The sequence below is a fragment of the Arvicanthis niloticus genome, chromosome 6 (genome assembly GCF_011762505.2).
Source record: "Arvicanthis niloticus isolate mArvNil1 chromosome 6, mArvNil1.pat.X, whole genome shotgun sequence".
Lineage (NCBI taxonomy): Eukaryota > Metazoa > Chordata > Mammalia > Rodentia > Muridae > Arvicanthis > Arvicanthis niloticus.
The window spans coordinates 71,251,220-71,312,167 of NC_047663.1; the positions used below are offsets into that span (position 1 = coordinate 71,251,220).

A 60,948-nucleotide genomic window follows, 5' to 3' on the forward strand; every position below is an offset into this window, starting at 1 on the left:
CACCACTAGACATGAAAGCATGTTGTAACATAGCTACCCTGGGAGAGCATCCCTCTGACTTTGAGGGACAGAGTGAGTTGAAGGAGTCAAGAGTGGATCCCGGGACATCACTTCAGGTGAGTGATAATGAGGAATGGTGGATGTGTCTGGGGGCAGGAATAGCAGTACTTGGGAGACAAGAAAGGGGGTGCCTCGGGCTCTAGCAAAGTGACCAGTAGCAGGTGTTTTGAAATGACCTTATTTACAAAGCAGGTTGAACATTCCTGATCCAGTGTGCAGTCCACTGATGGAACCTCAGCAGCAGATGGGGCAGCAGGGGGAAGGCCATGAGCTCCTTTGGGGACGGTAAGTGTGAGGTGCCCATGGGTGACTTGCCACAGGCTCTGGTAACTTCATGGAAGAGCCCAGACATAGCACACAAACCCAAGAGTTCTTATGTCACCAAGGACACCAGAACAAAACATAGTCTATCTTGAACTCCAAGTGTCCCCCATTGCCTTGGTCCCTTTTCCTGAGAGCCCCCGACCCATAATCTCGTTTCTATTATCTACAACAATGTTCGGAATGCGCAAGTACATGCAGTGGTATGTGCATACGAGTCCTGGTTTGCTGAGACAATTTACCAGGATTCTGGCTGTTGTGAGTGGGTAGAACAACATCATCCAAGACAGGACAGAGGAGAGAGAAGGGAACGTGTGTGTGTGTGTGTGTGTGTGTGTGTGTGTGTGTGTAACTAGTTGAGTTCCATGTAGGCCTTTAGAAACCTGGAAGCCTAAGGACACCCAATGGCAGGGGAATCAGGCATATGTAAAGGCAGGCATCTGGTAGGAGATACAGATGTAGCATGTTAGTGTTCTGTCACTGAGACAATCAGTGCATAAAGAGTTTATTATAGCATGGAGTAGCATCGTTTAATAAAATATTCATGCTCTGTTGCATAAAATCATGACAAGGATAAATAATAACGCATTCCAAATTTCAAAATTGCTAAAGGAGCAGCTTTTAAATGTTTTCAGTTTTAAAAAATGATAAGCATGTGAGGTGATAGATTTCATGACTATCTTGCTTTAATCATTCCCCATTGTAAACATGTATCAAAGTGTCAGGCTGTGCCCTGAAAACACTCAGTTATCATTTGATAATTTTTAAAGTGTGCTTGGTTCTGACACCAAAGACTCAGATTCTGTCTTCCTTAGGGGGCCATCATTTTAAAACAAAATAGAAATGTAGCACAAATGGCAGCTGCCTGTGGTGCTTAGTCAAAGATGCCAACAGCTCCACCTGGTGTCCTTCAGGAGAGTTACAATACCTTCCCAAAGGGCGATTTCTTTTTCTTGGACCCCTCTTCTAATATTCCCAACACTTCTGCAGAAGAGATTCTCATCTTCATCTTCTTAATGGGGAAGGCAAGACTCAAACAGTGCAGGTGACATCTCTAGAAACATCATCCTACATCTGAGATGCTGAGGAGAACTGAATCCCAGCTCTGTTTTCTGTGCCAATGGCGTATAAATCTGGCTGATAAATAAGACCACTCACATACATGTGGAATTTTTGCCTTACTAAGCAAACATGTACTCACTATAGGTAGAGATTGGAAGATGCCATAAGGACCTGGAGTGATCAGGACCGGGGATGGACTCTGAATAATGTTCCAGGCCTTATTTTTATTGTCATTTTTCTCTAAGCAACATACTACAACAATCAGTTACACAGAAACTACAATGTATTGGGTATTGTAAACAGTCTAGAGATTACTTAAAATCTATGGGAAGATACACATGAGTAAATGCATACACACATGTGAAGTTAGATGGCATTTTATCAAAAAGGCTTGAGCATTCTTAGGGTTGGGTATCTTGGGGGGGGGGCATGTGACCTGTCCCCTGCTCTATGGAGGGGTAACTTTTGCACACACATGAATTACAAGCATGGACAAGAAAGAAGAGACATATCTGGAAGTTCAAAACAAACCCTTGAGCATCCACTGACTTAGCTGTGTGCATTGTTTTCCTGCTGTTTTCTCAAAACCTCACAGAAATGAAAGCCCAGGCATAAAGGTCCTAGGATCCCCTAACACAAAGGGAAGGGGATGGCAGCAGTTAAAGTATCCCATAGTAATGGGGAGGGGGCAGATAGGGCTGTGGCAGCCCTTGGAGGTATTCAAGACCATCCAACCCGGGTGTATTCTGGCATCCTTCCCAGCTTCCTAGCAATGCCCAACAGTGCCAGCTTGGGAGAAAGGTGTCTGCAATCTGTAATCCCTCTCTGTCCTGTGATGACAGTTGTCAGTCAACAAGTCCTGCCCCAACATCCTGCTTCTTTCTTCCATGTAAATAAGAAAGGAGGAAGAGAGCCAGCCATTGACACTCGGGGAAAACCGGCTTCCTGAAAAAGGCAGGCCAAGAAAAGGAGACTCAAAGCTATGACCTCTGCAGTAACGGGGACAGTTCCAAAAGTGGGAAAATAAAGCTAATTAGAATCCACGGGGAGATGAGAAGTGATGCTGAGGGTTGTGTTTAGCTAAAAGATGTCTGCGCCTTAATTTTTCTCTCCTGTTGGTTCTGAGAATCATCACAAATAAGCAGTTAATCTGTTCCATATTTCTTTGTAATCATGTTTCACTGTGTACAGAATGGTATGTAAGTTGATTCTAGGTTCTTCCTCTGTGTGTTTATGTGTGTGTATATGATGCATGTGTCTGTGGTGTGGGTACATGTGGAGACCAGAAGAGGATACTGAGTGTCCTGTTCTATCACACTCTGCCATATTTCCCTGAGACAGGGTCTCTCACTGAAACTGGAGCCGGGCTGGCAGGGGGCAGGCCTTAGCAATCCTCCTGTCTCTCCATCCTTCAGCTCTGGGCTTACAGACATGTCTTCACTCATACCAGGCTATTTATATGTATTCTTGGGATTTGAACTCAGGTCCTCATGCTTGCACAGCAAGTCCTACCCATTCCCCCAGCTCCCTGGGTTTGATTTTTTTTGTCTGTTTTTGGTTCTGTTCATAATTACAAAGGATACTTAGATGGCATTTAACTTCATTGGACTTCTATTTATGAAAATGTGTTCTGTTGATAGACTGTTATTTGCAAAATCATGATGTAGGATATATACTTATAATATGGACTTAATGCAATTCATAGATATAAAACCTTAGAGCAGCACTGGTCCCCAAGTTGGGATGCTTCTGTGCACAGAGGGCTGTTGGCCACATCTGAAGATATTTTTGGATGAAAGAATTGGCAGAGATGTTACTGTCATCTAGTAGGTTAGAGGCCAAAGATGCTCAGCATTCCATGATGTGCAGGGCAGCCCCCTACAAGAAAGACTTCCCAAAGCCCAGAGAGTGGGAGAGTATGACCCAACCATTGCATACAAGTCCTTGTTTCAAAGCTTCATGTATTATTGTCTTTATTGTCTGTATAACACAGTGAGTCCCTCGAGACTATCATCTCTTCAAATATGCATAAGCATTTACCAAAATCACTTTACTCAGCCATAGGGATATCTAAGTGAATTAAAACATGTAGGCGTTACGCGACTCCCTTAGCATGAGGCAGTAACTGGGAAATGTTTATAAAACGTTGCCTCACCCTGCTTCATCCTTATCCTCTTGGAACCTACACATAATTCTAACACCAATCGGAAGTTCAAACCTCACAAATAACTTCCATCTGTTCGTTTTTGTGTCTTTCTGTGTCTTTCCTCCTCCCCTTCCTCCCCCTCCTTTGTTTAAGATGGGGTTCCTCAATGTAGCTCTGGCTGTCCTGGTACTCATTCTATAGATCAGGGTGGCCTTAAACTTGCAGAGATACACCTACCTCTGCCTGGGACAGGGCTGGGATAAAAGGTGTGGACCACATGCCTGGCATAAATAACTACTTTCTAAAAAAGAAACAAAAAGCGAAACGATAATTCTGGAAGTAATGCCAATTAGAATATTGGATGCTCAAAGTTCTTGAGTACTCCAAAACAAACAAACAAAACAGAACACCCAGGGAAAAAAGTCTTGAGGAGTTTTATAAAATCAAGACAATTGAAAACAAGAGAGATGAGTTTTCTTTCATTTATAGAAAGAAAACAAGGAAAACAAAGTTACCAAGAGAGTAGGAGGAGAATTTCATAAAAATGAAATGAAACTAATGAAACACAAACCAAATGTGACCCCGATAAAGGCTGCTTTAAAATTCCAATAAAAATAAAGAATAAAAGAAACAAAACTCAGATTCCTAGTCTGACTTTAAAAGGAGGAGAAAAGCCAAAAAGAGAAGTGAGCAGGACTGGGGTGAGGAACGGGTTATGAGCACAGATCCACAGGAGAAAGGGCTGGGTGCGTGCTTCTGTGTGGGCCACTTGGTTCTCATAACAGGCCTGGGTGTCATCTGCAGATCTGCTCAGAGGATTATGCAAATTCTGTTTAAGATGGAATGTTGACTATACTGACCTGATTTCAGTTGTTCTTAAAAATCCCATGAAAAATACAATAAATGAATCAAGAGAGGGGAGCAACCCTCCAAACCATATAAATAAAGCTGAAAAAAAGTCAGATTTAAACTTCAATATACTGGGTCCAGGGAGATGTCTCAGAGGGTCAGCATGAGGATCTGAGTTTGAACACCTAGCATCCATGTAAAATGTTGGACATGGCCATCCAAGAACCTATAATACCAGCACTTTAGAGGCCAGAGACAGGGTATAAGGATCAGCAGGGCTTGCTGGCTGCTAGCCTAGCTCCTGGTTCAGTGACAGGCCTTGTTTTGATGGATTAAGGTTGAGAGTGGTCAAGGGACATCTGACCCCTGTGCACACACAGCCATGCACAAACATCACACACACACACACACACACACACACACACACCCCTACCTTCACAATGCACATGCTGCCCCACAGCCAGTACTACACAATTGGCTTGCATCAGCAAAGTGGTGAAATCACTCACTGTGCCAACTGTTGTGTTGAGAGTGATTGAAGTCCCATGTGAATATATATTCACTCCAATGCCTAGACCCATGGCAAAGCCTTCCTTGGGTGAGGTTAGAGAGATGGTAAGTCTTTCTCTGGTCCAAGTGTGAATGCTGTCAGTGTGTGTAGGAAATGTCTAGTGTAGTCTTTGTCTGTCACATGTTTACAGGCTGAAGCCTGCTTTGTTGCAGAGACTGCTCCTACAAAGATTAGCTAACCATGTTTCCTTGTTCAGCTGTATGCAATAGCCCTAGTCCTTTGTTCAAATGCCTCCTTGTTCATCTTATGTGTAACTCTGCCTCCTTGCTTACTATATACACTAACCCTGCTCTCTGCTCAGCTGTGTGTAATAAATATTCTGAGCATTCATGCTGTTGTTTCTCCAGCAACACAGCCCACTCGACCCCAACTCTTCTGTACCTGTGTCTGTGTGTGTCCCTGTCCTCTCTTTATTCTCCCATCATCCCTAGTCAGGTTCCCAGGACCAAGCTGTGGAAGGACATAGCACAGCTATAGCCCTAGCTACAGCTCTATCTGAGGCTGCTGTCCTGAGCAGCAGCAGTAGCAAAACTTTGGCAGGTCCCAGATCCTACTCTACAACCAGACAGACCTAAGGCAGTGACGCCAGCAAAGCCCAGTGTCTTCACGGTGGTGTAAAGAGACTATGGCTTCTTCTCTTTCCTCCCCAAAGGCCACCTAGAAAACGCCTAAGAGACAGGTGCCTTCCGTTGTCACAAATGATGAAAACAGGGACAGAAGCAGGAGAGGAGGTGACATGGCAGCATCAGAAAAACAAAGCAGACCAGGATGGTACAGCAAGAGCTCAAAACTCAAGCAATTGTCAGAGCTAAAGTCCACAGAGGAAGACAGGAATGCACACTAACCTGGGAGGATTAAAGGTCCTCTCGTTCAATAACCAAAATAGGAAGGGTGCAGCAGAGAATCACTCATCAGACCCAGAACCAGGAAAACCACAAATTGCATTAGAGATGACAACCTATGCCAGCACTAACATGAATTAACTAACATGTTGGGATGATATGGGAAGGATTTCAAAGTACCCATCATAAAAGTGCATCAGTGGCCATTTACAAATTCTGTTGAAACTTTTTTTTTCTAAAAAAAAAATCGCAACAAAGGAAAAGAAGCTCTGAAAAGGTGGAGGGAGTGGGGGAGACACTTACAAAACTGGAAAACGCAAGAATTACAACTTCATCTCTTACCAGACAGACTTAGTCACACCATGCACGATGCTTACCTGATTTCAGTTGTTCTCATATGGGAGACAGAGGAGTCTTCCAACTTAAAGACAGACTGAAGGAAGTTATTCAGGTTGAATAATAGAAAAACAGACTGAAAAAGGAAACTAAGCCGAGACTTGCAGTATGATGTCATGTCTCCCTGTGATCTCACTGTCCATGGTTTCAGTTAGCCATGGTCAAGGGCAGTGTGAAAATGTTTTGAAGAAAACATCTTTAAAAAAATTGTTCATAGCCAGGTCTAGTGGCACATACCTTTAGTCCCAGTACTACCTGTCCATTAGTCACTTAGCAGACATCAGATGAACTGTTGTGGTATTGCAGTGTTATGTTCAGCTAACCCTTACATTAATTAATAATGGCTCCAATGTATAAACTTGTATTGTACAATATTGTTACAATTGTCTGGTTTTGCTGTTAGTCCTTTTATTTACCTCATCATGCCTAATGAACGATTTTTCTTATAAATTAATTATCATAGGAATGCATGTACAGGAGAGTAAACAGTATATAAGCTGAAGTTTTAAGCATCAATGCTGTAAGTCTTGGAACATAACTCTGAGGATACGGAGAAGCTGTATAGAAATAGAATTGATACCATAAAAATTCTAGGAGGTGAGGACAAGATTTGTACCAGACACCAAATGACTGAATATTTCCTTGGTGATGTAGAGTGAAAAATTATAAAGGCCATTTTATGAAATATGTGTAGATTTTTCGCCTTACAGAACTCAGAACTGAAAATAAGATTTCAGGCCTTCACATTCCAGATGAAGGACACTTGCTGGATTACATTCCTCAAGCCTCTTCCACATATGGGTGGGAGAGGCCCAAGGCAGGAAGGCATTCCTGACTACAGATAAAGATGCTGCCACCTAGGTGGGGCTATAGCCGGAAGATAGTTAATCTGAAATAGTTGGTAAATGGCAGGATAGGACACAATAACATGGAAAAAAACACATTTTTGAGAAGAATGAGTGTGCAGTGATTTTCACATGACTCTAGATCATTTGGGCTAGATTCTCTGAAATGTTCCACTGTTCTTGGTTACCCCTCCCTTGGTCTTCCCAGTGCTATGTTCAAAATTTGTAAAACAACCAATCATGTGTAAGCGTGCGAAAATGCAACCATTCATGTGTAAGCGCGTGAAAATGCCTTCCTCCCCCCACCCCATGCTATAAAAGACCCTTTAACCCACCACTCGGGGCCAAAACCCTGCTCTTGGAGCTAAAGAGCTGGTCGTTTTGACCGCCGGCTTACTTCCCTAATAAAGCCTCTGCTGATTGCATCCAGGTATGGTTTCTTGTGATCTTTGGGTGGTCGCGATTTCCGGAGGCTTGAGGAAGGGTCTCCCGAGTATGGGGGTCTTCAGTGAAAGATGTAAGTCTACAGATCTAAGAGTAGGGGTGACTCTCAAATAGAAGTCCTAAGAAGCCCATGTAACACATAATTAAATCTCTCAACCCAAAACCAACTTAAAAGTCTTTAAAGCAGTTAAGAGAAAGGGGGCAAGTCCCTATGAAAGAACAATTAGAAACTGGTAGGATTCTCATCTGAAATGATGGGTAGGAGGGTGTGGTACCCTTGAGGTTGCTAGAACCAAGACCCCCAGCCACTACACAGGTTGTTATGGAATTAAAGGACACCCCGGGTAAAGGAAAATGAAGAAAGTTGCTGCTGGCACGTTGGGGGCACAAAAATCCTTGTGCCCACAGAGCCCTAGAGAACCAGGAATGTTAAACACACAGGGGCCTCTCCACAATGGAGGAGATAAAAATGTCTTTTTTTTCCCTACCCAGAGGGCCGGGAGTAGATACTGATGCTCTGGTGACCCTCTGCCTATCTGTGGGAGCAGACCACACCCAGCTTTTGTTCTAGAAGCAGACCTCACACAAATCCCCTACAATGTTTATCTCAGACTCTTTGTTCCCTGGCTCTCAATTAATAGAAAGCATCCTTAGGGTGGGATGTCACATGTACTTTATAGCCTGCTGACCTCTAAGCTAACCCAGTCAGAGAGCATACTAGATTCTAGGCTCTTTACCTTTAGAACCCACTGTCTTGGTCGTGTGTACTTTGCAAATGAGTTTCTAAGTAGTCACACCTTAAGCTTTATTGAGCACCTGGAATTGGAATGATTGTTGCCTGGAAACCTGGAATGGCAATGACTGTTGCCTGGACATTTTTTTCCAGATTGCACTGTGTTTTAAATATGCAGACAATGAACTGCTTGGCGTTAGACTCCCTGAAGTCTGATCCAGGTTGACAAAGTCAATCTGAACCAAGTTTTCATTCTCATCTCTTGGTGGGTTTGCTTCCCTGCCTGGACACCTGCAGGATCCCTCTCATTGGTAGAACTACCTTTAAAGAATGGCTAAAGGAAGCTCTCCAGACCTGAAGAAAATGAGAGCTGATGCTTCTTAGAGGAAAACACAATGAGGTGGGTAAGCTGACATAAATGGAAGAGACTCTTCACCGCATGAGTTCACTTCCTCACACCTTATGGTTAAAGTAGGATGATCAGATGGTCATCCAAGGTGCTCAATGTATGTGGAGCAATGACTTGAGGAGATGACACATTTTAAGTGACAGGAGTTTGGTGGTGGTGTGGCTCATTGGTAGACTGGGTATCTAGAACCCACAAAGCCTTTGATTGTACCTCTAGCACCCCATGGGCCAAGGAATACAAAGAGCAAAATGATAGCAGTAGATTGTGATATGTTGTTTATGGGTATGATAATGCACAAGAAAATGGGATACAACTGCAATAGTTTTATGGATCCATGTGTGTCGCTACCCACGTCCGACCCTCGGAATAAGGCAACGGCAACCGTGTTCTTCTTCAAGTGGTTTATTCAGCTATCCCTGTACAGCAAGTTTCTTCTCTCTCCCTTCTTCTCTTGTCTCTCCTCCCCAGCTCTCGCAGCCCCTTATAAGCATTGCCTTCATCCTATCAGCAACTGCCACGAAGTCACTGGTGATTGGCCATTCTCAATGATGCGAGGTGGGGTGATCGGGTAACTACACCTCTCAGCGCATACTACTCCATATATGGAGTTGTCTTTTCTCTCAAGCAATGCCTATGCCAAGTGCCACCTTGTAATAGCGAGAGCGGAGCCGCTTCCCACAGCTCCCCCTTTCTTGTTTTATGCAAGCAGAAGGACATAGAGGTCTGACCCCCGTATTTGAAGGGAGATTGTCAACCCCATTTTCACCACCTGCTGTCAACAGTATGGTTACCATGGGCAACCCAACCCGATGCTGTTTTCCAGGGGACAGGAACTATGGCAAAACCTGTATGCAGTCAGACATATGTCCGAGGGCGTACAGCGCCCTCTGCCGTGCTACGCCCTACATCCTGCTGCATGTTACAACTCAGAGCTCTTCAAATAGCTTAGCCAGATTTGCGGGGTCTGGCCTCCTTCAAGAGCAGTAAATGCTTGAACGATCATGGCATTAGCATTGCGTTGTTGCATACGCATCTTCAGAATGGACCATAGTGCTAGGCAACTGACAAGAACAAGAGTAAGGCAAAAAGCTAAGGGCTGCAATTCCTGCCTATTCTTTTAGGTGGTTCATTGCAGATTGGATCCAGGAGGCCAGGCCCTCAGCAACAGACAGGTCAACACGGGTGGAATTCACGTGCACTATGGCTAGCTGCAGCTTCTGCATCAAGCCATCGAAATCTTCAGTCCAATTTCCTGTAAAATACTGAGACAAATTTCTAGACAAATGAGCTGCTTGACTTGCATTTTCATATCTTACAGATGTCACACAAAGACCTGTATACTTCCACTGACAGCCCAACTGAGCTAATTCCATGAGCACATCTACTTGCTCCTGGACTAGATCCACTCTTTGATTCACCAGCATAATGCCGGCTCTCAATTGAGAATTAATCTTCCTCTGTGTATCCAGGGCAGTAGCCACATTGGCCTGCTGCAGTAGCAGCAGTAGCTGACATTGCAATAGGTGTCACAATGGCGGCAGTGATACCAAAATCCCTGCGTGTCCTAAACAGGGTCATAGCTGAAGGTGCCTCCAAATTATTTCCCTTTTTGCACTTTGGGTATAAACCTGGAGTTCGGCTTCTTTGATCCTGATTACCCTGCAGCTGTGAGCATTGACGCTTCAGGTGTCCTGGTTGCCTACACTTAAAGCACGCATTATTATTTGCTGCACCTGTACCATGAGTCATTTGCATCACAGCAGCAGCTAGCCCTGCATTAGATAAAGGTCTGCCTATTTCCCTACAAATTTTCATATTTAGATCAAACAAAATGTTCTTGTCTTTCTAGCTGTAATTTCAAGAGAAAAGCACCTTGTCACCGAGATTTTTCTAAGAAAGACAACTCTTCTTTATCATAGAAGCCAAAAAGCCACTGGGCCTTTTAAAGCAGCTTATGCTGACAATCAGTTCCTGGAAAGGTTTTTCCAGCTCAGCTCGACTCTTAGCTACAGGTGTAGGGTAACTTATCAACCTCTGCTGTGCATATTAAGACTGCCTTTCAAACCAAAGTAAACTAGATCAAAGGCTGGATCAAGCAGTTTTAACGATCTTTTCTTTTGAACTTGAAACATAGAACACCATAAAACATAGACCACCAATCATTCAAACAACAATTGACACACGTGGACATTGGTGCACCAAGGACAAGACAATAAACAAAGAAAGCAGAACTAAGGATTTCTCCTGTGGAAGAGAGAAACTCAAGATGTCTCCTGAACTTTCTCTTGTTCCTAGGAGAGCTCTGAAACAGCCTTTTCATTCTTTTTTGCTGACACAACCCAGAGAGAGAACAACTGCCTTTCAAAACCCTTTTTCTCTCTGATATTCAAGATGGTCCATCTACCTTGTCCTAAAAGCATGTCCTGATCCCATTGTTGCTGTCTGGCTGCCTGATTTTGAGCCACATATTCAGCTGAATATTTTATGATTGGCTTTCCAATCTAAATATTGGCCAGGTGTTAAGCAGGCCCATGCAAGCCTTGTACCCTCAAATTTTCAATAGAAGAAATTATACCAATGAAATCCTTGAATTTGCATCAGCTTAGTAACAATTATACAGATTTCTACCAATAGATTATAGCTGTGTAATCAATTTTACCTCTTCTTTCCTGTTCCAATAAAACCATTACTTTTCCCTAGAAAGACAGTCTAATATTAACCACCTCAGTCCCCAAGTTCAGGGAATTGGGACACCGTCTCTTCATTAACTTCTTCAAGCTGAACATGGGCATTGAGATATTAGAAGAGGGATGAAGGAAATGGTAAATTGATAAGCCTCTGATGCCTGTGTTAACTGCATCCAGCTGGAAGTACAGGGCATCAGTGAACATGCAGGTGATAAGATTCATTCACCAAAGCTGTGTATTCTGTAATATACAAATCTCAAAACAAATTTTAGTACCAAGATAATTATTTTGTTTGATTCTCTGGAATCTAGTCTTCTGGAGGCTTACCTCTGTCATATCTGATCCATATAATTCTGGAAGATATAACTACTACCTTAATGACCTCATCAAAAAACTCATAGAAAAACCTTTTTTCCCAAATGAGCCTTTCCTTAAGCCAGTAACCAGAAAAACCTATACATTGACCTTTTGTTCAGAGGAAACATTGACCTCCAGAGGAAAAATATAACTATACAACTCAAAATCACACCCATTTTAAAAGTTAAATCAATTAACATTATCATTCTTGGACCCTTCGTTCGTTGGCCATCTTAAGATCCTTCCCCGAAACCAAAACCTCATCCATGGCCTGTAAGAACTTTTCCAAAGTAGCCTTCTTAAGCTCTACTCCTTTCGATTTTTCTGCTTAACTTGTCCCCAAACCGGGAACTTTATAGTCTCTAAACCGAGAACTTATCCTTGTCCCACTTACCTGGGAACTTTATAGTCTCTTCCGAGAGCCTGACTTGTTCCACTAACCAGGAACCTACTTTCACTTTCAACTGTAACTTTCAACTGTCACTTTCAACTCTCGATTTCAACTCTCACTTTCAACTCGTCCCAATACCGGGAACTTATCTTGTCTCCTACCCGAGAACCTAACTTGTCCCACTTACCTGGGAACTTACCCAGTCGACTGTCCTGAAGCCGCAAGAAGTTCTGAACACATCCCGAGAGGTTTCACTTGTTGCTACCCATGTCCGACTCTCGGACTAAGGCAACCGTGTTCTTCTTCAAGCGGTTTATTCAGCTATCCCTGTACAGTGAGTTTCTTCTCTCTCCCTTCTTCTCTTGTCTCTCCTCCCCAGCTCTCGCAGCCCCTTATAAGCATTGCCTTCATCCTATCAGCAACTGCCATGAAGTCACTGGTGATTGGCCATTCTCAATGATGTGAGGTGAGGTGATCGGGTAACCACACCTCTCAGCGCATACAACTCCATATATGGAGTTTGTCTTTTCTCTCAAGCAATGCCTATGCCAAGCGCCATCTTGTAATGGCGAGAGCGGAGCCGCTTCCCACACATGTGGAAGGTCAAGCAGCCAATAGGAAGGCATGGAAAAGCAAAGCAAACCAAACCAAAACAAACAAAAAATAACAGCAGTTAGACACAGAGCAAACAGAAGGAATATGCAAAACCCAAAATGTAAATGACAGACTTAGCCCTAGCATTTCAATAGCTGTGCTAAATGTAAGTAGTCTGGGGGCTGGACAGAAGCCTCAGCGTTAGGAGTGTGCTCTGCTCTTACAGAGGACTCAGACTCAGTTCCCAGCATCCTTGTCAGGCAGCTCTAGGGGGATCCAATGTCTCTGGTCTCTGGGCATTGCATTCACACACACACATGGCCAACCACACACACACATACATACATACATACGTACGTACATACAAACATACATACATACAAACACACACACATTTAGAAAAATGAAATACATCTTGAAAAGAGAAAGAATAGAACAATGGATTTAAAAAAAACATGGCTCAACTATATGTTAATTATAAAACACATAAATAAAACTGTTAAGACTTTGAATGTATGTCCTCCCAGAGGCTCCTACAGTGGGGATTTGGTGGCTTTTGGGAAATAATTTGATCCTAAGGACTCTGGCCTAAGTAATGGGTTTATCTTTCATGGATTCTTGATGTGATGTCATTGTTGGGAGGTGGTACAAAGCAGGAAGTGGGGCCCAGTTAGAGGAAGTAGGTCAGTAGGTTGTGCCCTAGGAAGATGTATCTTGTTCCCTTACTTTTCTTTCTCTCTTCTTAGCCACCATTAGGTGGATGAATTCCTCTTCCACATGCTCATAGTCTGCCTCACCCCAGGCCCAAAGTGATGGGTCCAGTAGCCATGTACTGAAACCTTTGAAACCACCACGAGCCACTGTAAGTTACTTCAGGGATCTTCGACACAGCAAAAACTGGCAGAGTAAGGAAAGTAAACAGATGGAGAAAGATAAAGGAGTCCCAGGCTGAGTACTTTGCCAAATATAAGATTTGTTCCTTCAAATAGAAGAGGGGGCACTTCACTGATTTTATGGGCCAGTTGTACTCTCATATAAAGATAGCACAAAAAAGAAAACCACAAATTTATATCTCTCCTAACTTATGTAAATATACGCATGAAAACATTGGCAGATCAAATCTAAGAATGTACAAAGGGAATCAGATGCCTCCCTAACTGGGATCTGTCCCAGTTACACAAGGTGTTTCAGTATTTGAAAATCAACAGGAAAAGTCACATGATTATATCAACTTAAGCAGAAAAGCTGAAGATATCACGTATTTGTGTTAAAACATTTATGATAAAAACTCTCTCTGTGTGGGCAGGGGATGTAGTAGCTCAGTTGAGTAAGTGCATGTGTGTTTAGTACATTAGTCAGGGTTCTCTAGAAGAACTGATAGAATGAATGAATGAACGAATGAATGAATAAAAGAATATATTAAAGATTTATTTAATTATATATATGAGTGTTTTGCTTGAATGTATGTCTGTGTACCATCTGTGTGCCTGGTACCCAAGGAGGTCAGAAGAGGGCATGAGATCCTCTGGTTCTTGAGTTATGGACAGTTGTGAGTCCATGTGGATGCTGAGAATCAAGCGTGGATCCTCTGCAAGAGCAATTATTCTTAAGTGCCAAGCCATCTCCAGTCCTCCTGAATCTCAATCTCTCTCTCTCTCTCTCTCTCTCTCTCTCTCTCTCTTTCTCTCTCATGTATATATATATATATATATATTTAGAGTGGCAGCTAACAGGCTGTGGTCCAGCCAGTCCAACCATTGTCTCCTGACAGAAAGGCAGAGGATCTGGCAGTTGTTTACTCCACAAGCTGTATGGCTCAGCTGATCTCTCAATCTTCATTGGAATCCTAAAGTAGGTTCTACTACCAATGAAGAAATGCCCTAGCAGCAGGTTAGATGAACTTGCCAGAGAGAATGAGGGCAAGCATGCAAACAAACAAACAAACAAAACAAACAAAAACCCAAAGAAACCCCAAAACATCATTCTTCCATGCCCTTTGTATAAGCTGCCACAAGAAAGTGTAGCCTAGATTTAGAGTGTGTCTTCTGACCTCAAATGATCTAGATTTTAGGGTGAGTCTTTCCACTTTCAAATGATCCAATGAAAAACATCCCTTGGATGTCCAGCTCCTTGGATTTTAGTTGATTACAGACATAGCCAAGTTGATAACCAAGATTAGCTATCACACTTAGCTTGTATAACATTCTGAGTTTGATACTGGGGACCACATAACCCAGTGGTGGTGCTTGCCTATGAGCTGAGCACTCAGGAGGAAGTAAGGGAAAATCAGGTGCTCAAGGTCCCAGCCTGTGAGACTGTTCAATTGGTAAAGACACTTGCTGCCAAGCCTGATGACCTGAGTTCAATCCCTGGGTCCCACATGGCAGAAGAAGAGAATGAATTCACTCACATTGTCCTCTGACCTCCACACATGTGACATGCCCCCCCTAAAGTAAATAGAAATGTGATTAAAATTAATAATAAAATGAATGTGATTAAAATTAATAATAAAATGAAAAGAGCTAGAAAGATGATTCAGTGGTTACGGCCATAAATTACTCTTCTAGATGACCCAAGTTCAATTCCCAGTACCCATGTTAGATGTGGCTCACAACCACCTGTAACTCCAGCCCCGGGAATTTGATGTCCTCTTCTGAACACTATAGGCATATATATTCATGTATGCCCCCTCCCCTCTTTCTCTCTCATGAACATAACTAAAAATAAGTCAGGTGTGGTGGTGCATTCCTTTAATCCCAGCCTACATAACCAATTTCAGGCCAGCCACATAATGAGACAATAAACATAAAGAAGTTCAAGATAACCTTTGGCTACATAGCAACTCCACATCCAGTCTGGGATACAGGAGACACTGTCTTAAAGATTGGGGGGAGGGTTCAGTGAGTGAGGACTTACCTCAAAAGCAGAAGGACCTGAGTTTGAATCCTCAGAAGTCACATAAAAACTGGATGCAGGATGCAGTAATGTGCTTCTATAATCCAAGTGTCCCTATGACAAGATGGGAGAAGACAAGAGAATCCCCAGATGCTCATGGGCCAGTGAGTCTGTTCAGCATACACAGTAGAGAACAATAAGGATACCCTACCCTATCTCATACTAGGTGGAAGGAAAGACCCAATAGAGGTGTCCTCCGACCTCAGGAACAAGCTATGACAATCTCATGCCCACATTCACACACACACACACACACACACACACACACACACACACACACACAAACACATACATCTGATACACTTTTACATGGACACACAAAGATTAAAAAAGCAAAAAACCAAAAACCTCTCTCAGTTTGGTAGTAGTGATTTATATATAAACCCTAGTCATCTGGAAGAGCAGTAAGTGTTCTTAACCACTGAACTACCTCTCCATACACTAGTTATACACTGAAATGGTGCATTCAGTAACAAGATCTTCTGGTGAGTCTAATGTCTGAGTCACAGCAGTAAATGAGTTAAAGTGGTATTTCAGGACATCTCCAATAAACTCTGCTTTGGGATGAAAATACTTTATAACTGGAGAGAGGTGGGTTTACAATATTGCAAGTGCACCAAATGCTACTGAATCATACATTATAAAGTGGATAATTTTTTACACAATAAGAATCTTACTTTAGTAAAGAAAACAGTATTAACTTGAAGAGAAAAAAAAAAGATCTTCCCAACAACTGGATTGGAAAACAAAAATGCTTTGTTTGAATTTCTGCTGGTGATAGTCAGGGGTGCTGCTCACCTTTCTGGGACTTGTTACCTGTGCTTAGTTTCTCTTGTTGCTGAGAAAATAGTTCAGTTTACAGTTCCAGGTTACAGTCCATCATTGTAGGGAAGTCCCTGCAGCGGGAGTTTGAGATAGCTGGTCACAGTGCATCTGTAGTTAAGAAGCAGAGAGCAACAGATGAATGTATGCTGCTACCTGGCTCCCCTTTTCATTTATAGAGTTCAGGATCCTAGGCGAGGGATGTGCTACCCATAGTGGTCAGGTCTTAATCTGATCAAGATAATCCATTGGTCTGCCTAGAGGCCCATCTCTAGAGTGATGTTAAGTTTGATCAAATTTACAACACTAACACACTGTTCTAGTTTCCTTTTCTTTTGCTAATAGCATGAAACTACAGAATGAGTAAGTTATAAGACGGGAAATGTTTACTTCAGCTTGTGGTTCTGATCAATATTAAATATTATCATATTTAATATTTAAAAAAAATATTATCATATCTGGTAATGGCCTTCTTGGAGCCAGAGTCCAACAATATCTTAGGTGTGATAGTTTGGAACATATACATTCACCAAAGGCCCATGTATGAAAGACTTGGTCACCAACCTGTGGTGCGGTTGGGAGGTGGGGAGGCCTTTAAGAGGTAGGGCCTAGTGGGAGGAAGTTAGATCATTGGAGGCATGCCCTTGAGAAGGCTATTATAACCCCTGTGCCTTCCTGTCCCTCTCTCTGCTTAACACTCACCACGAACTAAGTGGCTTTCCTCTCTCTATGTTCCTACCACCAAGCATCCATCTTGCTTCTGGCACAAAGGCAACCGGAGGAAGCGACCATGAACTGGTGCCTCTAATAAACCTTTTTATTTATATAGAATTTGGTCTGCATAGTGAATTCCAAGCCATCCAGGACTACACAGTGAGATCCTGTCTCAAGACAAATCAGCATAAAAAAGAGTGCCCTCAAAGAGAGCTGCCATTTAATTGATTCTAGATCCAATCAAGTTGACAAGCAAAATTAATCAGCACACGATGCAGGATCAGTTTTGAGAATTCTCTGTAATAAACACAGACTCCGAGGTCAGGTTCCTGCCATCACTCTAACACATCATTTCTTATAATAAGAAGCAATGTAGTGGAACATGCTCTTCCCCCAGGGATTAATCACTTGTAGGCGTTGGTACCTTATATTTGAGGTGGAAGGAATCTCTGGGCTTTTCCAGCATTGCCCAAACTGAACTCCAAGCCCTGTGTCCTACACATCAGAACTGACACCAAATAACCTGCTGGTTGCTGGGGCCAAGGTTTCTGAAAACACATAAATGTGTTGGATTTATGAAGTGGCCAGAAAGATGATAGTGTCTTCATGCTTGCACAAGGAAGTGCTCTTACCCACTGAGGCATCATCTCTCCACCCTGCCTCCTCCGGGCGCACACACTGCCATAAATCTACAGGTTTACTAGCCTGAAATGGTATCTGGTAGTGAAACAAAGATGTGCTGGGCATGTTCCTTGGAGTGTGATTGGTACACCTTTACAACTCGCCTTGTTTCAAGACATCCTCAGCACATGTATTAAACCTTAGGACATGAAACCTTCAGGAGTTAGGGCACCTTCGTACTTCTCATCTCGGGAGTAAGTACTTTTATCTGACAACTAAGCTAGAGGTTTACCAAAAAACAAACAAACAAACAAACAAACCCAAACGCTCAGCCTTTAGGGGTGTGGCTGGGGTGGGAACCAGGGTGAGGCACACTTTCTTCTTCATGCTTTTCTGCTTTTTAAGCTACCCCCCCAAAATTCATGATCAACAATTCTTTTATTTATTTATTTTTATTTCTAGTGAGGATCCAAGCCAGAGCCTTGTGTATAATAGGAAAGTGCTGCATACCTGAGGTGTCCTCCAAGTCTCTAGTAATTTTTGTATAGCAATCGAAAATTAGCTTAATTCTTTGAAACCATGACACATAGGTCAAAGCAGAAACAAACCTGCTGCCTCCTCCCGTTCTGGTCGATTCTCTAAGGTGAGTCTTCGGGGAGCCTATTGAGCTCAGAGCGGAAGTCCTGTTTTCTGGTTTTTAAGGCTTCCAGGCATCTTCTCTCAATTCCACCCTACCGGCCAGGAGTGGAACTAGGGCAAATCAGCCGTGTTGAGAAGAGAAGAGGCTAGCAGGGGTCTCTGAATGTAGGCTACCAAGAGAGAATAAACTTTAGGCTTCGGTGTCTTCCTGCCATTCCGCTTCTGTTTCTGTTTCCGTTTCCCAAGAGCATCATCTCCTCTCCATTCCTTCCCCCTTCCCCCGGCCCCTGACACCTATTCCCTCAATTTCTTCTGAATCCAGCCCAGTTACATGGGGCATGGGGATGGAATGTGATTTCTTCCTGGCCAGGGCAGAAAATTCTCCTAAAGATGGTATTTAGTTCAGGGATGGAAATGAAAGTCAGGCTCAGGACAACAAGCTCTCATTTTCTTGCTGGTCTTAAACCCTGTAGAAGTTGACATCTGCTTTGATTCAATATGGCTTCTGATGATGTGGTCACCACGGACAAGACTAGATCTTAGAATGTCATTAATTCCCAGATCAAGCCGCACCTGAAGGGTATACTTTTCTTGGCCTTTAAAGCTTTGACTCAACTAGGTCCCTTTCTTTCTTTTTCTTTAAAGCTGTTCGAACTGAATTTTGAATCAAACGAAGTCTAATAAGCTAGACCTAGAAATAGTAAATAATATGAAGAAGATCGATGGTGACCTATAACTTTATAATACCAGATTCTAACTGAAGAAAACTGTGGCCCTGAGCCCAGAGAAGAGAGGTAGATGGCAAGGATATATGTCCTTACTGCACATGGAAAAGGGACTCAAGTTGTTAGTGATGGTCCTTGGATATCAAGTCTCCACCTAACAAAGGACATGCCAGATTTTCTGAATTAAATAACTATCCTGGGTCCATATTTCAGGCTCTCTGGTATGGCTTTTCTTTCCTTGTGCTTACCCACTAGAAAAATCATGGACCTTCTATAATAAAACATTCTAGTTCCTTGGCAGTTCAGTTTGTAAGGATTGGCTTGAGCAGGCAGTTTTGTTGCTGTAGTCAGTTTGAACAATACTATGCATTCCTGGGGACCCCAGTCTTTGCAGAGCTAGTCTACCTCAATGGTACTGAATAAGTCTACCAGGCTATGTGCACACAACTGCTCCCTGTCTTGTCTCCTCTCTTAAATCTACACTGGGCTTGTGCTTGGTTGGTGGATGGAATACACACACACACACACACACACACACACACACACACACACACACACATACACACATGTACACACACACACACGTACACACACACACACACACACAGAAAGAGGGATGCTTTAGAAGACCTTAGTGCTTCTTCTTCCTTCCCCTGAGAACCCTGAGTTGCCCCAATAGTGATCAAGAATGACCTCCAGCTGGAGGAGATCATCCACAAAGGCACACAGAAGCACTCCCTTCATAGTTGGAGGAGCTTTATTAAGGCACATACATGTGCCAGCTATCCAACATTCATCTACCTCTGTGAGGCACTGGCATAAAAGACCACAAGTGGGACCAGTAGAACTGTCTAGCTAAGCATCTGATTCCTGGATTATAATAGAATTGTTACTTAATGAGGCCAAGGTTTGTGTTACACAACTAGGCTCCTCTGGAGGCACAGATTCTCAAAAGTGCAGGTCCCTTTGGGTAGATGAATTTAAAAAACAACAACAACAACAACCCCAAACAAACAAAAAACAAACCCTCTTCTCTAGGACACGGCAGTTTCCCAGGGCACAGCACTGGAATGGAAACAGCCCAGCAGGATGTTTACACCCTTGTCCCCTCAGCCTGGTTGTACCCTTTGTATAAAAGAAGCACTGAACAACCTGAGTAGGTCAGGGCTTAGAATATCTTCAGGTAGTTCATCTGCACCTGTCATTTCCTCATGTATAATGGGTGTTTCCATTGCCTTAACTTTTCTAGTGTCTCTTGGCACTAGACGCCTAGACTGACAAACAACAGGCAATGATGATCTCAAGGCAGTCCGGGGCCAGGCAAACACAAATTGCCTTGAACAGAACATCTGGTTCTTGGAAGGGCTTTTATCCCTCAGTGCTTTGCTTGCCCAGTTCTCTTCTGCCTTAGGCAACAGCCATGCAATCCCCACATCCTGGACTTCCATGAGAGACATGCATTTATTTTTTTCCTCGTTAGTTCCTGGAAGCCATTTCACGCTCACTTCTGGGCTGATCTGCCACGAAGGTAGGGGCAGCTATTTTTTTAAAGTCTGTTGGGTGTTACACTAGGAAGGACGCTGACTCTCGACAAGGCGGAGCTTGATTAATCCCTGTTCCCAGAATACCAGTCAACTACTTATTCCTGATGTATCATTAATGAGTCCATTCCTTTTCCGGTTTACCTGAAACAACAGTTTGTCCTGAATAGACTGTGCTAGCCTTTGAATGCAGCTATATAGTTCGTTACTTAAATTAGGACTCAATTACCGAAAACTGCCTATTATTTTTTTCTGCATAGTTAGGGCAATCGAATAGTTAGTTGACAATCGAAGATCGAAAGTTCTGTCTCTCGGCAGATCAAGATGTTGGTTAGGGTTAAACGTCTAAGAATTTATCTGTGCTTTCAAGTGATTGACAGGCCAAGGGGGAAAAAAGTGAATCAAGAGGAGGGAAAAAAAAATCAAGGGTAAAGTGGAGATAAAAGTGGACGAGAAAGAAAAAGAGCAACTGAACCGCGGAGGAACAGCTTTAGGAGAGGAGGAGATAGAAAGCGCGGAGAAGGATAGGCGCAAAGAGAGCGGGAAGAGAGGCTGGGAGGGCGGGCAGGAGCGCGCCGGGCCGGCTCACTGTTCGGAGACGCGGGGGAACGTGGACGGGGCTAAAGCGTCGGGCTGCGAAGAGTCACCCCCCACCCGACGCGGGATGGTCGCGTCCGGCAGCGTCGGCCAATAGGAAGCCGGGATGTTGGAGAGGCGGCGGTGAGCGGGGCGCTCGCTGGCTGGGGTGGGAGGGGGACGGCGGCCGCCGCCATGATGCTTGTTTGCTTTCAATGAAAACGAGGGGGGCGCGGAAGAGGAGGCGTCGGCGTCGGTGGCGGCGGCGTCGACGGCGCGGAGGCGAAGGCGGCGGCCGGCGCGGCGAGGAGGGCGAGGCCGGGGTCCGAGAGGGCGGCAGAGCGTAGCGGCGGCTCGTGGGGTCCGGGCGGCCGAGGCGGGCGGCTGAGGAGCGGCGGCTGAGGAGGGGGAACAAAGAGCGGCGGCTGAGGCGGCTGAGGAGTGGCGGCGGCGGCGCTGCAGCAGCGGGCGGGACTGGTATGGTGGTTCCACAGGGCAGACCCCGCTGCACTCACCGGGAGGAGGCGGCGGCAGCGGCGGAGGAAGGCGGCGTAGCTCGAGAGGTGAGCGCGACGGGCCCGAGCGACGTCCCGCCGAGGCTCTGCTGCCTGCGCTCCCCCATCCCCCCCCCACCCGGGGTCGTGCCCAAGGGACCCCGAGCGAGCACTCGCGCACAACTTAGTAGTTCTCGGAGTGACGTCTGTCTGTCCCCTTCCTTGACACACAGCGATCGCCATCCCGTCGGTCCCCGGGCCGCGCCCCCGCGCGGAGTCCCAGGGCTCGGCCTGGGTCGTGGGGTGGGAGTGTTGATTGACGGCAGTGCGGCGGCGTACAGAGGGCGGTGGCGTGAGCCCTGGCTTCTCGGACCCCCCGGCTTCGGTCACGCGCCCCAAGAGAGGATCTGGTGTGCCGGGACTAGGAGCTGGGAACCGGTCGGTGGCAACTTTGGAGAAGTGGCTGTGCGAGGTGGCGCACTGTGCGGCGTGGAACTTGGCACTCCGTGGACGCGCTTAATGCTCACCTCTTTCCTCCTAAAGTATTTTAAAGTCAGTTTAAGGCAGATATTGTTAGGGGTGGGGTGGATTACGTGGCCAAAGAAGTGATTATCAGCTCTAGATATTATTGGATTCAGGACTCAAGTGCTAATTTCTCGAAGACAGTTTCCCTAGTTTAACCAAAGCGGACGTAGCCTTTTCTTGTTTCAAAGCCAGTGTTTATTTTCTTTGGTAACATCCTCCTCCCCCTCCCCCCCCTCCCGCGCTCGCCTTGACTCTTTCTACCCTGACAAGGTCTTCAGAGACTGCTCATAAGCAACTGTAATTCTTTACTTTTAACTGTTCCTGCAAGTGACAACATTGTGAACGGGCCATCTTGTTACTGTGTTTAAATAATCTGCTTGAATTTGAGTACAGGTAAACCTGCTTTACAGGTAGATTGCCAGATTACTGCTAGGTCTAAATTCTTCTCTGCCTGTGTTTGGGATTTTACCTTTGGAGAATAAATGAAAAACAATTCGGTGTGTAAATAGCACTGTGTTTTCCACACTTCCCTAGAATTCTCCACCATCCCACAATAGCTCTTGTAGGCTGGTCCAAAGATTGCAAAGGCATATTTTGCTTTTTTTTGTAATTGCTGCCAGTCTTTTAAAGTTGGCGCTTTTTAGAATACATTTTAGAATTAAAATTACGTGGAGCCAGTCTGGTCTAATTCTCTTGACGCTGTCCCTGAGGAAACAAGTCTAGAATGACTGAAGTCATTCAGTCATTCAAGATATTATAGTTGTAAGCATAGTCACAAGGATTTGTGTCTTTGTGAAAGACAGACGTTAAGGGTAATATAGTTAGGTAATTGGGTTTTGTAGAAGGAAGGGGGTGTTTTATCCGGTAGATATTACTTAAAGTAGGTCAGTGTGGCTATTTCTCAGTAGGTGCACAAGGTGCTAACATGGACAAAAAGTATGTGGCAGACATTTTCTAGTGTGACTGGAGAATTCTTGAAAAACAGTCCTTGTATAATTTCAGATGTATTACGGTTGCTGGGAAATTTCAGGTTTTTTGTTTTGTTTTGTTTTGTTTTGGAACAGATATAGAAGCTGATGTATAGAATGTGGTCCTGACTACAAATGAAGGCATTGTAGGAATTTGCTTACTATGCATGTAGTTTTAACTAGTTGCATGTAGTTTTAACTAGTATTTTGGTTAATGTTTAAACATCCCACTGAACCCATGTTAACTTAAAAAAAAAATGGGTCTTAAAATACAGTTCCTGCTGGTCTGGAACTTTCTTTGTAGAATAAGCTGGCCTTGAACTCAGAGATCCTGCTGTTTCTGCCTCTGGAGTGCTGAGGTGTACAGCACCATGCTTAAGTTTTTCATTCAGTGCAGCCTAAAAGGACAGTATATTTAAAACATACTGGAATAAGTGTTTGGAGTATCCTTTGGGCCTTGTGTGTCAAGGAATCAATATCTTAGTACACATGTAACCCTCTCCTCTGAGAAAGGTCCACTGGCAGGAAGTTCAAGCTTAACATGTTTTATCACTCTGAAAATGTCCACATATATTCAGTTACAAAATATACAGGTTTTCTTAATTGTACCTGTTATTCAGGCTATGGAAGTAGCCATGTTAACAATGAAATGAGATTAATACACACTACTCACAAAATAAGTACTGACTAAACCCAAGTATAACTGTATGTATAACATGTACCTTTGAGTACAATGGAATGCAGTAGAGTTTGGTGTTTAAGTAGTTAAAGAAGAAAAGAATGATTATTTGAATCTAAGATGGAGGCTGACTCAGGCTGCCTTAATTTTACTCTTTGGGCTTTACTTTTCTGTTGTCCATTTATATATTTCGGATGAATTGCCCACTGAGGAATATTCAGTTTCTGCCTCTCTGTCCTGCATAGGAGTAATGGGTGCACAAGTGCTTCAAGGAACAGAAGAATGATTAAACTTATGGATGAGGGTGTGGTGCCAGTTTAAAAAAAGTAACACTGAGTAGAAGCTTGCCAAGTTGGAGAAGGGGAGTGATCTAAACAAAGGGAACAGTGATGAGACTGAGGTATCAGGTTTGGAGGTAAGGCCAGTCACCATAAGATGCTACTGGAACAGTGGGAGTGGATTGAGAGCAGCTTTACAAAAGGTGTGTCTAGCAGCCTAGATTTTGAAGGACTGTTTGCTGAGCTTTGTTTCCTTTTAGTGAAGGAGGGTCTGATTTTTTTTTTTTTAAGCAAGAAACAAAGTTTTAAAGATAACTAGGCATCAACTTGGGAATAAAGACCATGCAAGTAAAATTGAAGTCATATTTGAAATAATACAAGTAGTGACTGTGTTTTTTGACTCAGATATGGTGTCTGTGGCTCCTTTTGTAAAGGGCTTGAAGACTGCCCAATTGCTCTGTAATACAAGGCCATGTCCAATTAGAATGTTGGTGTTTTAGATGTCAAAGCAGTGAAAGCCCTGAAATGATACACATGAAACTTGAGGTTTGTGGAATTTGCTTCCTAGAGCTCAGACAGTCTGCCTTGTTCACGCTGGAATCAAAGCAGTCAGGCTGTTTAGGAATATTCTCATGGTTTGTTAGGGTATAGTAAGTATTTTGTGAAATGCTGTAAGAATATGAGTTTTTCTTCTAAATTTCTGGAAGTAGAATATTGAGACTTTGAAGCCATGAGACTCTTAATAAAAGCTGCTGTTACAGGGTTTGTGTGGAAATCCAGGGCTTGAGAGGAAGTAGAATTGGAGTACAGCACTCCAACATTAAAAGAACAGGAACTTGGTAAGAATGGTCGCATATTTTTTCATGTTAAATGGCTAAGAAGTAGATTAATATTATAATAACTGTACCTAACCTCAAAAAACACCTGGTTTATTTGAGCTGCACATCTGCAGGGTTGCTCCTTGTAAGTTACTCTGAATTACTAGGAGAGTTACCTGAAAGCCTAAAAACTGGCAGGAAAGGTGAATAGGTGTGGTCCACAACACCGAAGGAGCTGACTTACTGGTTAGTGTTCCTGTCTTATGTATTTTTGTGCAGCTCAGTTCACCTGAGGCAAAGTTTTCTATCTTTGTCTAATGTTTTTTCACAGATTAAAATAGCACATAAACAAGTGAGGAGTTTGCAGTGATTGTTTAGTATTAAGTCAAGTCATGTTGGAACAAATTTATATTTTTCCAAACAAGTGTTATATAGATTAATTATACTTGAACACAGTATATGAAAATAATATTCAATTCAGAGTGAGTTTGTAGTGATGCAGAAAGACAAAAGAATAATAAACATAGCAGGTTATATAGTAATTAGAAACATAACATTTTGTGTGTCCTTAGGAAGAGTCTAATTTTGCCTGGGAACCTTTGAAGGAGTTATGTCAGTGATCTTTGAGCTGAATTAAAAGATGAGTAAGAGTTGTTGGGCTGAATAGGGTGTTTCAGAGACAGAACAGATGTCCACACTAAGTCATACACAACACATGTATGCTAGATAGAAGTCAGGAACAACCTTGGCTACTTTTCTTAAAATGTTAGAGCACCTTCTTGTATATAGTGGGAGCTCATTGAGAGTTTTCGTGTGCTATACTTGAGAAGTAATAGTAAAAACTGGATGAAAAGGGTCAGGACACACTGAAGTGGAAGTTTCAGGTTATGTGATACACACAGATTAGAGAGATGATTAGGTCTTAATGAGAGCATCAGCATTGAGGGAAGAAAAACTAATATTCTCTATAACAATTTTGAAAGTACTAAAATTAAGATAATATAGATACTGCATAGTAGCTGTTTCTTATTCTCTAGAGTTTTCTTTTTGAGTGTGGAGAATAATAGACTTGTATCAAGGGCTGCAGTATCTTTTTAAGATTGAAAAAAATCTGTCTATTTATATATTTGAGACAAAGTCTGGCTATGTATCCTTGGCTGGCTTGGAATTACTATGTACTCCAGACTTCTTCTGCATGGTCTTAGAGGCCTCCACCACTCCACTTGGCTTGAGGGTACCATTTCAGTGCACGCAGAGTGCCAGAAAGTCCTGAAAAATAGTGAGTGTGCAAAAAATACTCATATGCTAGTTCAGGGTGTGTCAGTTATCAGCATAACTCAATTTTGCTATTATGCCTATTAATGTTTGTTTGGCTTGACTTTTTGCTTCTTATTTCAAGGTATCCTAGAATTGGTATTCTCAGTTCCCATGGTCAGTAGGAAGGTTCTTTTAGTCTGGTTTTTCTGGATTTTGCATTCATTACTTGAAGCCTGGGTATCAGTTTTTTCATATTCCTAATAAGGTGGATCATAGCTTCCGTTTTGTTTTATTTTTAACTATCACAGCTTTTCCCCCTTGAATTCATATAAACGTTGACTGAGTATGGCCTAACTTGCTAGATGCTGAACTTACAAAAACATGTTCTACCAACTCCTCAAATGATGTATTGTAGCAACCTTTTAGCACTTACGTTTTATTATACATCAGAAGTCATTTGGAGATAGCTTAAACTATGATAAGATATTTTGTGATTTTTTTTTTTTTTTTTTTTTTTTTTTTTTTAAATAAGGCACATTCTGAAAGTTTGCATTCATTTGGGTTCCTGGAACCAGTCATCCTGGAATCAATCCCTAGCAGATACCTTGGGACAACTGTGGTTAACACTTTGTCTCAGGTACAGTGAGAGTCAAATAAAATTTAGTTTGGGAACAGTCACCAAAGATGATATCTAGAATGAATGAAGGTAGGAAGGCAGTGGAACAAAGAAATAGATCTGAAACTGTGCAAATAACCAGATAAGATCTGAAGGGATGAAGGCAGAATTGGTGAGAAATTTGTGTTAGAATTGGAGTCTGAATACTCATTTTTGCTTGGAAAATTGGGCACGCGTCATAGGAGGAAAGACAAGGTTGAAGATCAGGAGGCTAAGTTTCTCTTTAGACTTTTGTTCTCTTCCTGCTGTAAGGTAGAAGAAATGAATAAGCTATATAGTACATTTGATACAGGGTTATTGGAAACATGAGTTATATTGTATTCTAGCCTCTTATGAAGCAGTTTCAGAATGGTCTTTGGAAAGTGATTAAATTTAAGACTGCATTGTAGTGGACTTCTTTAATCACAGCACATGGGAGGCAGAGTCAGGTGGATCTCTTGAGTTCAAGGATAATCTGGCCTGCATAGTGAGATCCCAGCCTAAAAACAAACGAATACACAGGGCTAGAGAGAGATGGCTCAGTGGTTTATAGCACTTGCTGTTCTTAAAGAGTACTAGGATTTGGTTCCAGGCATTGATAGGGTGGCTCAAAACTACTTATAGCTTCAGTTTAGGAGATCCAGTGCCTCCTTTTATCCAGACATACATACAAGTACTTTTGCATACACTTGAAATGAAAATAAATCTTGATAAATCTTTAAGAATGTTCTTTGGAAGCCTGGTGGTAGTGGCACATGCCTTAAAACTGGGCACTGGGGAGGCGGTGCAGAGACAGGCAGATTTTTTGAGTTTGAGGACAGCCAAGGATACACAGAGAAACCCTGTCTTGAAAAACAAAACAAAAGAATGGTCTTTGTCTAATCTTGTGTGGTGAATATATTCATGGTTCTATGTTGTAGGAAAACGGTTTGTGATCTAGTTAACCTTAGAAATAATCACTAGAATTTCAGTGTGCAAATGACAGAACTTTTTGGAGGTGAAAGTGGAGCGTATCTAAAGGTTGTCAGTTCGTTTGCTGGCTCCATCAAAAGTACAAAGAAGAGTACTGGGATAGAAGTTGAGGAGATAGGGGAGCTGAGCTGGTTGATTGTGGCGCCCACCTTTAGTCCCAGCACTTGGTAGGCAAGGACAGGCAGATCTTTTAAGTTTGAGGCCAGCCTGGTCTACAGAGTGGGTGTTCCAGGACAGAGCTATACAGAGAAACTGTCTGGAACAACTATCATCAATACCACCACCACAACCAATAATAATAACAACAAAAAAAGAAGATAGATAGGGATTCTGAATCTGTGGAGTTTGAATTTGTTTTCTAAGGTGTAGGGATTTAGTATTTTTTTGTTTTTTGTTTGTTTTTTTTGGTTTTTTTGTTTTTTTTGTTTTTTTTTTTTGCAATGCAAAAGATGGAATGTGTGTGCTAAGTAGGTCCTCTACAGAGCTATATCCCTCATTCCAACAGATCAGAAAAAGGTGTAGGGGGGATGCTGTAGATCCTTAAAGCTGACTTAGGGTCAGAAGTTAACTCTAGTTAAGCTTTGTCATTTTAGATGCCAATGAAGATATGCAACGAAGGATGACCCTTTAGTGTTGTATAATTAGATAGAACTCAGCTTTAGGAAGAATAATTTGAGAGTGGTCTATAGGTCAATTGTAATCTTAAAAGTGTGTAACATCTAGAAGAGATAAAGCAGTGCAGATAAAGGGTTAGAGCATGATTGCACTGCTGTAATGTTTTTGTTTTTCTCTGTGGTTAAAGCTTTCTGATTTATTTTTTGTTCTAATACCTGACAGAGTGCTTGACACACTAAAGTTTTTCAGCAAATATTTTATGAATGAATGGTTGCATAAAGAAATTTTCCTTAAAGAAAGCATAGTTCATCTGTATCAAATTACTTTCAGATTTCTGTGAAAATCTTTCTGGGCCACAGGGAAGAAGTAAGTTCTTGAGGTATCATCTGGCCAAGTTCTTTAGTTTTCAGTCAGGGTAAATGTTCATAGTTCATCACTCTAAGTTACCTGATGCTTGGTTCTCTACTGTTAAGATTACTATGAATGACAAGGAGGTGGGTAACAGAATGTTTTCTAGTTTATGCTCTGAAAGTAGTTTGTAGTGGTGTTATCTTAGTAGTCTTTCTATTCAGTGCTAAAAGGTTTTAACCTAGCTTAGATTCTTTGCCTGAATAATGTTCATTAGGAGTTTAAAAATTGTTACAATTTGCCCTGGCTCACGCCTTTAATCCCAGCACTTGGAAGGCAGAGGCAGGTGGATTTCTGAGTTCGAGGCTAGCCTGGTCTACTGAGTGAGTTCCAGGACCAGCCAGGCTTACACAGAGAAACCCTGTCTCGAAAAACCAAAAAAAAAAAAAAAAAAAATTGTTACAACTTGTACATAATAGTGTTGACTTTTAAATCTTTTATACTTCATTTGCATTATTAGCTATTTTGTCTGTTTGAGATAGGGCCTTCTATGTTACCTTAGCAGGTTTTTATTTAATTTAGTATGTATGAATGTTTTGCCTGCATATATGTCTGTGAACCACTTGTGTGCCTGTTGGCTTTAGAGGCCAGAAGGGGACATCAGAGTCACTGGAACAGGAGTTAAAGACAGTTAGGAGCTGTCATGTGGGTGCTGGGAATGCTGGGAATTGAACCATAGTTCTCTGGAAGAACATACAGGGCTCTTAACCTTTGAGCCATCTCTAGACTAGCCACAATGTCAGGCTCTTTTAGCTGTTACTCTTTTGTAAAGCAGGTCTTTCCTTTAGCTGAAGTTCATTGTCCTTCCTAGTTATCCCCTCAGGGATAACTTAACTAGGTAAGCCTTTCTCTTTAGTTACCAGTTGCCTGGTTATTCCACATCAGAGTGGTTAATTAGCCTGCTGGATCTGTGCTGCTTGCTCCCCCTTCCTCTTCTTGTCTTGGCAGCTATTAGAGGAGTATCTCTCTGCTGTTATTTCATCTTCTACATTATGTTTTTCTGCAGCACATGGAGCATCATGTTAATTCCTCAGTTTATTATTCTTTCTTTGAAGTACTCACTTTATTAATTGTGCTTTAGCCTATTATAATTGTGATTCTTTTTGACTAAATTATCACTATGACCAGTAGTTCCTTTTAGCTAGTTCCTGTATTGTGATTACACGAAAATCCCATTAGATTTTGCTTTTTGACACTGAAAGATGCCCTAGATTCATGCTATATTATTTCTTGTACCATATTTACAACTGTTTATCTTAACAAAGAACTTTGTATTGTTGGTAGCTCATTTTTCTGAAGTTTCAGTTGTCTGGGGTCAGTCTTATTCCAAAAATAATAAGTGGTAAAGTAATAAGCCAGGTATTGGTGGCACATACCTTTAATCCTAGCACTGGAGAGGCAGAGGCTGGCAAATCTCTGAGGTTGAGGCCAGCTTGGTCTGCAGAGCTAGCTAATTCCAGGACAGCCAAGGTGTCTGGAGGGAAAAATTATAGAAATAAGCATCTATTTATAAGTGTTAAATAGCAAGCCGTTTCAAGTGCATGATGAATACGTGTGCTATCCTACACCCAGAAGATGAATCACCTTTATATTGTATGTACTATCTGCCATACTGTCTGTCATTTGGTCTGGCATATTAGATGAACTCTGATGGTCCCACAGTGGCTAGTGTTTAAGAAATGCTTATTTTACTCTTGTGTCTCCAAGGCACAAGAATACTGATCCTAGCAGTTTGGTTAGTACACCAAGAGAAGTATAGCAGTTCCCCCTCCACCATATGACAGTGAAGTCCATTCCAAGATCACTGTGGGTGTCTAAAACTTTAATGGTACCAAATCCTGTATATACAGCATGCCCACTCCCCCACATGCACATACTTAGATTTAATTTCTAGATTAAGCATAATAGAGAGATTAGTAACAGTTGAACTGTAAAGCTAGTAGGAATTTATTTTTTCTTAAGTTGAGAACTTTTATATTTTAAGTCAAAGAAAACAGCTACATCTCTTTGCTATCTAAATTGGGAACATCATACTTGTATCTGGGGATATGAGTAAGTAAGTTATTTAAACAAGCACTGTGATACTGTGACAGTGTATTCTACACAGCTACTAAGTGACTAGTGGGCAGCAGTGTATGCAGTGTAGATACATTGTAGATACAGCATGATTTCCTGGGACCACAAGGTAGAAGGAGAGAGTGTCTTCTGCAGGTTTCCCTCTGGCTTCCACATGTATGGTACCTCTGTGTGTACATGAATATGTGTGTGTGCACATACAAACAGATACATGTAAAATACATTAAAAATGAAATTATGAATTCATGCAGTTTATACTGATGCAGTTGTGGTTGCTCCAGTGATATTCAGATTTTCTTCTGTTTGACCAGTGGAACACTTCTCAAGCTAACAACTATATTTTCTTCAACTATCACACCTTTATTAGCTCCAGGGTTTAATTAGCTGTATCCTAGAACTAAAAATCATTTCTGCATGGCACTCTTAGTTCTTTTGATAGCAAATCTGTTTAATGATACTAATATGTCTGCTTTTTAAAAAACAATATTTTTATTTATTTGATTCTTCAGTATGTACTGATTGGTTTCTTTTCTCTAACAGGCATGCCCAAAGAAAAGTACGAGCCCCCTGACCCTCGGAGGATGTACACAATTATGTCCTCTGAGGAAGCAGCAAATGGAAAGAAATCACATTGGGCAGAGCTTGAAATAAGTGGTAAGACATGTTAGCATGGATTTATGGTCTAGAGATTAAAGATATGTTGGAAAATTAGGTTTTCTAATACTAATGCATATATAAGAGCAACAGTTGTATTTTACAAATGTTAATTTCACTTTGGAGCAGGAAGGGCCAGTAAAAAGAAGTGGTTTGAGCTGGAATTTAAATCCCGTTGATTGCCTGTGTTAATTCTACTTGTACGTGCTCTTCCTCGCACTTTCTAATACATCATAAACTCTAAGGTTAGGAACTGTGGATTTAGACATTTTACTAGTAAGATCACTATGTGGTCTTAGTCTGTAATAAATAAGCTGTGTGTGGGAACAGTCTGGTTGAGTTTTTAATGTGGAGACAGTGTTTTTATAGAGATGATTTAGCATCAAGTTTCTTTCCTTCCTTTTTTTCCTTTTGGCTTTTTGAGTTTCTTTGTTGTCCTGTCCAGGGCCGACTTAGAACTCTAGAATCTGCTTTCTTCTGCCTCCCGAGGGCTGGCATTAAAGGTACACATACCATGCCCAGCTATGATGGCTTATTATTAGTTCATTTTATTTAGCCCTGAGTAGTGCTGCACTGTCTGGAAGTACCATCAGCTCTTGTTTACTTATTTTGGGAAGAACCGGGTTCTTCCCAAGTTTTGGCATTTTGCATATAGCTACTCCAAATATCTGCCAGTAGGGTTTGCTAAGGACCAAGGAAGCATATGGTTGTCACTCATATGCTAAGAGTATGCTTAGTTCAGAAACTGCTTAATAGTTTTTTTAAAAACAAAACAAAACAAAAAAACCCAAAAAATCCCCAATATTTTCTAAATATGTTTATTTAGAAAATAACCAGAGTGAACAAGGATTCCTGTTTTGCAGCCTCCTTAGGACTTGGTATCTTCAGTGCTTTGAGTTTTGCCATTGTGATAGTGTATGGTGACCTCGAACTCACAGGATCTGCCTGCCTCTACCTCCTGAGTGCTGGGATGAAAGGCACGTGCCACCATTTTCTGGTATTTTGCCATTTTGTAGTCTCTTAATGACAGCTCTGTTGTTTGAATATGAAATGTCCCTCTTCAGGTTCCTGTGTTTGAATATTTGGTCTCTAGCTTGTGGTGTCAAAGTTCTATAGGCTTTAGGAGATGGAGTCTTCCTGGAGGAAAATGGGGAAGGGCCTTGAGGCTTTACATCTAGTCTGGCTCCACTTTTCTTTTCATTCTGTTTTCCTGAAAAGTTGATGCTGTGCTGGCTTCTGAGTTTTGGCACCATACCTTTTCTGCCTGCTGCCATGTCTTTTCTTTCTGTGCTGGAATGGTCCTTAGAACAGTCATTCTCAACCTGTGGGTTGTGACCCCTTTGGCAAACCTCTCCCAAAGTATTTATTTTACGATTAACAGTAGAAAAATTATAGTTATGAAATAGCAATGAAAATAACTTTATGGTTAGGGTTCACCACAGCATGAGGAACTAACTATATTAAAGGGTTGAAGCTTTTGGAAGGTTGAGAACACTGCCCTAGAACAATACGCAAGAGCAAAGCTCTTCTTCCCTTAAGTTGCTTTGTCAGCAGCAAAGCAAGAACTAACACAAGTCTTTAATCAGTCTCTCTCACTCTTTTTTTTTTTTTTTTTTTTTTCTTTAAATTCACTTTACATCCCACTCACTGTCTCCCTCCTGGTCACCCCTCCTCCACAATCCTTCCCCCTTTCCCCTTCTCTGAGCAGGTGGTTACCACTTGGATATTCCCCCCACCCTGGCACTTCAAGTCTGTGAGGCTAGGCACTTCCTCTCCCACTGAGGCACTGAGGCCAGTCTCTCTCACTCTTAACGTTTCACTTTGGAGATTAAGTCCAGGGCCTCATGCCTGTGATACTTGTTCTTCTACAGAATTATATCCCCAGATGTGCCCTTTTATAAGTATTTTCTTCCAGTTCATGGCTTGTCTTCTCATTCTTTTGACAGTTAAGGTCAGACTTTTTTTTCCTAAAGATTTATTTATTTTATGTAAGTACAGTAGCTGTCTTCAGACATACCAGAAGAGGGCAACGGATCCCATTACAGATGGTTATGAACCATCTGTATGTGGTTGCTGGGAATTAAACTCAGGATCTCTGGAAGAGCAGTCAGTGCTCTTAATTGCTGAGCCATCTCTTTAGCCCCAAGGACAGACATTTTAAACTTTAAATGGATTTTGGTATTACATTGAGTATGTGTATTGGGAGAACTGGCATTTTGGAAATACTGGGTCTTAGCCATGAACATGGGCTGTCTTTTCACTTATGCATTGATTTCTTTATATGGAATTTCATACTTTCCCTTATTTTGTATCTCTCCTTATCTTAGTGCAAATGTAAATGATGTTTTTATTTTAAATTCCATTTTATTCAGCATTGGTTTATCAAACAGAATGAATGACTTTAAGTCTTCCTTTCTGTTTTTAAACTTTACTCATGTGTTCTAGTTCTAAATCTCATTATATGTTGATACTATTCCTTTAAATGTCAAAGTTTTTATCCACCTAGGTTTTCCAGTGTTGTTCATTCTTTAAACATGCAGATTCTTGTTGGTTTTGTTCTTTTGAAAGTTGGTGATAGGTCTCTTCTTCTTTGGACTCATTATTTTGTGCTAATTTGAAAGATAATTTCTGCAGGAGGAAGAGTTATCAGTTAATGGTTTGCATCTGTCTGTCAGATGCTCTTCTTCTTGCTTAAGTTGTTTTCCTTAAGACTATAGTCATTCCTGTCCTTCCTTCTATATCTGTGTTCGTTTTTTCTGAGGCAGTTGTTAAGTTTTTGTGCAGTTGGTTTTAAGCACCATGATTACAATGTATCTTTGGTATAGGGTGGTATTGGCCATTCATCCCCTGCAACTTTCTTTGGTGAATAGGCTTTGTCAACCTTCTTGAATCTGTGGGTTTACAGTTTATAGCACTGTTTTGTCAAATAATTTTGTCTGCTTTCCTACCCTGCCCCTTTAGAGTTAGGTGATTACTTGTATTTTAGCTTACTTAAAGTTGTCTTACAGATTAGTTACACTTAATTTACTGTTACCTTTATTTTCTTTTAGACAAGTTTTTATTGCTATGCCCTTAATTTCACTAATTTTTCCCCTAGTGTCTAATCTTCATCACTAGAGGTTTTGGGAATTTGTGTTCTGTGCCTTACATAGCATTTCCCCTTTTAAAAAGCCAGTACCAAACTTACTGTCTTTGGCATTGGTTCTGTCATCTTTTTTTCATTTCTAGGTTGATTTAAAGTCTTGTCTTTTCTTCCAGTTTGCATGCTTCATAATTTAATTTTTGTTTTAATATAGAAAGTATAGAGGTTTATACTTTCTGAGTTTTGGATAATTTTACATTCTTGGAAATACTCTGGAGTTTTGTTGTAATGTAGACTTAAATATCTTGGAAACAGTTTGCTTTGTTTAAAGCTTACTTTTAAGTAGTACCCTCCTAAATATTCTCTGGCTAAAAGGTTTTCCACTCTGGTACAAAATTATATTGGTCTGATCTTTGGGATCTCCACGGATTGTGTTCTCTGTTCTTGTCAGTTTCTCTCTGCTCTCTTCTGTCTGTCCAGGTTACTCGTTAAGTGAGGGCTCATGGGGGCTTTCTTCCCATCTCTGCACAGCTCCGTCCTTCATCTCAACTCAGATAGACCATCAGACTCTGCCTGGGTTCTGTGTTGTTACGTATCTTTGGGACACTAGGCAGAAGGCTGGAATAGCGATCTGAGCTGACTTAATTTCCGACCTGTCACTGATGTCCTGTGCTGCCTGGTGTCCACCATCTGAAAGCATCCTTGAATGTTTTATGTGTGATTCCTGCCTTCCTTCATTTTGTTCTATTGTTTCTTTTTTTTTCTTGTGTTTTTAGTCATTTGATATTTTTATTCATTGTTGAAGATAGTAATTTCATGGCCTTCTTTTCCTTAGGAGTAAATTCACTTGTGTACTTTTCAGCTAATTATGGAAGGGTAGGTGGCCTTAATCTAATCAGGGATTGATCTGACTTGAGCCAGGTTTCACTGGTTGTAAGCATCTCTGTCTATTGTTAGATCATTCTTCTTCCATTTATAGCTCCTAGCTGGAATCTGGATGGTTTAACAGGATCTTCTTCAAGGTTTCTGAGTTCTTGTATCTTGAAAATATTTAAGATGGCTTGGATTCTCTTTGGCCTCCGCGTCTGCTTTTAGCTCACTTCTTAGCTGCTCCTTGTGATTCTGGAAAGAAAAGTATCCTCTTCATCCCTCTCTGTGCTTCCAGCTTTGCCTGCTCTCCAGCTCAGTCTGTGGGATCTCTGCTTCCTTTGTTCTCCACTGCAGCAGCTGGCCAACCACAAGGATGTTGAGCAATCTGACATTTTAAAATTATTTTTGTTTATTTAGTTTTTTATTTCATATAATACATTTAAACCATGCTCACTCCCACACCCAAACTCCTCTCAGGCCCTCTTCTACCTGTCTGACTTCATGCTCATTCTTCTTTTTAAAAAGAGAGTACAACAAGACAACAACAACAAAAAAAAAAAAAAAAAAAAAAAAAAAAAAAAAAAAAAACCCACACAGGGAGTCCAGTTTGTATTGGCCAGTTATGCCTGAATATGAGGCTTGTTCTAGACTGGTCCAAGTGTCACTTCATTGAAGAAAACTGATTTTCCCTCACTCAGCACCAATCAGATGCCAAATAGCTTCTTGGCTAGGGGTAGGACTTTTTTCCCCACCAATAACAAACTCTTTTTATAGGAATCTTTTTTCTTTCTTTTTTTTTTGGTTTTTTGAGACAGGGTTTCTCTGTGTAGCCCTGGCTATCCTGGAACTCACTCTGTAGACCAGGCTGGCCTCGAACTCAGAAATCCGCCTGCCTCTGCCTCCCAAGTGCTGGGATTAAAGGTGTGCGCCACCACCGCAGGGCTTTTTATAGGAATCTAAAATTTGATGTATACAAAAAAATTTCTGCCTGAAGATGCCAAATTGACTGACTGACCCTCTCTCTCTCTCTCTCTCTCTCTCTCTCTCTCTCTCTCTCTCTCTCTCCCCCTCTCTCTCTCTGTTCTCATTTAACGGGGGCAGTGCTGTGGTTGCCTGCTTTGGAGGTATACCTGCAGCTGTTTTGTTCCAGGCCTTTTGAGATACCACTGTAGAGCAGGAGAAAGTGTACTAACCAGAGCTACACTCAGATAGCTTCCAGGAGATACAGCCTTGGATCTGAACTTACTGGCACTCATTGAAAGATTTTTGAAGCAGGTCTCTTGCCTTGTAGGTCACACATTAACTTTTATGTATGATATTCTGTAACATTTTTTATTGTTTTATTCAGATTTGCTTTTCTGTGAAGAATAATAGGCCATGACTAACATTCTGAATCAAAAAATTTTTTTGTTTTGTTTTGTTTTTTCGAGACAGGGTTTCTCTGTATAGCCCTGGCTGGCCTCAAACTCAGAAATTCACCTTCCTCTGCCTCCCAAGTGCTGGGATTAAAGGGGTGCACCACCACTGCCTGGCTGAATCAAAATTTTTTATGATTTTTAAAAAGAGTATTATATGATGCTCTTTTGGACAGTAAGTATAACTTGAGGATCAGGTAGCCTTCATTATGTAGTCAGCTTAGGAGCTTCCTGCTCTTCCATCAGTGCTTGTTTACCAGAAGCTAAGAGTAGGCCAGGCTAACGTCGGAAAGGAAGAAAGCCCATCGGTAGTTCTAAGTCATCACTTGCTTGCTAGGAATTACTGCCATTCATTCGTTTTTTGTTTTTATGAACCGATGAGTAGGTAATTACATGTAAAGATTTCCAGAATTTTACAAGCTGTAGGAGTCCCTGACAAGGTAGTTAAGAAACTGATAAATACAGAACACAATGCTTGAAGTGTTACCTTTAAGAAGGTTTTACTAGCCTGGCAAGATTAAGGAAAGCATCTTAGACTAGCTGAGGACTGAGATGGTGATAAAAGCCAAGTAGAATGAGATTGAGGGCAGTTTAGGAAAGGGAGAAAACACACAAAAACTACTTTTTAACAGGTGTACCATAAAAGTCTATTTTTTACTATTCCTCTCCTCAATGTGTTACACAGCAAACACATAGACAAATTATTCTCTGCCCCTTTTTTGATGCAAAATGCTGTTGTATGTATACTTCATTACTGTGTTTATTTTTTTTCACACTCAATACAACATAATCTCCAGTTTCACTGAGATGGCTGACTGTGTCCACCACCAAACCCATCTAAATTGGAATTCAGTCCCTGAGCCAGCCCAGCCTCAGCTTTCTTATCAGCCCTAGGAGACACAGCAGTCTTTCTGCAGGTATCTCTGTCCACCTTCCCCTCTTGCAGGTCGCTCACCCTCTGGATCTTTGGATCAGGGCCTGCCAATCTCAGAGTGACTGTAGCTCAGGGTGGCAGGCACAATCTCCAGAAGTAGGTGAAGGTAATCTTGGAGATACTAGATGCTTTCGTTTGTAAGGTACCAATAGAAATGTCTCTAGTCAAACTGCTTCTTCATATAGCCTTGATACTTGAGAGACTGCATGGCCTTCATTGCATGAAGGTTGGCCCATTCATTGTCTGACAGCTTGGAGTGTTAGGGATATAGATATCTTTCTTGGCAACCATCACTGCTTCCTTAAAAAGGAGTCCATAGATGGCAGTCTAGTTCTTCTTAGGCATCAATATGCCAGCCACAGGGTCCGAGGTGGAGGTTGGAAAGGAAGGAGGAGGTTTTTTTTTTTTATACTGGTATGGTTCTTTTGACAAACAGTACCATAATTATTTTATATTACTCCTAGTATCTAAGTAATAAGAGGAGACACCCTTGTCTTGTTTCTGATTTTTGGAGGACCCTTGTATCCCTTTATCACTAAGATTTTTATAAGTTCTTTTTCAGAGTCAGGTTCTTAATTTACTGAATTTTTAAAGAATCAACAGAGGATATTGGACAGATTGTTGGTTACATTGCTTCTACAGGCAAAAAGCAGAGGGCCACGATGCTGGTGGTGCTTAGCCTCATTGTCCTTTATACAAACATAGACTGCTACCACCCACTTCCCAGCTCAGCTAACCTTATCTAGATAATTCTTCAGAGACTTGATTCCATGGTGATCCTGAAGTCCATCAAATTGACAGTCCAAACTAACCTTCACTGTGTTTATAGTTTTCTTTGCATAAGGGACATTTTTCAGCCTCCCTTTCTCTTTTTCTTATTACAGCTTGAAATACAACTTATGCATCATCAGCCTTGTGTAGTTACAGATTTCTGTAGCGTTTATCTCAGTTTGAGAATATTTTCATTATTTCCTAAAAGGACCTCTTCTTATTACCATCCTTTTTTTCCCTCCTGCTTCTCCTCAGCATCCTTTCCAACAGCTGTTACTCTCCCTTCTTGGTGGGTTTTTACTGTTTTTTCACATAAGTGGTGTGTGAGCTCTTTATCACCAACTTGTTTACTGAGTATTTTCAAGGTTGATCTTTGTTCTAGCACATGGCCTGTTTTGCATATAATATTCTATGGTAGTAAACATACCACATTTATTTATTCATTGAGTCATAGACATCTAGATTATTTCCAGTTTTGAGTTTTTTGTTTTCTTATTTGTTTTTGTTTTTTTAAGTTTTTTGAGACAGAGTTTCTCTGTGTAGCCCTGGCTGTCCTGGACTCGCTCTATAGATCTTCCTGCCTCTGCCCAGCCAGTTTAAGTGATAAAACCTTTTGCAATAATTTATCTGGCCGTATATTTCAATTCCTGTTGTGTATATACTTAAGAGTTAACTGCCTATCATACGTTAACTCTATATTGAACTTCTCAAGGAACTGCCATGCTGATTGAGTGCCTGAGTATCTTTTTTTTTTTTTAATAAACATTGAAAAATGTGTGTGTGTGGTGTTGTGCCTGAGTGTATGTCTTTGTGTCACAAGACTGCCTGTGCTCAAGGAGGCCAGAAAAGCGCATCCGGTTTTCTGGGACTGGAGCTCTTGATGGTTCTGAGCTGCCTTATAGTTGCTGGGAATTTAACTCTGGTCCTCTGGAAGAGCAGCCAGTGGTTTTAACTGCTAACCCATCTTGGCAGCACCCCGTCTTCATTCTTTTGTATATGGTTATCTATCCAGTTGTACTTTTCTGTTCTCTCTCTTTTTTTTTTTCCTGTCTCCTGCATTCCTATTTGGAGTCTTCAGTTACATATGCTTCCACTGTTAAAAGTTGTCCCAGACATTACTGAAGTGCTATGCTTTTTTCAATGTGTTTCCTTTTTTTTTTTTTTTTTTTAAGCTTTTTATTGTCCTTCATTCAAATCCAGTAATTTTCTTCAGTGTCTAATATACTGTTAATATCATTTTGGCCATCCCCCTGCCTGCCCTCCCCCCCAAATCTTGATGTAAATGCAATTCTACAAGTTGAGTTTTGGTGTTTCGGCTGTTATTTCTATCTCAGCGTAGTTGTTACTTTTCTTAGTTTTAATTTTTCTCTTTATGAATTTTTGCTTCCTGCTGATTTACATGATTGGTAATTTTCTCTTTGGTGCCAGAAACTGAGGCTTTTCTTTGTGATACATGTTTGTGGATTCCTCCAACTAACCTTGGGCATTGTTACAGGGTGCAGTTAAGTTACTGGAAAACAGTCTGACTCTTTTGAGGTTTAAGCTTTCTAGGTACAACCAGAGCAGTTATTAATCTGCAGTTGAATTTTGTCCCTATGCCTTCTGAGTTGAAAGGATTTGTTCTCCCATCAATCAACATTTGGGGACAGTGTGGCCTTGGCCATTTGGGTGTTTCCTCCTCTGGCTCTGGCAGTTTTTCACATTTAATGGTTAAGGGACACCTTCATATCAACAGATCACTCTGTCCATTTCTCTCTGTACTGTTCCTTGGATTCCAACCACCACAGTGTCAGTGCTCTTGTCTCCAGAGCTCAGGAGCTTCTTCTCTCTAACTGGGATTGCCCCCTGCCCTGTTTGTTTGTTTATTTATTTATTTATTTATTTTGCAAATACTGCCCAGGAAATAAACTGAGAAAACTGTAGAGACCACCATGTTTGTTTCTCATTCCTCCTGGGTAACTCTGCTACCCTGGTTGGTATCTTCCATAGGATAATGCATTCATGCTTTCTTACCCTGTCTTGACTAGAAGTAAAAGTCTCAGGGTTGTATTCTCAGCCATTTATTAGACTATAATCAGTTCTCAAAGGCTGGTATATTTCCAGTGCAGCTGTTTGTTTCATTCTCTCTCAGATTAGACCTGAACCATTGAGGAGATATGGAGAAAGTTCATACGTATTGTAGAAACTATTGAATTCTTAATCAGGAAATCCTTAAGTATAGATTTGATACTGTATTGAAAGAAGGCTGTGTTTTTAGTTACTGAGCACCATGTCTGTTGCTTGGCTAGTATCTGAAATGTTTCTGGGCAGATATTTTCACTTGTACATTAATAGTGCAGATTTTCTTTTTTATTGTTTTTGTTGTTGTTAGTTTTTTGTTGTTGTTTTTGTTTTCTTTTTGGGGGGGTTTTGGTTTGTTTGTTTTTGGAGATTAGCTCTCACTGTGTAGACCAGGCTGACCTGGAACTCCCAGGGACCAGCTTGCTTTTGACTCTCCAGTGCTAGAATTACAGGTTTGTACCACTATACCAGGCTTTACTGTCTCAAAGGCACCAACATGACACAGATATTGTTGTCTTATATGATGCAGTTATCACTTGAGTAATTTGTCCCTAGTCTTAACTAATCTAAGACTATCTTAGCTTCCTTTTTTAAAAATTTTTATTTTCTTGTGTATAGGATGAACAGTTTTCAGACATTATTTAATTTTGTGTTACATAAAGGCAGATCTTTCATGGTATCCAAATTCTAGATTTAGTTTTTCTAGATTTATTTTTGTTTATCATATCTGAGGTCATTTAAAGGATATTCTTTCCAGTGTGCTCTTAAAATGAAAAGTTTCAAGTATTGACACTTTGCGTTAATTTTAGCTTCATTCTGCTAATTAGAGTTAATCATTTAGTGCATTGTGAATTGTTCTTAGTATGGATAAAATCTTGTTACGCCTTCTCAAACCTTTAAAAATAGTAATTTAAGTACCTAATTAAACGTCTGACTTTTATTTATTATGTGGAACAAATTTGGGCGATCACTACATATAATCCTCCCCACCCCCTTTTTTGTCTTGCAGGAAAAGTAAGAAGCTTAAGCTCATCTTTGTGGTCACTAACTCACTTGACAGCTTTGCATCTGAGTGACAATTCCCTGTCCTGTATTCCTTCAGACATTGCCAAGCTTCACAATCTGGTATATCTGGACCTGTCCCATAATCAAATCCAGAGTTTACCGGCAGAACTCGGAAACATGGTATCACTCAGGTATGCAGACTCCGTGTTGGACCTTTAGGTTCCTTTGAAACAAAAGGCAACATGCATGTAGTTAGGAAATAAAGCTGTTTTATATTTGAAGAAAGGAGGCATAGCTGTGAGTTTTATTAAAAGATTTTTGGTAAGAATTGAATGTCAAATAATAAAAATTAGGTAGTTCCATTGCTTAGTTTTTTTATTACCATGTTATATATTTTGTGTTATGTATTTTATTTTTGAACCAAAAAATGTTAAACCGTGTAGAGATAAACAACTCGAAGGTACTGTGTTATTTCATGTCCTTATCTGTGGCCAACAGTTGGTGCCACACAAACATATTCACTCGCATGAGTCCTTGAAGCCTGTTGCCCACAGTAGAAAAGCCTTGGCATGAACAAAGCTGGAATTAGTTCCTGTGCTTGGAAGCCTGTAGTCTGTGGGGAGAATTTATAGTGATGCAGTTCCTGTAGGAAATTTACTTTGCCGTATGTAAATTATGTGATCTTGGACAGGCTTCTTAGCCAGAGGGTAGGGATGTTGGCAATGGTGAGTTAAAAGCAACTCACCTGGTCCAGCTTTAAGATTCAACAAATGATAATTGCTGGGTTTTTATTCTTTGTTTTGTTTTTTAAAAAAAAACTTCTGAGGGACTAGAGAGATGGCTCATTGGTTTAGAGCAGTGACTGCTTTTCCAGAGGTTCTGGGTTCAATTCCCAGCAACCACATGGTGGCTCACAACCATCTGTAATGGGATCTCATGTCCTCTTCTGGTGTGTCTGAAGAGAGCAACAGTGTACTTATATACATTAAATAAACAAACAAACAAACAAACAAACAATTCTTTAAAAGAAAAAACCAAAAACCAAAAAAACTTTTAAAGGTTTTGTTTGAAGATCTACATAAATCCAGATCCAGCATCCCTGCTCAGAGTATGGTGGTTTCCCTGGTTTCTCTGCTACCTTTTAATATAAGGAATAAAGCCTTACAGAAGTCTCCTTGTTTTTATCAGTCCCAGTCCAGCCTTTTGACACTTTTCTTGGCTGTTATTGAGTATTTACTATGGCTTTTTTTGCTGGTTTTATTTTTTTGTTTTGTTTTTTTGAGACAAGGTTTTTCAGTGTAGCCCTGGCTGCCCTCAAACTTGCAGAGATCCTCCTGCCTCTGCCTCCTGAGTGCTGGTACTAAAGGCGTGTACTACTACTGCCAAATTTACTATGACTTTTTAATCCTCGGAAACAAACTGATATACAGAACCTTTTTTTTTTTCTATCTAATGTATTTAGAAATAAATAGGAACCAGTTACTCAGGTCTTTTGGTTTTTTGAGACAGGGTTTCTCTGTGTAGCCCTGGCTGTCCTGGAGCTCACTCTGTAGATCAGGCTGGCCTCGAACTCAGAGATCCACCTGCCTCTGCCTCCCAAGTGCTGGGATTAAAGTCGTGCCCCACCGCTGCCTGGCAGATCTTGTTTTTCTTGTTCAGTTTTCTCAGAAGTAACCACGATTTGTATCAGGAAACGAGGATGGTAGAGATCATTCTTCTCATCTGAACTTTGATTAGTAAAACTTAAGGCAGGAAAGTGACAGTATCTCAGGTCGGCGTTCAGCGCTTGGTTTGCTTTTTTTCCTTGAAGATTCCTGTGATATTTATAATGTGGTTATAAGGAACATTAAAATAATTTCTTGTCTATATAATTTTTACTTTTAAACTGAAAATTTTATAAATTTGGAGAACTGGTAAGCATGACTGCAGTCTTTGTTATGCTCGTTTAGCGGTTCTCATGGTAGCTGCATGTTAACTGCTTTTGTTGTTGCTGTAACCAAATATTTGACAAGAAACAAACCTAAAGGAAAAGCTACCTTGTTAGATTCATGGCTTGAGGGGATGCAGTCCACCATAGTGGGAAAGACATGGTGCAGAGATGCACAGCAGCTGATAACATTGCATCCACCATCAGGCAGTGGAGTTGAAGGGCTTTCTTTTTTCCCCTCTTATTTCATGTGGGTTCCTAGCCCTGAGGCTGCCTATAATGAGGTATCCGTGGAATAACTTTTAAAAATTAAAGCTTATATCATATTTTGGTTTTGTTTCTTTTATAGTAATCCCCCCCCCAGCCCCCTGTATTTTACCAAAAGTGTGATCTGTGGCAGTTTTGTTGTTTACTTTTAGCTATGTAGAGTTTGAGAAAAGCCAAGGCTAGATATTGGAGTATGATATATAAAACTGTCATTCTTAGAGACATATTTTCCTAGAAGTAACATTGTTGATTTTACTGTTAAGATTGACATGTCTTCTGACTTCCTGGAATTTTTATATCACTAGGGAGCTCCATTTAAATTACAACCAGTTACGAGTTCTACCTTTTGAGCTGGGAAAACTGTTTCAGTTGCAGACTTTAAGCCTGAAAGGTAGGATTTCATTTTTTTCTTACAGTTTCAGAGAAGCTGTGATGTGCTGGGCAGGCAGTGCTGTCCTGGGTTTATTGCTTTGCCTGTGCTGTAGGTTTCTGTCAGTATTCCGCATGGGCAGCCCGTGTCTTTGCAGCCTTTGGCTTCTGGCCTGTCTGCTTTCTTTGCATCTGTCTTGGTGCTACCTTATTTATGCTATGCTTTCTCATCATGTTGTAAACAGCTTTTCCCTATGTTCAAATCAGAGTACAGTTCCCATAAAATAAGAAAAAAAAAATTCCCCAGTAAATAAAAATTTTTGATTTGGTCCTGGTACTAAAGATTATGCTTTTGAGGGTTTCTTTTTTTAAAAGGAAGTTGACTTATGGGTACTTAGTGAGTTTGAAGTGGGGAGGAGAAATGCAGTGGGAACTGTTATAAAATGGCTTAAGCCAGAAGGAGGCAAAGTCAGATTTTTAAAGTATGTCAAGATATGGGCATGTTTTGTAATGTGATTCACCAGTCTGGGCAGGTGTGGGCAGATAGCTGTCTCCTAAAGCAAAGGCTTCTGGGTAAAGTCTCTAAAAGTTACATTCATATTTTTGAAAGATAAGTATAGGATCAGGTAATATTCCTATGAGTTCATTTGATATATCATAAAACCTGTTCAATAAATAAATAAAAAAAAACACTTGTGTATATATAATAATTTTTAGCAGCCATCAACTTCGTAAATTGTTCAAGTCTATTGCATGTCAGAGAAAGCCTGTCTTGTATATTCTTTCAGTTCAGAATCGATACAAAGCACTTCTTTATTAACATTAATTCATTAATAATCTTTTTATGAACTTTTGTAATCCGGGGTGGAACAGTGCAAAATTTGAGGCTGGAGACATGGCTCAATGGTTAAGAGCACTGGCTATTCTTTTAGGGCCCAGGTTCAATTTTCAGCACCCACATGGCCCCTCACACCTGCCTGTAACTCCAGTCCCAGGCCCAGGGGATCCAGCCCCCCTTTCCTGGCCTCCAAAGGTACCAGGCATGCACATGATGCCCAGATATAAAGGAAAACAACCATACACATAAAACAAAAATAAATAAATCTTTTAAAAAAAGTGCAAAGTTTTGTTATGTGAAATTTTCAAAATTGACATTTTTATTTGGTAAGTTATTAGCAACTATAATGTAACATTGTTACAATGTTTTTTTGTAGTGTTAGGTGATTATATTTACCTATTTTTTTCTGTTTGAAATACTTTATTATCTTAATTTACCTACTTAAATTTTTCCCAGGAAATCCACTTACCCAAGATATATTGAACCTCTGTCTGGAACCAGATGGAACAAGAAGGCTACTGAACTACTTGCTCGATAATTTGTCAGGTACTGCAAAAAGAAGTAAGTGGCTGTTTGTTTAGACTTTTTATTAGGAAAACATGTAAGGATATCACCTAATTATTATTTATTTTTTTTCTATATACATATATACCCAGTTTCAACAGAACAACCACCTCCAAGATCTTGGATTATGTTACAAGAACCAGACAGAACAAGGCCAACAGGTTGGTAGCCCTGTTTTTTAATACAATTTTTTTTTTTAAAATCAGGTCTTGATAAACCTAAAAAGTATTGTTGGCAATGCTTCAGGTTATGAACAATATTTAAGGTAATAGTCTTATAAGTTGATTTGGTTTGGGAACTAATGATAAAGATTTAATTCTGTAATGCATTACTTCTCAACTAGGAAGCAATTTATCTTTGGGAGACATGTGTAGCATGTAGTTTTTGCCACACTGCTCTGTGTTCCCAGCTGGATGCATGCATGTATGCCCAGGAGCCACCTCGGATCCGCAGATGAGACAGACGCGCGCGCGCGCACACACACACACACACACACACACACACACACACACACACACACACACTGCTTTTTAGCTCAATGGCCGGACACTTATCTTTATTCCCAGCTCAACACCTCTAATCCTTCCCTCAACTTAGTTGCCTGGTTATCTACTTAGTTATCGGTTATCTGTCTTCAACTTAGTTACGTTTCCAGTCTCCCTCCTACTACCCCAGTCCCAGCTGGGAAAATGGCCAATGGTCACTCCACCAGAGATCTCACATAGCTTGTGGCTTTTTTTTTTTTCTCCCTCTTGAAGCGTGGTGAGTCCTGAATCCCTTTCCTCTTCCTGCCGCTCGCTGCTAGCCTGCCTTTGGGAAACTGGAAGTCCAGCCTCTCCCACCCTGCTGCTGGCTGGTAGCATCTTTATTGGTTGATCAAGAACCAATTAGGGAACAGGGCCTTCAGCATTCATTCCCAATCAGAGCATCAGAACCACCCCCTATAGACAATCACTTTTGGCAATTCTGATTGTCAAAACTGGGAGAAGTGCAATATGGAGAAATAGGACTGAAGTCAGGGACACAGCTAAATATCCCACAATGCCTGACCACGTCAGTCCCTGTAAGAAAAGACTGTAGCTGCCTTGAGCACTTGACCTTTTGTATCAGTATGATTCACATCTTTCCACATTGGAGGTTTCCGTGTGCTGATGTGTTTTAAAGGTACTTAATATCAGGAAAAATATAAGATAGCTTTCTTACTTGAGAGAACAAAATTGAACTAATGGCCTTGGATCTATTTTTAACATAAATTCTATGAGAATAGTTTAGTCCTCAGAGTATGTCTGGCAGGATTTGGCTAATGATACGCCTGTCCTTGTGCATGAATGAACACACAGGCTACTCTGTTTCTTGGTGCTTTGCATTATTTTGCTTCATAGATAATTAAATTCTTTGGGCTTTTGTTGCATCCCTGTGTCAGCCCAGTCTACCATTGCCGTTCCAAGGCAAAATTTTCTCAAAATAGTCTGTGTGTCTAAGACAGTGCTGTTCTATAGATTATAATGAAAGACTTTTTGTGTACCCCAGGAAGCCAAAAGTAACCTCTGTGATTTGCTTTGTTACATATTCATTCTATTTTAGTGTTCTGAAGCCACACTCACAGACTCTCATCAAGCTAGTCTGCACTTGGTCTGTAGGAAAAAGAAAATTGGGCAACCTGTTAAGGAAACTGCTTATCAAGTTCCCATGTTCTGCATTTACAGTTAGTGGCATAGAAGAAATAAGGAGTCTTGGTTTATCCTGTCTTTTAGGTTCTGTAGATACAAGCATATTGTATGCTAATTGGTGCATCTGTCTTTACATCATTTATTTTTCTTGAGTAATAGTTTTTCAGTGACAGTAGGTTGAGTGGTTAAGTCTGACTTAACATAGTGAGGACTATTACTGAAATAATTATGGTTGTTTTTTTCTGCCACGTGTGTGAATAAGTTATCTTTCCTACAGCCTTGTTTTCTGTCATGTGCTATAATGTTCTTTGTGATAAATATGCGACCCGGCAGTTATACGGCTACTGTCCATCATGGGCACTAAATTGGGACTACAGGAAAAAGGCCATTATTCAAGAAATTTTGAGCTGCAATGCTGATATTATAAGTCTTCAGGTAAGTCATGCAGAAGACTCTTTTAGATTATATGACCCTTCAAATCAGAACAAAACAAGAAGCAGTTACACTTGAATATATTATGCTGATATATTTGAAATGCTAGCTTCAGTGGCCCTTAAAATCCTGGGCTTTTCTGGTTTGGCTGAATTCTGAGGAAAGTCAACTGTCTTGCTGTGCAGACTTCTGTGCTGTCAAATAAAGCAAATGGGTTCAATTAGGTTGGCAACATTGGTAGTAACTTTCCTCCTTTGTACGGCATTTGAATTGGGTGGCAAAATTACTGAACTTGTGCATTGTCTGGATATATTCTTACTTTACCAGCACTGTTACTAGAAAAGTTATGATGAAGTGGATAAAGATTGGACTGTCTGCACAGTAATCTAGGCTTTTTAGCTAAAATCTTAAATAATTAATACAGTTTTGGTCAGTTTGCTTTCTTTTTCTGTGTCTAGAATTACAGTCTGTAACAACTGCAAATTCCTTCTCATATGGTTCTTGTTCCATCAGTTCCTAGACATATATACATTTGTAGGTGTACATGTCTTTCATTGTTTTAAAAAGATTTATTTGTTTATTTTATGTATAAGTACACTGTAGCTGTCTTCAGACACACCAGAAGAGGTCATCAGATCCCACTACAGATGGTTGTGAGCCACCATGTAGTTGCTGGGAATTGAACTCAGGACCTCTGGAAGAGCAGTCAGTGCTCTTAACTGCTAAGCTGTCTCTCCAGCCCCATGTCTTTCATTTTACTTCTATAAAGAACTAGCATTGGCAACTCATACAATAAAGTCTTGTGATTGGTTTTAAATAAATTACATTTTGAAGATGTTCCATTCTTTAATCTATAAGTTGGTTTGTTGAAAAATATTATTTCAGGCTGTACAGGACAGATCTTTATCTTTGAAGTAACTTTGCTGGTTATGATCTTTCAGGAAGTTGAAACAGAGCAGTATTACAGTTTTTTTCTGGTAGAACTGAAAGAACGTGGCTATAATGGATTCTTTAGTCCTAAGTCTCGAGCTAGGACTATGTCTGAACAAGAAAGGAAGCATGTTGATGGCTGTGCAATATTCTTCAAGACTGAGAAGTAAGCCTATTTGATTTTTAAAAATTAGGATAGTGTACTCAATATTTGCAGGGTGGAGCTAAGGGTGTAGCAATTAATTGGTAAATAAAAGAATGAATATTATTGAAGAAAACATGATTATTTAAAATTAAAGCATCTTTTTGTGTGAAATAACTTGTTTTGGGTAATATTGAGAGTACTGTTATTTCTTTGGGTAGTTTAATTAGGGATTTAATTCTGCTAACTGAAGTATTTTGCAAGTAATCTTCCCTCTTGGAAAGCTGTGCTTTGGAAGATAATTGTTTAAAAATTATGAGTTGAGGTATTTCAGCAGTAATGGTATGACCAACTACACTGTCGTCCTAAGTTGTAAAGGTTTTTCCAGGTCTTGCTGTAGATCAGTAACAAACTGAAAGCAACTCTAAGATCTAGGAATATACATCAGTATTTAGAGTCTGGGGATACACACGACCAGTGTTAGAGAATTTGCTTAACATATACCCTGAGTTTGATCTCAGTAACACAAAAACAAGCCAAGTTAGACTGGAATCAGCCTTAAGTGAATTTGGGGAGCTTGGTACTATGTAGGATTTTCCACTGTATGAGTGAAGTGATTTTTGTATCTGGTAATAAAGTTTTGAAGAAAGACTTTGTCCCCAAGAGCTAATGTTTTGTATTCCCGATTCCATGTTTATGCTTTATTTCAGATTTACTTTGGTTCAGAAACACACGGTTGAATTTAATCAGCTAGCAATGGCGAATTCAGAAGGGTCTGAAGCCATGTTGAACAGAGTCATGACAAAGGATAACATTGGAGTTGCAGTACTGCTAGAACTTCGAAAGGAATTGATTGAAATGTCATGTGAGTGATGGCTTCGTTGCCTGCAAAACTGACACTCCCATCTTCCCAGATTTAATAGTTCCGATTAGATACCCTCAAAACAGAAATTTCTGTATATGTTTAATAGGCTAGTTCAACACCTATTTGTCTTTTCTAAGATATTATACATTGTTTTCTCTATCACAAAGCTAAAGATAAGGAATTGTTGTCCCGAAAAATTACAACCTTGAAAAGGCATAAAGAAAAAAGATGTTTTAAGACACTGAGGTGTAGATAGTAGTTGAAATAACTGCTCAGGATAAGAGCTCTATATGCTCCTATGATTTCTTGTCAGCAAGGATGTTTGGTAAAGCTAATTTTTATAAGTCGTTCTTGACTGACTTAGAGTAATTATGCTAAGAGTCTTGAGTTTGGGGAAGGTTGACTACTTTTTAAAAGTTAAGTATATAATGACTTGGATGCCGCAAACTGAAACTTCCATCACTGAAGTTGGTACAAACACTGATGTTCCTCTCCTAAGTTAAGAATGTTATTCATAAAGCCTCAAATCCAGTATATTGGGAGAATGTGGAACTATGCTGCTTTGTTATGTGCAGATCTGAATTCTTTTCCATTCTTCGGTGTGGAATTTGGGGTATTTAATGTAAAGATAGAATCTCGTGACTAAGGATCATGTCCCAATGCTAGTACTATAGAATATGCACAAGGTCTGTGCTCATTCTCCAGTTCTGAGGAAATAAAAAGGCCAAAGAATTAATAACTGCTAAAAAAGTGTGTATCTAAGAGTATTTAGATTTAACATGAGAGAGGCTTGATTTAGTACTTGTAAGAATAGCTGACACGGGCTGTCTCTGTCTAGGTAGACTTTGTGCTGGACATATCAAAAGGATGTAGAAATCCAATTCTTAGCTTTGTTGTGCATTAGATTCAGTGATCGGGTAGGAAATCATTAGATACATTAGGTTATCTTCTGAAACTTCAGTTGTTTTAAGATGCTGTATGAAGCTGTAGACCAGTGAGCAGATTTTGTCTGTTTTATTTTTATCTAATATAGCTGGAAAACCACATCTGGGAACAGAAAAACAACTTATTCTCGTGGCTAATGCTCATATGCATTGGGACCCTGAATACTCAGATGTGAAGTTGGTACAAACTATGATGTTCCTCTCAGAAGTGAAGAATATTATTGATAAAGCCTCTCGGAGCCTCAAATCCAGTGTACTGGGAGAATGTGGAACTATTCCGCTTGTGTTATGTGCAGATCTGAATTCTTTGCCAGACTCTGGTGAGAAAAGTAATATTTTATATGGAATAGCTATACCTGGTTTACAGATTTTTTTTTTTTTTAAAAGAAAACCTGCTATATGTGCATGTCCTTACACAAATGCATGTACATGTCAAGGTTTTCATAAGGATCAAAGAACAACTTTATGCAGTTGATCCTCCCCGTCTACAACTACATGGGTTCTGAAGGTAGAACTCAGGTAATCAGGTTTTTGGGACAAGCACCTTCACCTTCTGAATCATCTTACTAGCCCTGTAATGTTTGCTTGTTTGTTTGTTTGATAATTCAGAACTTAGTCTAAAGGAAAATTTATTTTGTAGTGGCAGCTGTGTACAGGTTTTACAGTTTTTTTCCTATAAGATGGGCAAAGGGGAAGAGACCATTTTAAATAATATTATAGAAACCTATGGGAGTGATGATGGGTGTTGCTCATTCTCTCCCTTCCCTGGTCCTCACCCCATCTATCTATCTATCTATCTATCTATCTATCTATCTATCTATCTATCTATCTAATCTGTCTATGACTGGATTTTAGATTCCAGAAATCTTCCTAAGCAGGTATAACCACAAGACACATGTCACCATACCCCCAACTGCAAGCTGATGACTTAAAGTGGCTTGTTAAAAACATGTTTTTTTTAATTTCCCCGAGACATTTATAATCCAAAGTCTTTAAAAGCTGTTAAGATATAACTTCTTTGGGATTCTAGCCTGTGGTAAACTATGACCACAGTTATATTTGACCAACAATATATTACAGAATCTTAAATCTTGTTTCTTCTGATGACTTCCATAAAAAGTACATCTTAGATAGAAATTAAGACCTTTTATCATAGAGATAAAGATATCAACACATCTTTTTGTTTTGTATGATAAAACAAAAAAGAGCAAGACCCCCGATCTTGAGTTTTGTCATAAAGTAGGACTCTGAAAACCTGGTCTTATTAAATACTTCTATGGGTAGCACAGAGAATAAACCAGATCCCTTTTAGTAGCAAACTAGACAGTCACTGAGCTCCAGCTTTGTTCCTGTTCTCACTGAACACTATGTGTGTATAACCATACACCGCCATGCTGATAGTCAACAAATACAATACATTATTATGACAAACAGAGCCATGAGGAAGAAACTTAACATTCGTTTTCAGGGGCAACAAAAAGTGCCTGAGAACTCTAGTCCTTTAGCCCAGTGCCATCCAGTCATCAAGCTGTCAGGGATCCTTGCTGCTGAAGAGATGAGGCCCCCTCCGAGTGCTGCTGCATATGCTGCTGCTCAACCCTCTAGTTGCAAAGTATTGGAGGGAACGGGGAATGGGAGAGTTAAAAGACATTTGTAGAGCCTACTTTATGATTAAGAGTTTAAGAAAATAATGAAATTGCTTTCTTACTTAATGACATTCTGTTCTGTTTGGTGGGATGGTAAGATGACACATAAAACCCCAAAACAGGTTGTGTAGCCTTGAGGATAATTTAGGGCAAGAGAAAACCTCCATACTATTTTGATTGTGATGTTCTCTTAATTCTGAAGTTAAGCAGGAATATTCTAGTCATCTGCTTTATTTAACCGTGGAAGGATTTGGGAAGACACATCTGTTTATCAGATAGTTTTAAACAAACTAAAACGTAATATTTGGGTATTGCATAAGGATGAATTTGGACAAATCGTGACAAATTAAGAATTTTGTTTTCTGTATCTTATACTTGACAAATATAAGTGCGTTTCTGTTTGTTTAGGTGTTGTAGAATATTTGAGCACTGGTGGGGTAGAAACGAATCATAAAGACTTTAAGGAACTGAGGTACAATGAAAGTCTTACAAACTTCAGCTGTAATGGGAAGAATGGGATGACCAATGGGAGGATCACTCATGGTTTCAAGTTAAAGAGTGCCTATGAGAATGGCCTGATGCCTTACACGAATTACACATTTGATTTCAAGGTAAGCTCTCACAACCTCGTTTTTATCAGCACATCTTGTAACTTAAGTCTTAAATACCAGTGTGTGCTCTGCCTGTAACTGAGCAGCCTTAACTTATCAGCAGCAACATTCATTGTCCCGAGACAAGCACAGGATTGGTGTCAGTCTTTTTAGATAACCTAGCAGAATGGTTTCCAGAGTGAAAAGTCAGGTGAAATGTGGCAGTAAAGCAGTCCTTGGTTATTCTTTGCCTTTTGTGACATTTATTTCTTAAATACTGGTCACTAAAAGCCAGTTACTGTAGTATCTATTTTGCTATCAGGTGAAGTGGGGCATCCTCCTATCATACTTTAACTGAAATGCCTTTGAATGCCAAAATGTGGCTTATCTTAGCCACTTGTAAATGTGTGTGTGTGCGTGCGTGCGTGCGTGCGTGCGTGCGTGCGTGTGTGTGCGCACACATGTGTGTTTGGGGGAGGGTGCTCATCTTGCCACAGTGCTTGTGTTAATATCAGAGGGCAGCTTGGAGGAGTTGATTCTCTCTATTATCTGGTCCTCTAGGGATTGAACTTAGGTTGTCAGGCTTAGTAACAAGTGCCTGTACCCACTGAGGCATCTTGCTATCCTTACACAAGTATGTTTTGTGTTTTGTACGGGGAATTAAATCCAGGGTCTTATGTTTACTAGGCAGGTGTTCTTAAGCTTGTCCCTAGTCTTGGTTCTAAAGTATGTTGTATGCTGTATTACACAGTTAATAGCTTGCAGCATGGACACCTTTTCTCAATAATTATCATTTTTGTACTGGTGATGGTTTAGATTCTCAGGAAGGTTGATTAATGGGAAGACAAGGGCGGTGACCAAAGTAGAGAAGAAATTACCATTTTGTTTGTTGTTTGTAACTGAGATAGGAAGAAAACACTTGAATACGCTTTCATGTCCTTAACCAAGAACACATGAGAAAGGAGGGTGAGGTTAATGGAGGAGAGCCCCCAAATCAGCAGATTCATTTCTATGTACTGTGTTACCTAGCAGTGCTGAAGATACACAAAATGGGCATAGCCCTGCACTTGGGCAACTCAATTGAGTAGGAAAGACATCTTGTTTTTGTTTGAGACCGAGTCACACTGCATAGCCCACATTTGCCTCAAATTCTTAAGCCTCTTAGCTTCCTAAGTGATGGCGTTACAGATGTGCAGCACCACACTTAGCTTAAAAAGCAAACTTTGTATTGGATAACTTCTTGTTATTGTAACAAAATGCTTGGGATTCATTTTTGTTTTTCCTTAAGGTTTATTTTGGCTCTTGTTAAGGTTTTTGTACATAATCAAGTTTACTATAGCTGTGGGCCTTCCTATTGGGAAAGAGTATCATAGTGAGAGCATTTGACAGAGCAAATTGCTCACCTCAGTTGCCAGTTAGAAAAAACAAAATGAGTTGGGGTTCCATAATCCTATTCAAGGGTGTGTTTCTAGTGACCTAAAGACCTCCCTGAAGGTTCTTGGCATCTCCCAGTAGCACTACCTGAGGGACCAAGCCTTTAACATCCGGACTTTTGGGGGGACATTTAATAAGCAATGAGTATGTCCTTACACTTTAGGGTGTGCATTAATTAGCAAGGGAAGAGAACAGTGTTAGAGGTTATTAAGGGGTGTCTGTAGGACTTACGAGGGTTTGATGCTTGGTAAGGAGTTAGCCAGGTAGCAAGAAGAACATGGGTACTTGTAGTTTGTTAGGAGAGAGCTTATCCAGCCAGGACTGGTTGATTTTTTTTCAGAGTTTGACTTTGGCAAGGTTGTTTTTTGTTTTTCTTGTGTAGGGCTGGGGGTTGCATATACTGCCGTTTGTCCAAGCTAGCAAATTTCTTTTGTTTACCAAATATGACTTCTAAGGATATATTTTGAAGCTATTTGGTATTTCAGTATTTTCTTAATTGGGGCTTACCATTTTTATTGTTGTTTTTCAGGGTATAATTGACTACATCTTCTATTCTAAACCTCAGCTGAATACTTTAGCCATCCTGGGACCTCTGGACCACCACTGGCTAGTTGAGAATAACATCAGCGGCTGCCCACATCCACTCATCCCCTCAGACCACTTCTCACTTTTTGCACAATTGGAGCTCTTACTGCCTTTCCTGCCCCAAGTTAATGGCATTCACCTTCCTGGTAGGAGGTAGTCACAGACTTTCAGAGGACCTCAGATTTACTTGTAAACTCGTGAAAATCTGAATATAGGGGAGTGAGGTATGGCCACTAGGGATTTTTCTCAATGATCATTTGAGTTTTCAGTCTGGTTATTTGATAAAGGATATATATAGTATGAAAGCCAGGTGCTAGCAACAGACAAATTCTGAGCCCAGTGTACTTTATATACTGCTAGACAGGGACTGGTGTGTTTACACCTATCTTTTAATTTGTTACAAGTAATTTTCCTGTTTCTTCTCTCCAATGTGTATTGTCATGCCTTGAAATAGGAAGATGTGTGAGCAGTGTGCTGTGTGCACAGAAATCCACGGCACTGTTTCCTGAGGCCAGTAGTAACATCAGAGACCATTCTTCCAGACTTTACTCCCTCCTTTTTCAGACTTGTTTGTAAAATGTAGAATTTCAATTTAGCCTTTATGATTGTATATGATCCACAGAAGTCCTGATTTATGAAGTTTTGTACTTAAAAAAAAAAAAGCAAAATTGAAAACAATTGTATTGTAAACGAAGGCTAATTTTTTTTAACCTGTGTCCTATGTTCTGAAGGCCAGCTGGTAACAAAGTTGCATCAGACTTTCTCTGCAGTGATTTGCACTGTTAGGGTTTTGTTAGCCCTTTTGTACTACTTTATTTTTAAATTGAGAACATTACTCTTTAAGTGTAAGTTTGCTTAGATCTTGGGATATTTTCTTGGACCACAGGCAACTTATGTATGAATTCCTGAATTTCTATGGAAACTTTCTACCAGGACAGATAAGCTGATCTGTAGGCATTTAATGGACTGAATATGATAGTTGACATATGTACATTCTGGTATTTTTAAGTCTTTTACTTTTTATGTTAAAAAATTACAGCTGCTTAGGTACAGCTTCTAAGTCCTTTCTGAGACATTTTCTGTTCTGTCTCCACTGTGCCTGCCTAAATTTGTTCTCACCGAGCACTGCCTGTGCATGCAGAGAAAATCTGTGCATCTTTTATATTTTTAAAAAACTAACATTTGTGAGAATTTTATGGAAATGCTTTTGTATGAGCTGTGTCTTTTCCTCGTTGTAAAGCGTTGGATAGCACATTCTAGAACATGTTCATGGGTCCTGGGTCTTTGCTCACCAGACCCAAGCACTGCTTCTTGGTGTCATTGCACCCAGAGTGCCACTATCATGTGTATTCCTTATTCTCTTAACATTTAAAAAAAAAAAAAATCATTCCTTTTTTTAAGAAGAGTAATTTTCTGTTTATGAAGCAGTATAAATTAGATGCATTTTCAAAACAGTTTCCCTAAGACAATTGTTTGGATCATTTTTAAAGTGACTAAGGAGTTTTAGTATGTCAACCAAGATAAAAGTTATACTGTACCCTATATTTTGCCCATAGTGCCATTAGTAGATTAGAGATTAAAGTCACCTTTAACTTTACAAAGTTAACTTGTATATGTTCTGTTCTCAGTCGTTAGTTCTCTCAAAATCAGATGAATTCAGAGGGAACTTGTCTGGCTGCTTTTGTTTCAACTGCAGGCAGTGGAGCAGAAGGACGCCGCGTGGCACTAAAGTGAACTGTTGAGTGTTAACAGTTTTATACAGAGACTGAGCCATTTTGGATGACTCAAAATTTTATGAGAAGACATTTAATTGCTTATGCTGTTTTTAAGAGGAAATAAAATTACATACTGTTTAAATAAATGAATTTTTTTCTTTTCAAGAAATTCTCTAAAAGGTCTTGATCTTGAATCTGTCTTGGACCTTGTTTTTCCTTTAAGGTTTTTGTTTTGTTTGTTTAATCTTAATTGTAATGTTGGGTTTATTTGTTGTGGATTTTTACTTTAAGTTGTGCTGGCACCAAACACATCCAGTTTGTAATCAACAGGTTGGTGTAGAACCAGTACATAACTTCTAATGGCTTTTTGTCCTGTCTTCCCCTTTCCCCCGTCTCTGTCTCTTTCTTGTAAAGTGTGAATATAAGATGTGTTGACTCGATTTTCTTAAACACTGTGTTGGTAGTGTGCATCATGACAATTTCCAGTGAAGGTGAACTGGAGCTGGTTGGACTGATGGGACTGAGGAGTCCACTTTTCCTGTGACCTGCTAAGAGAAGCACAGGTCCGGAACGTGTGGTGAGGAGTGGGAGGAGCACTTACTCACTTCTGCATTTGTTAGTGGAAGATGTATTCCTTTCATGGATGCTGGAACTAGAGTGCACTTGTTAGATGCGAAAGGTTTGAGCTTTACACAAAACATTTCATCTGTATTTGTTACTGTCTACAATATATTTGAATTTGGGGGCAGCATAGTAAGATATAATTGCCTGTTATGTCTTGAAAGTTCTTGTTTTGCCTCTTTTAGGCATACTGCATTCTGTGATCAGTTTGAACATCTCCACCTTGTTTAGATAGTGATAAGTTGAACGGAGAGTGTAGATTTACAAGTATAATCTTCAAAAGAAAAATATTTTGAATCTATCGAGAATAAATGTTCACACCAAAATAGACTGATAACTTTGTTAAGCAAGGTTTTATGTTTTAAATGCTTTGTGTCCAAAATAATTTCCAAGAACCTATACTTCTTAAAATGCATAAAACTAGTCTGTTTTCATAATGTAGATTATTTTTTGAAAAATTCTGTAATAAATATATGTAATGTTTTACTATAATGTAATTTCAGTGTTCTTGCTGATAAATACATCTTAGGAGTGTTTTATAGAATGTTTGGAATGTTTCCCTTTCTAAAGATGAGCAGATTGGAGGCACTCAAATCTTTGTAAATCTTATGAAGTACAGTTTACAGTATTGGTGGTAATTATTTATGCTTTGAGAATTTAAATAATGTTCACTGAAATTAATTTATGGCATAGCGTAAACTGAAGTTTTAGAAGTAAATTGTTGATTGCAGCTTTAATAATCCCAGAACACAGGCATCTCCAAAAATTGTTTTTGTTGTACTTTTATTTGATTTGGTGTTAACCAGGAAAATTTATTTCATATTAGCACTTTTGAAACCTAAAGACATAATTAAATTGGGTAGAATGCACTTCTAAATCTTTAAATTATAATTGAAACCTCTTAAGATTCCATTTTTCAGTAACATTCATGGTTTAGAGTTCCTCTTTCACTGTTTAGACTACAGAACTCATTTCCCTCAGGACTCTGAGGTTTACTGGTCATGTCACAGAACACAGCCAACCCAGGCAAGACAGTTTCAGTCTTCCGATGAGTCAGCCATAACATCCAGGACAGGTGTTGCAGAGAACATAAGCAGGTATCCTCCAACCGCAAGCAGTATTTTAAGATGTTCGCTTTGTTTCTTTTGGTTACATAAATTTTAAAAACTGGTATGTTGATGTAGTGTCTAAAATAGAGTAGTCTTTATTCACAGTACATTATATTGTGTAATGCACTGGACTAACTCTTGTTTACCATTCATGTAACAAAACCCAGCACACTTTCTGCACTAAGCTCAAGAATGTCACATCTGCCTAGGCAGCTCTTTGATAAGGGTGATGAGAAACTGAATTTATACCATATGGACTGGTGGTAACAAGGGCTTTTACTGTTCTTTTCAGTGGAATCTTCTTGGTCAAATTGTAACTAGCTAGTATTATATTTATATACAGGGTCTCTTTTCCTTACCGATGTATTTTCCTACTCATAGCCAACCAATAAATTCAATATCTGTTTCAAATACTTTAAAAGTGTAGTTTGTACAGCTCTAGCATGGAGGTTTCCAAATAGGCATTAATCAGAAGACTGCGCACTTAACACGTCAGAGTCCTCTGGGACAGTTACAGGTCACCCTTATGGGGCATGCAGGTGGGGAGGGGCAGAGGCATGGGATAGTGAAATGGTGTGAACACGGTTCCTCCTTGGCTGTGTTATTCTGTAATACTCATATTTGCCAAAGTTCAATTTTATATTTAGGTTATGGCTGGTCCTTTTACATTTTAGGGGTTTTGTTGTTACCGCATACCTCATGGTATAAAAACGGGCTCATGTTATAGGACATTGAAATATATTTTAAATAAATAATTTTAAATATAGTAGCAAACATTGTGTTAAGGTTATAATAATTATTAAAGGTCTTACTGTTAATCTCTAAATTTTGTTGCATTTATAACCTTTAAAAAGGTTTTAATTTCCCAGGTTTTCATGTGTGGGCTTACAGTTTAAAAACAAAAAGTTGATTTCCTTTTCTGAAATTACTTTATTCTGTTTCATAGGCTGAAGCAGAAGGGTCGTGGTTTCTAATCATCCCTCTTAAAAAGGAAAGGGAGGAATGACTATTTTCATGGCCTTTGGGTTTGTTTGTTTGTTTGTTTACCAGAATAGTATTTTATTAAAGAACAAGAAATAAGACTTCACTGCTAAAGCCTCATACAGAATGATAGTGAAATCTCTTATCAGGAGGTATGTGTGGAGAATAATAATTAAATGTCGTTTTTAAGGGGAAAGCTTTATAACCATTGTAAATTTGGTAATGCTCAATAACAAGAAGCCCATACAATCAGAAGTATAACCCAATACCCAACCTAGATATATCAACTGTCTTTGACTAGAGGAGACACTCGAACATCTGCCTCCATGTTCCTGCCTCCCCTCCCCTCCCCTCCCCTCCCCTCCCCTCCCCTCCCCTCCCCTCCCCTCCCCTCCCCTCCCCTCCCCTCCCCTCCCCTCCCCTCCCCCTGTCTCTTTCTCTCTCATCACCTAGCTCCCCCTCTCCTTACTCCTCCTCTTCCTCTCCTTACTCCTCCCACCTTAGCTCCTCCTACATATCACCCTTCCTGATAAAACTTTTCTCTCAAAATACAATTAGGGCATAACTATACCAATTTGTGTCAGTAAGGTACAAGATAGACCTTAGTCCATCAAGGCTTAGACCCAGTCCATCATTTTGCTGACTAACCAGAACCTCTGTCATCTCTCCTAAATAAAAGACTTAGTTCTGAGCCTGGCTTTTTTCTTGGCTTCAGAATGAATGTCAGCTGAAAACCATCCTCTCAAATCTTTTCTCTCAAAGTAAATAGCCGGGATTGGCTATGAGACTATAAGTCTTCAACCCCATCAGAAATCCAAAATGACTTGAGTTAACTGAAATTATGGGAAGCACAAAACATAGCTTCTAAAACTTAGCCAATTTATAGAGACCTCTGAACACCTGGACAGTCCCTATACTACAGAACGTTGGAGCATCCGATCAGCCTCTGGCCCAGGATCATCTGACAGACCTAGAGAAGGCAGAATTATTAAGGGCTGATCACTCTGTCTAGGCAGATATAATCAGTCGACTATTCTGCAAGTGTGTCCTTTTCTGGACAATAATTTGTCTGTAGATGACAAGAGGCAATTCTTGCCTAGTGGCTGTCTCACCACAACTGGAGTAACTCCAGATATCCTCAATTTCTTCTTAGAATACAAGACAGGAAGCTGTCAGGAGCAGACAGGTCTCTGGTCAAAATGGACATTAATACAGAAATGTTCATAACGTCAATTCTCTGGACTTCTGACGTTTTGAAAACCAACTATTCGTCTAAGGCAATTGTTGTCTGTTAACTCTTCTCAGCTATTTCTAAATAAAATATAGAAAACACCCTAACAATAAACTCAGAGCCATGAATTTGCTATAGACCTGTAACTCACAGTCTAACCATCTCAGATCAGTTAGAAAAGTTAAAGAAGGACTGGGTCTAATCTAAGCCTTGTATTCCTAAATGTGTTCTATAGGCACAATGCCTATGAG

At 40.3% G+C, this 60,948-nt stretch overlaps 2 protein-coding genes across 3 annotated transcripts; one reads left to right on the forward strand and one right to left on the reverse strand.

Annotated features, from left to right (window-relative positions):
- Window positions 1-21,224: 21,224 nt before the first annotated feature.
- On the reverse strand, window positions 21,225-22,069 carry LOC143442813 (uncharacterized). The gene is made up of 2 exons (XM_076936927.1): window positions 21,816-22,069; window positions 21,225-21,698 (listed from the first exon to the last, which is right to left on the reverse strand). The coding sequence occupies exons 1-2, from the start codon at window positions 21,920-21,922 to the stop codon at window positions 21,368-21,370; spliced, it is 438 nt and encodes a 145-aa protein (XP_076793042.1). The 5' UTR covers window positions 21,923-22,069; the 3' UTR covers window positions 21,225-21,367.
- Cnot6 (CCR4-NOT transcription complex subunit 6) lies at window positions 21,728-58,898 on the forward strand. Of its 2 annotated transcripts, none has more exons than XM_034504651.2 (12): window positions 21,728-21,863; window positions 31,586-31,699; window positions 41,842-42,028; window positions 44,337-44,422; window positions 45,695-45,784; window positions 45,895-45,963; window positions 47,750-47,907; window positions 48,846-49,000; window positions 49,687-49,841; window positions 50,875-51,105; window positions 52,840-53,042; window positions 54,985-58,898. In XM_034504651.2, exons 2-12 carry the CDS (start codon window positions 31,588-31,590, stop codon window positions 55,195-55,197), a joined length of 1,659 nt encoding a protein of 552 aa, XP_034360542.1. In that variant the 5' UTR covers window positions 21,728-21,863; window positions 31,586-31,587; the 3' UTR covers window positions 55,198-58,898. The 2 variants fall into 2 exon arrangements, with proteins under 2 accessions (XP_034360542.1, XP_034360541.1); XM_034504650.2 differs by having other exon boundaries at window positions 45,695-45,799; window positions 54,985-57,868.
- Window positions 58,899-60,948: the final 2,050 nt, after the last annotated feature.

Bases quoted from the DNA above. Each gene is read 5' to 3' on its own strand.
- Cnot6 (XM_034504650.2), top strand. From the start codon at position 31,588: ATGCCCAAAGAAAAGTACGAGCCCCCTGACCCTCGGAGGATGTACACA. The intron at 49,001-49,686 runs GTAAGCCTATTT...GCTTTATTTCAG, and splicing joins ATATTCTTCAAGACTGAGAA to ATTTACTTTGGTTCAGAAAC. The intron at 51,106-52,839 runs GTGAGAAAAGTA...CTGTTTGTTTAG, and splicing joins GAATTCTTTGCCAGACTCTG to GTGTTGTAGAATATTTGAGC.
- LOC143442813 (XM_076936927.1), bottom strand. From the start codon at position 21,922: ATGGGGGAGCGCAGGCAGCAGAGCCTCGGCGGGACGTCGCTCGGGCCC. The intron at 21,699-21,815 runs GTGAGTGCAGCG...CCCCCTCCTCAG, and splicing joins GCTGCCGCCGCCTCCTCCCG to CCGCCGCTCCTCAGCCGCCC.